The sequence below is a fragment of the Bufo bufo genome, chromosome 1, assembly GCF_905171765.1.
Source record: "Bufo bufo chromosome 1, aBufBuf1.1, whole genome shotgun sequence".
Taxonomy (NCBI): domain Eukaryota; kingdom Metazoa; phylum Chordata; class Amphibia; order Anura; family Bufonidae; genus Bufo; species Bufo bufo.
In genome coordinates this window covers 355,679,079-355,751,167 of record NC_053389.1, presented here as the reverse complement: position 1 = coordinate 355,751,167, position 72,089 = coordinate 355,679,079, and positions in this window count along the sequence as shown.

Genomic DNA, 72,089 nt, shown 5'->3' with positions numbered 1-72,089 from the left:
AGCAAGCAGAGTTTGTATAATACAGAAACTGACTGTAACTGCTATTTGGATTAAATATAGCGTCACACACGGCCTAGATATCAGTGCTGATTTGCTTCTCACTGGTCACAGCAAGCAGAGTTTGTATAATACAGAAACTGACTGTAACTGCAATTTGGATTAAATATAGACGTCACACACGGCTTAGATATCAGTGCTGATTTGCTTCTCACTGGTCACAGCAAGCAGAGTTTGTATAATACAGAAACTGACTATAACTGCTATTTGGATTAAATCTAGGCGTCACACGCGGCCTAGATATCAGTGCTGATTTGCTTCTCACTGGTCACAGCAAGCAGAGTTTGTATAATACAGAAACTGACTGTAACTGCAATTTGGATTAAATATAGGCGTCACACACGGCCTAGATATCAGTGCTGATTTGCTTCTCACTGGTCACAGCAAGCAGAGTTTGTATAATACAGAAACTGACTGTAACTACAATTTAGATTAAATATAGGCGTCACACACGGCCTAGATATCAGTGCTGATTTGCTTCTCACTGGTCACAGCAAGCAGAGTTTGTATAATACAGGAACTGACTGTAACGGAAATTTGGATTAAATATAGCGTCACACACGGCCTAGATATCAGTGCTGATTTGCTTCTCACTGGTCACAGCAAGCAGTGTTTGTAGAATACAGAAACTGACTGTAACTGCAATTTGGATTAAATATAGCGTCACACACGGCCTAGATATCAGTGCTGATTTGCTTCTCACTGGTCACAGCAAGCAGAGTTTGTATAATACAGGAACTGACTGTAACGGAAATTTGGATTAAATATAGCGTCACACACGGCCTAGATATCAGTGCTGATTTGCTTCTCACTGGTCACAGCAAGCAGTGTTTGTAGAATACAGAAACTGACTGTAACTGCAATTTGGATTAAATATAGGCCTCACACACGGCCTAGATATCAGTGCTGATTTGCTTCTCACTGGTCACAGCAAGCAGTGTTTGTAGAATACAGAAACTGACTGTAACTGCAATTTGGATTAAATATAGGCCTCACACACTGTCTAGAAATAAGTGTAAAAAATATAACAAAGGGCAAACTTTCTTAACCTGGGGTGGGGCATCAAACCTAGTGTGTAATGGGAAACCGGAAGAACAAAGGCTCTTTACAAAGACTGATTAACATGTTTGTACAGTGGTTTCCTTGGAGAATGTGGGGATGGGTGCGCTCATTGTACAGAACCTGGGTTAATCGAAATTCGAGCCAGAGACTGCTGGTGTGAAGAGAGCAGTCCTCAGTCTAAGGCCTATTGCACACGACCGTATGGCTTTTTCAGTGTTTTGCGATCCGTTTTTCACAGATCCGTTGTTCCGTTTTTTGTTTCCGTTGTGTTTCCGTTTCTGTTCCGTTTTTCCGTTCCGTTTTTCCGTATGGCATATACAGTATACAGTAATTACATAGATAAAATTGGGCTGGGCATAACATTTTCAATAGATGGTTCAGCAAAAAACGGAACGGAAACGGAAGACATACGGATGCATTTCCGTATGTGTTCCGTTTTTTTGCGGACCCATTGACTTGAATGGAGCCACGGACTGTGATTTGCGGGCAATAATAGGACATGTTCTATGTTAAAACGGAACGGAAAAACGGAAATACGGAAACGGAATGCATACGGAGTACATTCCGTTTTTTTTTGCGGACCCATTGAAATGAATGGTTCCGTATACGGACCGTATACGGAACGCAAAAAACGGCCAGTAAACGGGAAAAAAAAACGTCTGTGTGCAATAGGCCTAAGGCTGGGTTCACACGAGCGTGTCCGGATTAGTTCCGGATGCGTCCCGGTGTATTGCGGCAAACCCGCGCGAGTAGGAACGCAATTGCAGTCAGTTTTGACTACGATTGCATTCCGATGTTCAGTTTTTATCGGGCGGGTGCAATGTGTTTTGCACGCGCGTGATAAAAAACCGACTGTGGTACCCAGACCCGAACTTCTTCACAGAAGTTCAGGTTTGGGTTAGGTGTTCTGTAGATTGTATAATTTTCCCTTATAACATGGTTATAAGGGAAAATAATAGCTGAATACAGAATACATAGTAAGTGATCAATTGAGGGTTAAAAAAATAAATAAAAATTAACTCACCTTCTCCTCTTGTTCGCGTAGTTGCCGGTCTCTTCTTTACTTCTTTAATGATGAGCTGTGGGCTAAAGGACCTTTGGTGACGTCAGATCACATGCTCCAATCACATGGTCCATCACCGTGGTGATGGACCATGTGATTGGAGCATGTGATCTGACGTCACCACAGGTCCTAGCCGGTAGTTCATCATTAAAGAAGTAAAGAAGAGACCGGCAACTACGCGAACAAGAGGAGAAGGTGAGTTAATTTTTTTATTTTTTTTAACCCCTCCAGCGCTATTTTACTATGCATTCTGTATTCACAATGCTATTATTTTCCCTTATAACCATGTTATAAGGGAAAATAATACAGTGAATAGACTGTCACCTAGCAACCATGCGTGAAAATCGCACCGCATCCGCACTTGCTTGCGGATGCTTGCGATTTTCACGCAACCCCATTCACTTCTATGGGGCCTGCGTTGAGTGAAAAATGCAGAATATAGAGCATGCTGCGATTTTCACGCAACGCACAAGTGATGCGTGAAAATCACCGCTCATCTGAACAGCCCCATAGAAATTAATGGGTCGGGATTCAGTGCGGGTGCAATACGTTCACCTACCGCATTGCACCCGCGCGGAAATCTCGCCCGTGTGAACGCAGCCTAATAGGAAGTAACCGTGCGCATGTTGTATACCGCTCCGGGACATATGGCATACTCATAGACCCTATGTCTCGGAGGGCATACTATTGTGTGCAAGGGGCCTTAGGCTACATGCACACGACCGTTGTATGTTTTGCATGGCGCGTTAATGGTGTATCTGAAAAACACGTAAGGCTTCTCTGTGCGTTATGCAATTAGCGTAACTGCCCAGACAGCCATTTCAATAACTGCATATTCTTGTCTGCAAAACGGACAACAATAGGACTGGTAATATTTTTTTCTATTTTTGGCATCAGTGGTATTTTGCCAAAAATAAATTGACCCGTGTTACCGGCTTTAGAGCAAAATGTTACTTATACATTTGTCTGGATATGGTTATCAGGGTAATATTTAATAAACACTAAAAATAAACGGCAACATGTTGCAGTACTTGCCGTTTATTTACATCTCTGCTTGCTGTCAGTGAATTGGACACACTGCTTGTTCACAACCCACTAAAACTGGTGCAGGGCTCGTTGCAGTGGGTAAGAGCTCTCTTGTAATGAGGTTGATTTCAGTCTTGGGCTGTAAAGTAGATTGTGCTCATTCACTGACAGCAAGCATCTTTCTTTTCCCTATAAAAACATATGCAGGGTGGTTGAAGGGGGCAATAATTGACAGTACAGTAGCTGACAACTGACTTGTGGAACCAATGAAAATTTGCATTCTCCTTAGATTCGAAGATGACTCATACATGCAAAGTTACATCAGTACAATTGGTGTGGATTTTACAATCAGGACTTTATAATTATAGTTAAAAAAAAAAAAATTATATATATTTTAATTGGTTAAATACATTTTAGACTCCTCTGTGTCAACCTAAAATGTCTCTCTCTCTCTCTCTCTATAGCAGTAGACAGAATAGACTGTAGACTGACGGGACAGAATTCAAAGACTATAGCATTGAATTTAGATTAACCCAGGTTCTGTACAATGAGCGCACCCATCCCCCACATTCTCCATTCATTGTTCTCCAAGGAAACCACTGTACAAACAAAGGGCATACTGCATATACAGTAGATGTACTTTCTTTTGCTAGGGTTGGGCAGTGAGCCTCTTGCCTTTTAAAAACAACTATTGGTACAGTACATGTAAAGATAAATCACCAAATTACACAGATTTTAATTCAAATCAATCATAAATTATATTTTATTGATAATACACATAATAATATTATTATTATTTTTTTTAGATCGCCGGACCTAAACCCTATAGAATTAGTCTGGGCACTAATGAAAAAATTTATCAGAAAGGTGGAAAACCTAGCCATTAAAACACATATATATTATAGAGGCCAGACCGAATGTTAATCAGTCTTTGTAAAGAGCCTTTGTTCTTCCGGTTTCCCATTACACACTAGGTTTGATGCCCCAACCCAGGTTAAGAACGTTTGCCCTTTGTTATATTTTTTACACTTATTTCTAGGCCGTGTGTGACGCCTATATTTAATCCAAATTGCAGTTATAGTCAGTTTCTGTATTATACAAACTCTGCTTGCTGTGACCAGTGAGAAGCAAATCAGCACTGATATCTAGGCCGTGTGTGACGCTATATTTAATCCAAATAGCAGTTACAGTCAGTTTCTATATTATACAAACTCTGCTTGCTGTGACCAGTGAGAAGCAAATCAGCACTGATATCTAGGCCGTGTGTGACGCTATATTTAATCCAAATTGCAGTTACACAGTCAGTTTCTGTATTATACAAACTCTGCTTGCTGTGACCAGTGAGAAGCAAATCAGCACTGATATCTAGGCCGTGTGTGACGCCTATATTTAATCCAAATAGCAGTTACACAGTCAGTTTCTGTATTATACAAACTCTGCTTGCTGTGACCAGTGAGAAGCAAATCAGCACTGATATCTAGGCCGTGTGTGACGCCTATATTTAATCCAAATTGCAGTTACAGTCAGTTTCTGTATTATACAAACTCTGCTTGCTGTGACCAGTGAGAAGCAAATCAGCACTGATATCTAGGCAGTGTGTGACGCCTATATTTAATCCAAATTGCAGTTACAGTCAGTTTCTGTATTATACAAACTCTGCTTGCTGTGACCAGTGAGAAGCAAATCAGCACTGATATCTAGGCCGTGTGTGACGCCTATATTTAATCCAAATAGCAGTTACAGTCAGTTTCTGTATTATACAAACTCTGCTTGCTGTGACCAGTCAGAAGCAAATCAGCACTGATATCTAGGCCGTGTGTGACGCCTATATTTAATCCAAATTGCAGTTACAGTCAGTTTCTGTATTCTACAAACTCTGCTTGCTGTGACCAGTGAGAAGCAAATTTGTGCTGTGAGGGACTGAATCCGATTCCATCCTGGCTTGCAGATGGCCGGCAGTTAATGGACACTCAAAAGAAGGAGAGTAGCTGTTATACCCTGACTGAATCCAGCTCTATTGAAAGAGAGGCTGTCCCAGGGAGCCCGCCCCGGTACACGGCTTACAGTATTCTACAAACTCTGCTTGCTGTGACCAGTGAGAAGCAAATCAGCACTGATATCTAGGCCGTGTGTGACGCCTATATTTAATCCAAATTGCCGTTACAGTCAGTTTCTGTATTATACAAACTCTGCTTGCTGTGACCAGTGAGAAGCAAATCAGCACTGATATCTAGGCCGTGTGTGACGCCTATATTTAATCCAAATTGCAGTTACAGTCAGTTTCTGTATTCTACAAACTCTGCTTGCTGTGACCAGTGAGAAGCAAATCAGCACTGATATCTAGGCCGTGTGTTACGCCTATATTTAATCCAAATAGCAGTTACAGTCAGTTTCTGTATTATACAAACTCTGCTTGCTGTGACCAGTGAGAAGCAAATCAGCACTGATATCTAGGCCGTGTGTGACGCCTATATTTAATCCAAATAGCAGTTAGTCAGTTTCTGTATTCCATAGACTTCAATAGGCAGGCGAATTTTAGAACCCACAGGGACTCTTTCTGGCCACAATAGTGATGGGAAAGTTATTTCAAGGGGACTAACACCTGGACTGTGGCATGCCGGAGGGGGATCCATGGCAAAACTGCCATGGAAAATTACGTAGTTGATGCGGAATGTGGTAAGTTAAATTCGCAATGCGATTAATATAACCTGTATTAATCGCATTGCGATTACAATTTAGATCCAGTGGCGTTGCGAGGGGGGTGAGGTGGGTGCGGGCCACACCGGGTGACACCAGTCTGATGGGGTGTCACCCGCGGCCCGCCGGCGCAGGAGTTCTCACTCACGAGTTCAACTTCTAAACTTCGCAAGCAAGCAAGCACATTGCGCCGTCACGTGGTAAAGGGGGACGGGGGTGTGACTCACTGCAGCCTGGTGAGTTGTGGGGCGCCGCGGCAGCTGCCCTGCAGGAGTCTCTGGTGCCGGGAGGAGGAGGTAGGTAGAGCGGCTCTGACTTTATAGACCAAATTATTTTAATAATACCCCAATAGTAATAAGTTAATATGTAAAATGTAGAGCAGATAACCAGTGGCACTACACCAAACCTAAAATTGTCAGGATGCGACTGCCGAGGAGTGGTAATAAGTTAATAACCTAACCCCATTCATAAATTACTGTGGATTATTATAGAGACGGCCCCAGGCCAGGAGACATAAGGGGTTGGGTTGAACTGTGGGCTGGGGCCACCCGGACACATTTATTAATCTTTGCTCAGGGGGGCCCTCATAAATATAGACCCACATGGTGTGGACTGGTCATTTTTACTAAGGAATATAGTTTAAACGTTTATGTGCAAAAGAGAAAATAAGAAGTCAGCTCCAATCAGATATCTGCACATAGACCAAGACTCTGGATCTATGCAGATATCTGATGGGAGCTGACTTAGTGACTTCTTTTTTTCTCTCTTTATTATGGCTTAGGGGTGACACCATTTTCTACCGCACCGGGTGACACCAGCCATAGCAACGCCAACCATTAGGAACCCAGCTAAGTTGAATTCGCAATGCGATTAATATAACCTGTATTAATCGCATTGCGATTACAACTTAGATCTGAGTTCCTAATGGTTGTATTGCTAGAATTGACGAATATAACTAATAAAGCACTATATTCTCAATCTTCGTTATATTCTAGCAATACAACCATTAGGAACCCAGCTCTAAGTTGAATTCTCAATGCGATAAATATAACCTGTATTAATCGCGATTACAACTTAGTCAAATTTGTGACACTGCAGCTTCAGAATGAATCTAAGATGGATGCTGTCCAGTAGGTGGGAGGGTCTGGGAGGGAGGGTATGATGCTGATTGGCTGGAATGTGTCTGCTGACTGTGAGGTACAGGGTCAAAGTTTACACAATGATGACGAATAGGGGGCGGACCGAACATCGCATATGTTCACCCGCTGCAGCGAACGAGAACAAGCGATGTTCGCCGGGAACTATTCGCCGGCGAATAGTTCGGGACATCTCTACTTATTAATTGCAATGAGAAATATCCCTTTAGTGGTGCAAGCCATGATTCCACACAACTACTGTATCAATCGTTACCGAGCGTTTCTAGCCATAATCCATTCCTAGCTGTATCAGCCATGACGCTCTCCACCCTCACAGCTGCAACCCTTCTCCCCAGCAGTGCCATTTGTGGCAGCCATGGTGCACATATTCCTGCAGTACCCCCATGGTGTCCTATCCGCGATCAACACAACACTGATTGTCAAACTACACCAGGTACAGATCCTTGAAGTATTTAGAAAATACCATTTAAGCTACTCATGTAATTAAACCAATTTTTTTTACCCATGTACTTTCCCACTCCTATATCAAATTGTTACAAATGTTATTAAAAGCTTTAGAAATGACAGATAATATATTCTAGTTTAATGTATATATACAACATATATTATGTTTAGCTTTTTTTAAAGAAAAAATATTCCTATGAACTCATTTGCCTTAAAGCAGCCCTGCAGTATTGTTGACTTAAAATAATGAGCTGTAAGTGATCTGTAATGATAGAATAAAGGATAATTATAAACGCAGCGTGAGACTTGAAATAACTATGTGACACCATTTTCAGCTGATTAACCTCATATTCAGCTTAATTTATTTTTATCTACTTTTGTGATTGTGTCCTAATCCTCATATTATGAAGCTTTTAATTTACATTGTAGTGAACAGATCAGTTATCTTACAGGTAGGTAGCGCGGCATGTTACAGTGATTTAGACTAAAGAAATATTTCAATGTTGTTTTGTTCACATTATGTTCAGTGAATATTTTGTTTGATATGTATAAAAACATAAAAATATATTGTAGAGGTATGAAATTGTAATGCCTACACAGTTACATATGTCTACTATTGCTGTGCTATTCGGTACCTTTTAGAAAATGTATCTAGACTTAAACTAGGTATACATATGCTAAAAAGAACAACTGTGCAACCTCTTTCTGAAACCTCCAGCAATCAGTTGTAATTGCCGTAGAAGTGATGGGCCAGAGCACATTTCTGGCAACTGCTGGTAAAAAATGTCAATTTTTTTTTTTTTAACAAGCTTTTTTTTTTTCTGGTGTCGTGGGCTTTATATTTCACAATAATATTTAATGCAAAAAACAACACACATAAAATACATTTTCAACAAACAGTTTCTGAAACCGATGTCAAAGTGTTTTAAAATTGCTAATTTTCATACCAGAAGTCCTGAAAGATGGATAATAGCTGCTTTCAAGTAATTTACAGTGTTTCTATCTTAGAAACATATCTTTTTATTAATTTCTGCTTCCATGTGACTACCTTAGTTCTGCTCCTCATTTTTCCAGCTGATAGGTGGGCTCTGGACAGAATCAGTCTCCCTGCCCTCTGGAAGCTGACTATACAGTCCCTTCTTACTCTCCCTGCAGGAGGAGTCTTCTCAACTATATTGCCATTAGTGTTGAGCGAGCACCAAAATGCTCGTGTTCTCGAGTAGAACACTTTGCGATGCTTGTGTGTTCTACCGAGCACTAGAGATGTCGCGAACATAAAATTTTCGCAAATTTTCCGCAAATGTTCGCGAATGGGCGAACCGCCATAGACTTCAATAGGCAGGCGAATTTTAAAACCTACAGGGACTCTTTCTGGCCACAATGGTGATGGAAAAGTTGTTTCAAGGGGACTATCACCTGGACTGTGGTATGCCGGAGGGGGATCCATGGCAAAACTCCCATGGAAAATTACGTAGTTGACGCAGAGTCGGGTTTTAATCCATAAAGGGCATAAATCACCTAACATTCCTAAATTGTTTGGAATAACGTGCTTTAAAACATCAGGTATGATGTTGTATCGATCAGGTAGTGTAAGGGTTACGCCCGCTTCACAGTGACAGACCAAACTCCCCGTTTAATGCACCGCAAACAGTCCATTTGCACAACCGCAAACTCCCCATTTGCACAAGGTTGGATACCAAGCTAGCCATGTCCCGTTCCTTGTCCTCACTGATGTCATTGAAGGTCTCTTCCACCACCCAGCCTAGTACAACACCAAGGGTCCCCGAAAGGTGACAACAAGCCCCCTGGGACGCCTGCTGTGGTTGGTCTTCCGCCTCCTCAAAGCCACCTTCCTCCTCTGACTCCTCTTCTTCAGACTCCTCTCTCTGCGTTGCCGCAGGTCCAGCAATCGACGACGACAAGGCTGCTTCTGGTGGTGATGGTGATCTTCCTCTTCATGCTCATCTACGGACTGATCCAGCACTCTTCGCAGGGCACGCTCCAGAAAAAACGCATATGGGATGAGGTCGATGATGTTGCCTTGGGTTTGACTGACCAGGTTTGTCACCTCCGCAAAAGGACGCATGAGCCTACAGCCATTGTGCATGAGCGTTCAGTAACGCGGCCAAAAAATACCCAGCTCTGCAGAGGCTGTCCTCTTTTTAAATTAAAAAAATCTGTTCTTACCAGTTTAATCTCTGTTTTGTCCCCTATCAGGGGCCGGTGTGGTGTATGGAATAGATTTTAGGAACCGGGAGATGGAAAAAGATGCTTGGTCGGTCCTCTTACTTCCAATTTGGGGCACTGCGCGTGCGCCGTGCAATGTACTGTGCTACCCGATATGAGTGGTATGTTAAGTAGTACTATTCCTATCAGTTTAATCCCTGTTACGTCCCCTATCAGGGGACGTGTATGGAAAAGATTTTAGGAACCGGGAGATGGAAAAAGATGCTTGGTTGGTCCTCTTACCTCCAATTTGGGGCACAGAGCGTGCGCCGTGCAATGTACTGTGCCACCCGATATGAGTGGTATGTTAAGTAGTACTATTCCTAACAGTTTAATCCCTGTTACGTCCCCTATCAGGGGACGTGTATCGAATAGAGTTTAGACAACCGCAAAGAGTTGTCAATAGTTGACACACTCATGACATAAATTTTATTCCTCTATGTGTCAATCTTGGTGTAGTGATGACTGTGCTCGTGCGCACGTTTGGGAGATTGCAGGCGATGGCGGTTTTTCAAAGCCTATGGTCATGCTGAGGTAGTTTAGTGACAGTTAAGTGACCCAGAAAACAATGATTCTGCAGTGTGGGCTAATTGTTGGCCTAGTAGGCTTTAATGATCACCTTAGATGATCACAAAGAAAATTAATGTTTTTTCTATGCAAAATTATCCAGCCGATCGCTTTTGGTCTGTTCACAATGAAGCAATGACCTTATCATCTGGGGTGTGCCAACATTGCCATTGCCAACACACTCATAGAGGTGATCGCTTCATTGTGATATGCAAGCCCCTTCACCACAACAATGTAACGATCACGAAGGGGAATTGACACATGTATGTGCCTTTTTATTTTGTTTTGTTTTTGCAGCCACAGTGCAGCACCAGAGGCCAGAAAAATTAGGCATGTACACATGCCTGAAAAATTTGGTATTGTTGCAACCGCTGATGTAGCAGCAGCCGGACAAATTGATGTTTTCCAGGCAGAAAGTGCCCTAAAACATTGCGGCTTGAACCCTAGTTGGTGGCGGAAAAGTCACGCAAGTCATCCGGCAAGCAGAGATTAAATACAGCAGCGTGTGGACCATTTTTAGGCCAAGGCATCTCATCAGGCCTTTTTTAGTCAAATGCATCCCCCACTGTCAGTCCCTTTGAGATCCATGCCTCATTCATCTTAATAAAGGTGAGGTAATCTAGACTTTTTTGACCTAGGCGACTTCTCTTCTCAGTGACAATACCTCCTGCTGCGCTGAAGGTCCTTTCTGACAGGATACTTGAAGCGGGGCAGGCCAGAAGTTCTATCGCAAATTGGGATAGCTCAGGCCACAGGTCAAGCCTGCAGACCCAGTAGTCAAGGGGTTCATCGCTCCTCAGAGTGTCGATGTCTGCAGTTAAGGCGAGGTAGTCTGCTACCTGTCGGTCGAGTCGTTCTCTGAGGGTGGACCCCGAAGGGCTGTGGCGATGCGTAGGACTTAAAAAGCTCTGCATGTCCTCCATGAACAACACGTCTGTAAAGCATCCTGTCCTTGCCGGCATGGTTGTGGTAGGAGGAGGATTACTTTCACCTCTTCCCCTGTTAGATTCCCGTTGTGCTGTGACATCACTCTTTTACGCTGTGTAAAGCACACTTTTTAACTTGTTTTGGAACTGCTGCATCCTTTCCAGGTTCCGGTAATTCGGTAGCATTTCAGCCACTTTCTGCTTATACCGGGGGTCTAGTAGCGTGGCCACCCAGTACAGGTCGTTCTCCTTCAGACTTTTTATACGAGGTTCCTTTAACAGGCATGACAGCATGAAAGACCCCATTTGCACAAGGTTGGATGCCGAGCTACTCATGTCCCGTTCCTCGTCCTCACTGATCTCATTGAAGGTCTGTTCTTCCCCCCAGCCACGTACAACACCACGGGTACCAGATAGGTGACAACGAGCACCCGGGGATGCCTGTTGTGGTTGGTCTTCCTCCTCCTCAAAGCCACATTCCTCCTCTGACTCCTCTTCCTCAGACTCCTCTTCCAGCGTTGCCGCAGGTCTGGCAAGCGATGCTGATAAGGCTGTTTCTGGTGGTGATGGTGACCACAACTCTTCCTCTTCACGCTCATCTACGGCCTGGTCCAGCACGCTTCGCAGGGCACGCTCCAGGAAGAAAACAAATGGGATGATGTCGCTGATGGTGCCTTCGGTGCGACTGACTAGGTTTGTCACCTCCTCAAAAGGACACATGAGCCTACAGGCATTGTGCATGATCTTCCAGTAACGTGGCAAAAAAATACCCAGCTCTGCAGAGACTGTCCTAGCACCCCGGTCATACAAATACTCGTTGACGGCTTTTTCTTGCTGGAGCAGGCGGTCAAACATTAGGAGTGTTGAATTCCAACATTTCGGGCTGTCGCAAATCAAGCGCCTCACTGGCATGTTGTTTCGCCGCTGAATATCGGAAAAGTGCGCCATGGCCGTGTAGGAACGCCTGAAATGGCCACACACCTTCCTGGCCTGCTTGAGGACGTCCTGTAAGCCTGGGTACTTATGCACAAAGCGTTGTACGATGAAATTCAACACATGTGCCATGCACGGCACATGTGTCAACTTGCACAAATTCAATGCCGCCAACAAATTGCTTCCGTTGTCACACACCACTTTGCCGATCTCCAGTTGGTGCGGAGTCAGCCACTGATCCACCTGTGCGTTCAGGGCGGACAGGAGTGCTGGTCCGGTGTGACTCTCTGCTTTCAGGCAAGTCAACCCCAAGACGGCGTGACACTGCCGTATCCGGGATGTGGAATAGCCCCTGGGGAACTGGGGGAGGTGCAGTTGATGTGGAGCAAGACGCAGCAGCAGAAGAGGACTCAGCCGAGGAGGTTAGCGAAGAGGATGGAGTAGGAGGAGTAGAGGAGTTGGCAGCAGGCCTGCCTGCAAGTCGTGGCGGTGTCACCAACTCCTCTGCAGAGCCACGCATTCCATGCTTGGCAGCCGTCAGCAGGTTTACCCAATGCGCAGTGTACGTGATATACCTGCCCTGACCGTGCTGTGCAGACCAGGTATCAGTGGTCAGATGGACCCTTGCCCCAACACTGCGTGCCAGACATGCCATGACTTCCTTTTCCACAATAGAGTACAGGTTGGGGATTGCCTTTTGTGAAAAAAATATTCGGCCGGGTACCTTCCACTGCGGTGTCCCAAAAGCTACAAATTTTTTTAAGGCCTCAGACTCCACCAGCTTGTATGGTAAAAGCTGGCGGGCTAAGAGTTCCGACAAGCCAGCTGTCAGACGCTGGGCAAGGGGGTAACTCTGTGACATTGGCTTCTTACGCTCAAACATTTCCTTGACAGACACCTGACTGTGGGCAGATGAGCAGGAACTGCTGAAGGTGAGAGGCGGAATGGCGGATGGTTGAGAGGGGGCAAGGAGGACAGCAGTGGTTGACATGGCTGAAGATGCTGGACCAAGGGGGAGGATGGTGGCTTTGAGTTTGTGTGCTGCTTGTACTACTCATGTGTTGATCCCATAGCCGTTTGTGATGTGAGATCATGTGCCTTCGCAAAGCAGCTGTACCTAGGTGGGTGATGGACTTCCCACGACTCAGTTTCTTTTGGCACAGGTTGCAAATGGCATCGCTGTTATCAGAGGCAGACACACCAAAAAAATGCCACACTGCTGAGCTCTGCAATGACGGCATTCTGGTGGTGGCAACAGCATGCGTTGATTGGCTGACCCCGGGTGCCGATACATGCTGTCTGACTGTGCCACTAGCTCCTTGCGACGACCTCCCCCTGCTTCCAACTCGTCTCCTCCTCCTCTCTGTCTCTCCATCTGAACTTTCCCCCTGTTCTTCTTCTCTTCGAGCGGGCACCCACGTGACATCCACGGACATATCGTCATCATCAACCGCTTCACTTGTATCTGACAACACAGCAAAGGAAGCAGCAGCGGGTACAACATCATCATCATCACACCGTACGTCCATGTGTGTAATGCTGCCTGACTGAGACATATCCCTGTTATCTACATCCTCTGGCAATAATGGTTGCGCATCACTCATTTCTTCCAACTGATGAGTAAATAACTCCTCTTACAGATCAAGTGAAGCAGCTGTGGTGCTAGTGTTGGTGGTGGCAGAAGGCAGGCGAGTGGTAACTTGAGAGGTGCCCAAAGCTGAGCTGGAGGAGGATGGTGCGTCAAAGTTCCGAGCGGAAGCTGTAGAAGATTGGGTGTCCTGTGTTAGCCAGTCAACTATGTCCTCAGAACTTTTCGAGTTCAGGGTACGTGGCCTCTGAACACTGGGCATTATTCTAGGGCACCACGACCACGATGACCCCTGCGGGGTGGCCTGCCTCTGCCTGTCATTCTTTTTTTCGATTAGTGGTACTATGCGTGCAAGCTACTGTGACACCAGATATGAGTGGTGGGCACTGGCAGTAGTGGGCACAGTACACGCTGTGGGCCTGAAACACACGCTTGCAGGCAACTGCAATTATATTACAGTGAAAAAATTGTTTTACTGTTTTAAATGCAAGCTACTGTGACACCAGATATGAGTGTCCTTACAGCAGATCAGATGAGTCTTTGAGGACTGGAGTGGACACAGAACACTGGCCTAGCTAACGATTTCCCTATTAAATCAGCAGAAGCAGCACTGTCCCTGCTCTCACTAACACTGCAGCTTCCGAATGAATCTAAGATGGATGCTGTCCTTGCTTTCTGATAGGATGTGGGAGGTTCTGGGAGGGAGGGTATGCTGCTGATTGACTGGAATGTGTCTGCTGACTGTGAGGTACAGGGTCAAAGTTTGCTCAATGATGACTTATAGGGGGCGGACCGAACATTGCATATGTTCACCCGCCGCGGCGATGTTCACCGGCGAATAGTTCGGGACATCTCTACCGAGCACCCGAGCACAATGGAAGTCAATGGGAGAACCCCAGGCACCTCCTGCTCTGAAGAGAGGAGGGTTTCGGGACTCTAGTTTGGCTTAGGAGTCCCTGCTCTGACTCCATATATAGATATATCTGTATATAGAGTCAGTGCTTGGAGACACCCCAGTGTATTTAAATCTAATTCCTGAAAAATTTCTGCCAGGATTCAAACCACCAAGCTTGTACATTAGAGGCAAGGATGTTAACCACTACACTATACAGCTATATGTTAACCTGCACAGAAATATAAAATAAGTCTTTTGCTGAATAGGAATACTCACTAAATCAGAAACTACTATGAGTTTTTTCTGACACAGTTTAGCATTCAGCTTTATAGCTGAGTGGATAAGGTCCTTGCCTCTAATGTACAAGGGGTTGTGAGTTCAAATCCCAGCAGAAATTATTCAGAAATAGATGCTAAATTACATTTAAATACACTGACTTGAGCATCGAGCTAGAGCACGTGTTGTGTTCGGCCTAGCATGCTCGCTCAAGACTAATTGCAAAGTTACTGCGTATGCTTTGCTCCATCCCTGACATGCAGAGAGTTAGGGTATATGTGAAATATGCTCCATTTAAGAACTGTATTTCCTGGCTGAGCACTTACAAAGTGCTGTCAGCAAAATTGAGAATAGCCACAGACTGAAATTCATAGCATTATAAATCATTATAATGCTGTGAGTTCATTTCACAGAAGCAGTGTTTAGGCCAAGAAACATAGCTCTCACATGGTGTGTCCCCTGGACTGAATTTGCTCAGGTGAAACTGGCCTTAGACAATGGCCGCTTTCACACAAGTGAGTTGTACACTCCGGACTCAGAGCATGAGTATAAGGGCTCATGCACACGACCATTGTGTATAACAGTCCGTTTTTTACGGATCCGTGGTTCAGTTTCCGCAAATCCATTGTGTTTCCATATATACTCTGTTTCCGTTCCGTTTTTGCAGAAATCCATCTCTGTGTTGTTTCAGTATGTGATCCGTTTTTTGCTGATGATAAACGGAAACTGAAACAGGAAAAAAATCTAAACTTTTGACTCTTCCCCCTTTTACACACCCCCTATTTAAGATGGTCATGTGATGGTGCGGACTCCATTTTCTACAGCTTTTTGCAGCATTGAGAGCTTTGTTAGAAGTTGGTGTCTTGTTGGCATTGGTTTCTGATTTTGGCTATCTGTTGTACACTGCTCAAAAAAATAAAGGGAACACAAAAATAACACATCCTAGATCTGAGTTAATTAAATATTCTTCTGAAATACTTTGTTCTTTACATAGTTGAATGTGCTGACAACAAAATCACACAAAAAAATAAATGGAAATCAAATTTTTCAACCCATGGAGGTCTGGATTTGGAGTCACACTCAAATTTAAAGTGGAAAAACACACTATAGGCTGATCCAACTTTGATGTAATGTCCTTAAAACAAGTCAAAATGAGGCTCAGTAGTGTGTGTGGCCTCCACGTGCCTGTATGACCTCCCTACAACGCCTGTGCATGCTCATGATGAGGTGGCGGACGGTCTCCTGAGGGATCTCCTCCCAGACCTGGACTAAAGCATCTGCCAACTCCTGGACAGTCTGTGGTGCAACGTGACGTTGGTGGATAGAGCGAGACATGATGTCCCAGATGTGCTCAATTGGATTCAGGTCTGGGGAACGGGCGGGCCAGTCCATAGCATCAATGCCTTCATCTTGCAGGAACTGCTGACACACTCCAGCCACATGAGGTCTAGCATTGTCTTGTATTAGGAGGAACCCAGGGCCAACTGCACCAGCATAAGGTCTCACAAGGGGTCTGAGGATCTCATCTCGGTACCTAATGGCAGTCAGGCTACCTCTGGCGAGCACATGGAGGGCTGTGCGGCCCTTCAAAGAAATGCCACCCCACACCATTACTGACCCAATGCCAAACCGGTCATGCTGGAGGATGTTGCAGGCAGCAGAACGTTCTCCACGGCGTCTCCAGACTCTGTCACGTCTGTCACATGTGCTCAGTGTGAACCTGCTTTCATCTGTGAAGAGCACAGGGCGCCAGTGGCGAATTTGCCAATCTTGGTGTTCTCTGGCAAATGCCAAACGTCCTGCACGGTGTTCGGCTGTAATCTCAACCCCCACCTGTGGACGTCGGGCCCTCATATCACCCTCATGGAGTCTGTTTCTGACCGTTTGAGCAGACACATGCACATTTGTGGCCTGCTGAAGGTCATTTTGCAGGGCTCTGGCAGTGCTCCTCCTGTTCCTCCTTGCACAAAGGCGGAGGTAGCGGTCCTGCTGCTGGGTTGTTGCCCTCCTACAGCATCCTCCACGTCTCCTGATGTACTGGCCTGTCTCCTGGTAGCGCCTCCATGTTCTGGACACTACGCTGACAGACACAGCAAACCTTCTTGCCACAGCTCGCATTGATGTGCCATCCTGGATAAGCTGCACTACCTGAGCCACTTGTGTGGGTTGTAGACTCCGTCTCATGCTACCACTAGAGTGAAAGCACCGCCAGCATTCAAAAGTGACCAAAACATCAGCCAGGAAGCATAGGAACTGAGAAGTGGTCTGTGGTCACCACCTGCAGAACCACTCCTTTATTGGGGGTGTCTTGCTAATTGCCTATAATTTCCACCTGTTGTCTATCCCATTTGCATAACAGCATGTGAAATTGATTGTCACTCAGTGTTGCTTCCTACTGTAAGTGGACAGTTTGATTTCACAGAAGTGTGATTGACTTGGAGTTACATTGTGTTGTTTAAGTGTTCCCTTTATTTTTTTGAGCAGTGTATTATGACTGACTTTGAGGAAGACCTACTTCTGCGCTGGCTGGTTTCTCGGCACGATGAACGGCAGCCTACTATGCTGAACAACGAACCGATGAGCATTGGGTTCACCCCATTGTCTTTCAGAGGCGCAGGAAGGGCCACTTTCACACGCTGTATATGGATTTGCGACAGCATCCTGAGAAATTTCTTGGGATCTGTAGTATGTCTGTGAGCAGCTTTGACATGTTGTTAGCGTCTCTGCGCCCTGGCCTCACATACCAGGACACAACCATGAGGCGCTGCATTTCTCCTGAGGAACGGCTCATCGTGACGTTGAGGTATGTCTATTTATTACAATGGTTATTTAAATAATCTGTTAATATTAATCTTGATATTAAGTGTGTTAGACTCACTTTGTTATGCGTAAATACAGTCAGGTCCATAATTATTGGGACATTGACACAATTGTAACATTTTTGGCTCTATACACCACCACAATGGATTTGAAATGAAACGAACAAGATGTGCTTTAACTGCAGACTGTCAGCTTCAATTTGAGGGCATTTACATACAAATCAGATGAACGGTGTAGGAATTACAACAGTTTGCATATGTGCCTCCCACTTGTTAAGGAACCAAAAGTAATGGGACAGAATAATAATCATAAATCAAACTTTCACTTTTTAATACTTGGTTGCAAATCCTTTGCAGTCAATTACATCCTGAAGTCTGGAATGCATAGACATCACCAGACGCTGGATTTTATCCCTGGTGATGCTCTGCCAGGCCTCTACTATAACTGTCTTCAGTTCCTGCTTGTTCTTGGGGCATTTTCCCTTCAGTTTTGTCTTCAGCAAGTGAAAAATTGGATCAAGGTCAGGTAATTGACTTGGCCATTGCATAACATTCCACTTCTTTCCCTTAAAAAACTCTTTGGTTGCTTTTGCAGTATGATTTGTGTCATTGTCCATCTGCACTGTGAAGCACCGTCCAATGAGTTCTGAAGCATTTGGGTGAATATGAGCACTCTGATGAAGTCTTCTCATGATTGTTGACTTTGACACACATACACCTACCTCCTGAAGAGTGTTCTTGATCTGGCCAACTGTTGTGAAGGGTGTTTTCTTCACCAGGGAAAGAATTCTTCGTCATCCACCACAGTTGTTTTCCGTGGTCTTCCGGGTCTTCTGGTGTTGCTGAGCTCACCGTGCGTTCCTTCTTTTTAAGAATGTTCCAAACTGTTGTTTTGGCCACGCCTAATGTTTTTGCTATCTCTCTGATGGGTTTGTTTAGTTTTTTCAGCCTAATGATGGCTTGCTTCACTGATAGTGACAGCTCTTTGGATCTCATCTTGAGAGTTGACAGCAACAGATGCCAAATGCAAATAGCACACTTGAAATGAACTCTGGACCTTTTATCTGCTCATTGTAATTGGGATAATGAGGGAATAACACACACACACACCTGGCCATGGAACAGCTGAGAAACCAATTGTCCCATTACTTTTGGTTCCTTAACAAGTGGGAGGCACATATGAAAACTGTTGTAATTCCTACACCGTTCACCTGATTTGGATGTAAATACCCTCAAATTAAAGCTGACGTTCTGCAGTTAAAGCACATCTTGTTTGTTTCATTTCAAATCCATTGTGGTAGTGTATAGAGCCAAAAAATTTTGAATTGTGTCGATGTCCCAATATTTATGGACCTGACTGTATCTGGGGTCTTTAATTGAACTGTAGTAACTGCCTTAGTTGCCCGTAGTAACATGAATATCAAACTTTTCAGGTTGGACAGCTCCTTTAGAAAAACAAATATCTAATGCAGGCTCTCCAGCAGTGTCAAATCCACAACTCCCAGTATGCCCAATCTGCCTATAGTTATCAGCCTACAGCATGGTATGATGCGATTTGTATTTTTACAACAGCAGGAGAACCGCAGTTTGCCCATCCCTGGTGTAATGTATGTATTTGATATGGGCAACTAAGCATGTTAGACTTTACAACACTATGATTAGTGCCCCCAGTAGTGACTGTGTTATTAATTCTACTTTTTTTTGTGTGTCTTCCTTCAGGTTTCTGGCAACTGGGAATTCATTTGCTAGTCTGCATTTTGAGTTCCTGCTGGGAGTGTCAACTATTTCTGGGATTGTTCGTCAAACATGTGAAGTGATTTGGCTGCGATTTCGGGACACAGCGATACCAGAGCTCAAAGCTGACGATTGGATCAGAATTGCTGAGGGCTTTCATCTTGATGCGCAGTTTCCAAACTGCATTGGGGCATTGGATGGCAAACACATTCGTGTTAAGAAGCCGCCTCACTCAGGGTCTCGGTACTACAATTATAAGCAATACTTTTCCATTGTGCTGTCAGCTTTAGCTGACAGTACATATAAGTTTATAATTGTGGATATCGGGGCCTATGGGAGCACTGCAGATGCACGCATTTTCAGTTCTTCAAGATTGAGTAAGCGACTTTATGCCAGCCAACTTGCCCTCCCAGAGCCCAGATTGCTGCCAGGTTCTGTGGGTCCCCCGGCTCCATTTGTAATTGTGGCTGATGAAGGGTTTGCTTTGGCCCCACATGTCATGCGACCCTTCCCCAGACGCAATCTGGATGACAGGCGACGCATATTTAACTATCGGCTGACTAGAGCCCGTCCGGTATGTAGAGTGTGCGTTTGGAATACTCACCAACAAGTGGAGAGTATTCCTGTCATCCTTACAGATGTCACCGGACAATGCCACCCTTGTTATTAAAGCTTGTGTGATCCTGCATAACTTCGTCAGGATTCATGATGATCTCTTAGATGCTGGTTTAGTGGAGTCTGGTATCTCTTCTTCTTCATCTGGAGGATTGGACCAGACTCGTCATGGACGGCCTGGATCTGCTGAACTTGCATTTCGAGACCTCTATGCTGATTACTTTATCAGCCCTGAGGGATCATTACCGTGGCAGATGTACATAGTTCTTGGCAGACATTGATGTCATCTGGACTCTGGCCATTGTAGTATTTTGTTATTTTACATTCAGTGTTTTTTTATTTTATTATAGTAGATAGTGTAGGGACTCGCAAGACAAAGAGGACCCTTGACGTGGGCTTGCGGGCTGGGGTGTATTGTAGTCAAAACTGTTAAGACCAAAAGTTCAAAATATTTTATGGACAATGACCATGATTGTGTTTAACATCAAAAGTGTCTAATGTTTTGCCTACATAAACCTTCTAATACCTCATTATACCTAATACATTACAGAATTATTTGTAATCCAGAACAACATGTTTATATGAGTATGAATGCTAACTATTTCCATTATCTATACTTCTCTTTTCGTAGGTTTGCATTGATGACACTTTACAATGGTTTTCAATTGTCCAGGTTGGGATTATCACACCTTGAAGAAGATGTCACCTATCTATATATGTTTGATGATTGTTTTCGCTATACATACTATACTTGTTTAAAATCATATGGTTTGTAAATAAATATAACTATGTGTTTGCATTGTCACTTGTGACCCTTGGTGTTTGAAATAAATTATTTTCTAAATTAGATTATTATTTTTTTTATAAAGAGATTCACTCAAAATTCGATTGACAACAATTTTTATATGTAAATCATAAAAAAAATAAAGGCTTCACATTCTGCCTTAACTTAAATGTACAAAATAAAAGAACACATCACAATTCAAAAAGATCTCTGGTGAAAGGGCCACAAACTTTGCCTGGATTAACACCCACATCACCCGGTGGATTGTACTGTTGTTGGGTAGAGCTTGGTGTCGGGTACTGCGGGCGCCAAGAAGTTTGGGGGTCTCTTCAGCCCCAACCGGGACACAGCATGCCACAAATGCACATCCGCCCTACCAGTCATCCTATGATGACTGGTAGGGCGGATGTGCATTTGTGGCATGCTGTGTCCCGGTTGGGGCTGAAGAGACCGGGCATACACTCGCTCCTTCATGGCATTAATAAAGGGAAGTAGCTCCAGTGTGTCAGGTTTTGAGTCCATGATAGCGGCCACCGATGTCATCATAACCATATACGTTGTGTTTTTTTCTTGGGGCCAGCCTTGGATCAGGGGAGCTAGGCCACCAAGCATCCTCTCTTCTTTACCTTCTTTCCTTCTCTTACTCAAATAATTGAGCACCTGCCCATCAACCACTGCTCGACTATCAAATTGAGAAGAAGGATTTGCCCTAGCCCCCCTTCTCCGCTGACGTGGCCTGGCCTGGGCTTCTGGACTGGAAGCGGTGACTCCTCTAGCTTCCACACCAGAGGCTTCTCCCTGGTTTTGGTAAGGGGGCAGCTCCTGTGTGTTGACATCCTCCTCACCGGTCACAGGATGTGGGGAATGTGTCCCAGTAGCAGCTTGTTCCTCCTCTTGTGAGCTGCTGGAATGTTGCCCTTCATCTTCAAGGTTGTCCACGGTGCTGAAATTGGAAATGAATGAGGACTAGCACCGTTTTATATCTTCATACATAAAATTAAACATATATTACTACTTTGTAGCAAACAAAGGTAGCATATACTTATGGCCTTAATTCCAAAACGGGACGCAGAAATTGTAGCTGGCGGGTATACATATATATTTTTTTTTTTCTTAAACCTCCATCACCGCTATGACCCTTGGGTTGCATTAATTTGCGTCGAAATTGGTCATGACAAGGCAGTGCTGGGAGGTCAGGCCGGGAGCAGCTCTGCAGACTCGCAGCATGACCAACGCTTGTCTGCAAGAGCCCTTTTAGCTACACTACGATTATTATAACTTGAATTAATCGAATTGCGATTTCAACGTAATTCTCAAATCCGACAGTACATTCTAGTATGGAGACGTTCCCATGGTGATGGGGACGCTCCATGAGCACGGAAGTCGTCAGAAGCGGCAACGGGCACTGACTGGAGCAGCCAGGAAGCCAGGAATCCTAAGGACAGGTAAGAACTACTTTTGGGAAGTGGGAAAGAAAAAAATATAACAATAAAAAATAAAAATAAAAATATTCGAAATATCGAATTTATAGCACTATATTCGAAATATATAGACTTTCGAATATTCGCGCTCAACACTACTTACACTTTACGGCGCCATAGTCCGTCACAAAGGTCAGTGACATTATAGTTTTTGTCTCTGGTCCCCTTTTTACAAAGTCCAGAATTTCAGGCAGGACCCGAGACACTTGCTGGCGGGAGTCTAGAATGACCACCAGCGGGATTCCCCTGATCACTAACTCGCAGGATTTCTCCCACGGGCTATACCATTTTGCAGCCATTTCCACTGATCAGTCTCTCGTACTGGGCTCCTGGCTCTTTAAGATCCACACAGCAATTTCCTTTGCAACCCAGCAAACAAACAAAAAATGTCCAGAACAGCAAAGACGCTGCCCTTTGCTGCAATGTTGTGGCTCCTAGCAACCACTTTGCCTCTTTGAGCACGGACATTGCCCGCATCCTCCACCAATTGTGGGGGGTTTGCTTTTTTTCAGGGGGTTGCAAACACATGCTTCTTCACGGACACCAGAATTTAGGGGCAAAACTGTGCTTTATTGTGGCAAAAGCACAAACATAAATAGTACAAAATAAAAGCCTGCCCGTCTGGGCACTAACTAAAACATAAGACGTGTTTCTCTGACTCACCTACAGTATACATCACAGTTCACACACTGTTTCAGGTGCGGCTTTCTCAGCCCAATAGTCCACCAATCCCCAGGCTGTAGCACAGTCAGAATATCTCCCAGCCTCGTGGTCTCTCATCCTTGCTCAGCTGAGACCACACTCACAGAGCCTCACCAGGCTTCTGTTTGCACACTCCCCCCTTATTGATACCCTGGGAGGTGCTTTATGCCCGCCTGAGTATCTCCAACTGGTCTCACCTGTGGTGGAATAGGGGTGTGGGCCGCACTATCCTCCCCTTCCATGCCTCTAACCTGTGTGAAATCTGTCACTGTCTCACACAGGGTTTTTGTATAGGTTGTTGTTGAATTAGAGCAGGCTATGTAATATTGTTTTTTGAGGTGTATTTGTTTTTTTCTTATTTTGATATTTTACTAGAGTGAAGAGCTGCTTTAGATCCAAAAAGGAACTGAGTGTATATGTTATAATTTGTGAAAATGAGTGCAAATATAAATAAATAAATAAAAAACATGTGAGCACATCCTTAGAACTGTTCACCATTTGTACATCACAAGTTGCAAGGGACTGTATAGAGGAGGCTCAGGAGCCTACTTAATACACGGCTGGTGTAGGTTGTAATAAACAAAAAAGGAACTGAGAGTGTGCATGTTATAATTTGTGCAAATTAGTGCAAAAATAAATAAATGTGACAGCATGTGAGCACATCCTTAGAACTGTTCACCATTTGTAAATCACAGGTTGCAAGGAACTGTATGGAAGAGGCTCAGGAGCCTGATTGATACACAGCTGGTATAGGTGTGACATACAAAAAGTTGGAGAAAACCAAGAATAAACTTCAGCAAGAATTGGATGATCTGATGGTGGACCTGGACCACCAGAAGCAAATTATGTCTAACTTAGAGAAGAAACAGAAGAAGTTTGACCGGCTCCTGGCTGAAGAGAAATACATCTCTGCTTGATATGATGAAAAACGTGACCGAGCGGAGACTGATGCTTGGGAGAAAGAGACCAAGACCCTCTCCTTGGCTAGAGCCCTTGAAGAAGCACTTGAGGAGCAGGCTGAATTTGAGAGGCTGAACAAGCAACTCAGAGCAGAGATAGAGAATCTCGAGAGCTCAAAGGATGACGTCGGGAAGAATGTCTATGAGTTGGAGAAGTCTAAGTTAGAGCCTATTAAGAATGGGTCTGGAGATGGTGGCACTGCGGTGCTCGCTGAGCCAGAGAAGATGGAAGATGCTTCTGCTGAACCAGTTGATGGGGCTCATGTGGATGCCAAAGACCACAGACCCATGGTAGAGTGTAGCCCAGGCCTGGAAGACGTTCCCTCTGCATACAAGGCCTTCCAAATAGCCAGCAGCCTGCTGGGTAAGAAGTACAAGGAGGTGAACGAACCGTTTTTGGATCTTGGCTATTACGATAGGCTGGCTCTCCTGACTCCTCCCCAAAAGGAGAACAGTGTCCTGGGTGAGCCTCTGCAGAAAATGCCAAAAGACGAGGAGTCTGCTGAGGACCCCGGTGCTTCAGTGTCCCACTCAAGTGACCGTGGGCCCCGCAAACGTATCTTAATTATGTATTAATGTCATGTGATATGCCTGTATTTTGTATTTTATCTTCTGTCATATTCTCCATGTCACAATGTGATTTTATATGCAAATGTCCTTTACACAGGCCTAGTCAGGGTGCACTACACTTGTTTCCCCACAAGATGAAGCAGTGTCAGTGTGTATAAATAGCTTAGCTCAGACCTAAGTTAGGCTAGTTTCACACTTGCGACAGGACGGATCCGACATGCTGTTCACCATGTCGGATCCGTCCTGCGGCTATTTCGCCGTGCCCCCGGGCCGCCTCTCCGTCTACATTGACTATAATGGGGACGGGGGCGGAGTAACTTACTGACATTACTGACATGCAGTAATTTTAGTCCGGCGGCCTTTCGCCGTGCTGCGCCGGAGCTGCGCCCCCGTCCTAATTATAGTCAATGGGGATGGAGCGGCGGCCCGGGGGCACGGCGAAATAGCCGCAGGACGGATCCAACATGGTGAACAGCATGTCGGATCCGTCCTGCCGCAAGTGTGAAAGTACCCTTAGGCAGTTAAGTTAAGTTGTTGGCTGGTTGAGGTCAATCCAAACCAGTGCAGATGAGCTCAGGTCAATCCAAGTGAGAATTTAGTTCAATGCAGTTCTCTCAAGAGCCTATAAGAAAGCAACAGCCATGTAGCTGAATATCTGGAGGGAGGTATATTCCTAGCCTCTCTACTCTGTCCCTGTCAGCTCTCTAGCCCAGGGTTAAGGCCTGCAAGTATTCTACCTAGAGGTGAGCAATCCACTCCTATAGATCCCTCTTCCAGGGTGACCAATGTCTAAACTGTATGCAGCCGAGTATTTAAGGAATTATCACGTTTATGCAAGACAAAGGATTAGCAAGATAGTCATTACCTGAGGACTTATTAGGCACCTTTATAATAGGTGTAGGAGGTAGCTTGAAGCATCTACATCTTCAGTTCAAATCCTGAGGACAGTCAGGCCAACTGTCAGAACAACATTGGAATAGAAGTGTCACGGATGTTGTAGGGGAGAACACCAAAGGACAACAAGAAGGAAGGGAAAAGACACTAGGCCTCACCGCAAGGAGAGGAAAAGGGTCACCCCCTATAAAACCCTGCTCCTGGCCCTAACTCCTATCCGTATGGGCACCTCTCGATGGTATAGATGCCCATACACAGGAACCTAGAAAACCCTGGTGGCCCTCAGTTGCCCTAATAGTAATGACCGGGCAGAGACAACCCGCTCCTTCCCTGGTGAAGGAACCAGCGTCTCGCTGAGGCCTAGTAAACAACAAGGGTGGGGGGGAATACAAAACACAACAAGCGGAACACTTAACTTCTGAGGCTGATGGATGATGGACGAACAGGACTTAACCATGAACCACACTCCAGCTCTTCCAAAAAAAACAAATGAAGCTATCCAGAGCAAGGAGTGATGGGTAAAGTCAGACTAAATAGGGGGAGGTGAAGGTCACATGATCCACACATGAACAGGGGGTGTGGACATACCAGCAACACACAGACAAAGTGAAACCAAAAGAGGCTGTCAGATAACTTGTTTGTCATGAGGAAGGACCAAGAGGTCTGAAACACGTCGATTTATGTACACTTGTATACGGATTTTATCACGCTGGAATAAAGTTACAATACTTCACCTGAAGTGAGCCGGATTTTTTCTTCACTGTTTTCTCAGATAACTAATGTGCAGATATTCTTTCAGACCTTCTCAAACCTGTCACCGGGGTGACAAGAAGTTTCAGGATTCAGAAAAGCACCTTTAATCAAGGATTAGGATCAGGCCGGAGTTGTGACCAGTGTAAGACTTTCATTATTACAAGCCTAGTCTGAGCAGTAGCTTTCTTATGTATTACAAGAGCCTGTACTTCATTGAGGATTTGCATTTCCCTTTCCCCATATGTATGGGAGATTGTGCTTAATGCCGGATTGTATCAAGAGACTGTTTAATGCCATTGGATGTATTGTTATTGGAGTCGACTTCAGTAAAGTGCCATTTTGAGTTTCATCCTGCTTGCCTTAAACTCAGTTCCTCTATTAACACTATAGTAAATGGTTGTACCTCCATACAAAAGGTACTGGCGTCACGACTACAAGGGACCTTCAATCCAAATTTAGTGTTTAATCACACCGGAAAATACTGCAACGTTTCGACACACAGGTCTTTCTCAAGCTACATGTGGTTTACAAGTGAACTTCATACATATATTGGTTGAGGGGTTGTACCACAGAAAGTTCAAACCCTCCCCCTGTATAATCATCCAATCGTGTTCTAAAGTGACATCATTCAATAATATATCGGCATATCAATTTTAGCTGTGTACAGGGTGGGCCATTTATATGGATACACATTAATAAAATGGGAATGGTTGGTGATATTAACTTCCTGTTTGTGGCACATTAGTTTAGTATATGTGAGGGGGGAAACTTTTCAAGATGGGTGGTGACCATGGCGGCCATTTTGAAGTCGGCCATTTTGAATCTAACTTTTGTTTTTTCAATAGGAAGAGGGTCATATGACACATCAAACTTATTGGGAATTTCACAAGAAAAACAACGGTGTGCTTGGTTTTAACGTAACTTTATTCTTTCATGAGCTATTTACAAGTTTCTGACCACTTATAAAATGTGTTCAATGTGCTGCCCATTGTGTTGGATTGTCAATGCAACCCTCTTCTCCCACTCTTCACACACTGATAGCAACACCGCAGGAGAAATGCTAGCACAGGCTTCCAGTATCCGTAGTTTCAGGTTCTGCACATCTCGTATCTTCACAGCATAGACAATTGCCTTCAGATGACCCCAAAGATAAAAGTCTAAGGGGGTCAGATCGGGAGACCTTGTGGGAAATTCAACTGGCCCACGACGACCAATCCACTTTCCAGGAAACTGTTAATCTAGGAATGCTCGGACCTGACACCCATAATGTGGTGGTGCACCATCTTGCTGGAAAAACTCAGGGAACGTGCCAGCTTCAGTGCATAAAGAGGGAAACACATCATCATGTAGCAATTTCGCATATCCAGTGGCCTTGAGGTTTCCATTGATGAAGAATGGCCCCACTATCTTTGTACCCCATATACCACACCATACCATCAATTTTTTTGTTCCAACAGTCTTGGAGGGATCTATCCAATGTGGGTTAGTGTCAGACCAATAGCGGTGGTTTTGTTTGTTAACTTCACCATTCACATAAAAGTTTGCCTCATCACTAAACAAAATCTTCTGCGTAAACTGAGGGTCCTGTTCCAATTTTTGTTTTGCCCATTCTGCAAATTCAGTGCGCCGATCTGGGTCATCCTCGTTAAGATGCTGCAGTTTGCTAACTGTAGCATGGGAGATGGGTGGTCTCGTAGGGTGTCTTGCATTGAAATCTGCTGCAATGACCCGGTTACTGCGTTTACCAGACATCAACACAATTTCTATCGGCTCCTCACGTGTTAACCTCAGCGACATGTCAATGGCTGTAGACAAAGAGAAACTTGTAAATAACTCATGAAAGAATAAAGTTACGTTAAAACCAAGCACACCATTGTTTTTCGTGTGAAATTCCCAATAAGTTTGATGTGTCACATGACCCTCTTCCTATTGAAAAAACAAAAGTTGGATTCAAAATGGCCGACTTCAAAATGGCCGTAATGGTCACCACTAGGGATGAGCGAACCCGAACTGTATAGTTCGGGTTCATACCGAATTTGACCGGAACCCGAACATTTTCATAAAAGTCCGGGTTCGAGTTCGGTGTTCGGCGCTTTCTTGGCGCTTTTTGAAAGGCTGCAAAGCAGCCAATCAACAAGCATCATACTACTTGCCCCAAGAGGCCATCACAGCCATGCCTACTATTGGCATGGCTGTGATTGGCCAGTGCAGCATGTGACCCAGCCTCTATATAAGCTTGGGTCACGTAGCGCTGCACGTCACTCTGCTGATACAAGTGTAGCGAGAGGTTGCAGCTGCGACGTTAGGGCGAGATTAGGCAGTGATTAACTCCTCCAAAAGACTTCATTCAGTGATCGATCTACAGCTGTGGATCATTGAACTGCTGCTATTAAATTGCTCAGTGTTTTTAGGCTGCCCAGAGCGTTTTTCAGTCACTTTTTTCTGGGGTGACCGGCGGCCATTTTGTGGCTTGTGGTGCTCCAGCACAAGCTGCCACCAAGTCCATTTAACCATCAATAGTGTGGTTATTTTTTGCTATATCCTACATCAGGGTCAAGCTTTCATCAAGTGCATTTAACCATCAATAGTGTGGTTATTTTTTGGCCATATACTACATCATGGGCAAGCTGAGCCTGTCACCCAAGTGCATTTAACCATCAATAGTGTGGTTATTTTTTGCTATATCCTACATCAGGGTCAAGCTTTCATCAAGTGCATTTAACCATCAATAGTGTGGTTATTTTTTGGCCATATACTACATCAGGGGCAAGTTGAGCCTGTCACGAAGTGCATTTAACCATCAATAGTGTGGTTATTTTTTGGCCATATACTACATCAGGGGCAAGTTGAGCCTGTCACCCAGCGCCTAAAAAATAGGCCTCACATTTATATTCATCCAAATCTGTCATTACTGCTTTAGCTGGTCAAGTTATTTAGTGTCCGTCAAAGCACAGTTTTTGTTTTGGGTTGAAATACAATTCCCAATTTTGCAATTCTCAAAATTAGTGGTTTCTGCTGTATCAGGCCTACTTTAAATCTATCCCTAAAAGGGTATATTAGATTGAAGGTGCTGATAGGGTAATTCTCAAGAACTTCACACACACGCTACAGTGCAGATCCAAGTCTAATTCTGTGATTAAACGTATACCTGTCACCCAGCGCCTAAAAAATAGGCCTCACATTTATATTCATCCAAATCTGTCCTTACTGTTTTAGCTGGTCAAGTTATTTAGTGTCCGTCAAAGCACAGTTTTTGTTCTGGGTTGAAATACAATTCCCAATTTTGCAATTCTCAAAATTAGTGGTTTCTGCTGTATCAGGCCTACTTTAAATCTATCCCTAAAAGGGTATATTAGATTGAAGGTGCTGATAGGGTAATTCTCAAGAACTTCACACACACGCTACAGGGCAGATCCAAGTCTAATTCTGTGATTAAACGTATACCTGTCACCCAGCGCCTAAAAAATAGGCCTCACATTTATATTCATCCAAATCTGTAATTACTGTTTTAGCTGGTCAAGTTATTTAGTGTCCGTCAAAGCACAGTTTTTGTTCTGGGTTGAAATACAATTCCCAATTTTGCAATTCTCAAAATTAGTGGTTTCTGCTGTATCAGGACTACTTTAAATCTATCCCTAAAAGGGTATATTAGATTCAAGGTGCTGATAGGGTAATTCTCAAGAACTTCACACACACGCTACAGTGCAAATCCAAGTCTAATTCTGTGATTAAACGTATACCTGTCACCCAGCACCTAAAAAATAGGCCTCACATTTATATTCAGCTAAATCTGTCATTACTGTTTTAGCTGGTCAAGTTATTTAGTGTCCGTCAAAGCACAGTTTTTGTTCTGGGTTGAAATACAATTCCCAATTTTGTAATTCTCAAAATTAGTGGTTTCTGCTGTATCAGGCCTACTTTAAATCTATCCCTAAAAGGGTATATTAGATACAAGGTGCTGATAGGGTAATTCTCAAGAACTTCACACACATGCTACAGTGCAGATCCAAGTCTAATTCTGTGATTAAACGTATACCTGTCACCTAGCGCCTAAAAAATAGGCCTCACATTTATATTCAGCTAAATCTGTCATTACTGTTTTAGCTGGTCAAGTTATTTAGTGTCCGTCAAAGCACAGTTTTTGTTCTGGGTTGAAATACAATTCCCAATTTTGCAATTCTCAAAATTAGTGGTTTCTGCTGTATCAGGCCTACTTTAAATCTATCCCTAAAAGGGTAGATTAGATTCAAGGTGCTGATAGGGTAATTCTCAAGAACTTCACACACACGCTACAGGGCAGATCCAAGTCTAATTTTGTGATTAAACGTATACCTGTCACCCAGCGCCTAAAAAATAGGCCTCACATTTATATTCATCCAAATCTGTCATTACTGTTTTAGCTGGTCAAGTTATTTAGTGTCCGTCAAAGCACAGTTTTTGTTCTGGGTTGAAATACAATTCCCAATTTTGCAATTCTCAAAATTAGTGGTTTCTGCTGTATCAGGCCTACTTTAAATCTATCCCTAAAAGGGTATATTAGATTGAAGGTGCTGATAGGGTAATTCTCAAGAACTTCACACACACGCTACAGTGCAGATCCAAGTCTAATTCTGTGATTAAACGTATACCTGTCACCCAGCGCCTAAAAAATAGGCCTCACATTTATATTCAGCTAAATCTGTCATTACTGTTTCGGCTGGTTAAGTTATTTAGTGTCCGTCAAAGCACAGTTTTTGTTCTGGGTTGAAATACAATTCCCAATTTTGCAATTCTCAAAATTAGTGGTTTCTGCTGTATCAGGCCTACTTTAAATCTATCCCTAAAAGGGTATATTAGATTCAAGGTGCTGATAGAGTAATTCTCAAGAACTTCACACACACGCTACAGTGCAGATCCAAGTCTAATTCTGTCCGTAAATGTATACCTGTCACCCAGCGCCTTAATAATAGTTCTCAAATTTATATTCAGCTAAATCTGTCATTACTGGTGTGCCTGTATTAGTGTAATATGGTACCTAAATAGATAGCCAGATAGTGTTAGGTGTCTGTAAAAAAAGGCCTGAATTTTAATTCAATACATTGGCCCGAATAATATTTTTCTTATTGTGGTGAAAGGTAACAATGAGGAAAACATTTAGTAAGGGACGCGGACATGGTCGTGGTGGTGTTAGTGGATCCTCTGGTGCTGGGAGAGGACGTTCTGCCACAGCCATACGTCCTAGTGTACCAACTACCTCAGGTCCCAGTAGCCGCCAGAATTTACAGCCATATTTGGTGGGGCCCAATGCCGTTCTAAGGATGGTAAGGCCTGAGCAGGTACAGGCATTAGTCAATTGGGTGGCCGACAGTGCATCCAGCACGTTCACATTATCTTCCACCCAGTCTTCTGCAGAAAGCGCACAGATGGCGCATGAAAACCAAGCCCATCAGTCTGTCACATCACCCCCATGCATATCAGGGAAACTGTCTGAGCCTCAAGTTATGCAGCAGTCTCTTATGCTGTTTGAAGACTGCTGCAAGGGTTTCCCAAGGGCATCCACCTAGCCCTTCCCCAGGGGTGGAAGAGATAGAATGCACTAACGCACAACCACTTATGTTTCCTGATGATGAGGACATGGGAATACCACCTCAGCACGTCTCTGATGATGACGAAACACAGGTGCCAACTGCTGCGTCTTTCTGCAGTGTGCAGACTGAACAGGAGGTCAGGGATCAAGACTGGGTGGAAGACGATTCAGGGGACGATGAGGTCCTAGACCCCACATGGAATGAAGGTCGTGCCACTGACTTTCACAGTTCGGAGGAAGAGGCAGTGGTGAGACCGAGCCAACAGCGTAGCAAAAGACAAAGAGGGAGCAGTGGGCAAAAGCAGAACACCCGCCGCCAAGAGACTCCGCCTGCTACTGACCGCCGCCATCTGGGACCGAGCACCCCAACGGCAGCTTCAAGGAGTTCCCTGGCATGGCACTTCTTCAAACAATGTGCTGACGACAAGACCCGAGTGGTTTGCACACTGTGCCATCAGAGCCTGAAGCGAGGCATTAACGTTCTGAACCTTAGCACAACCTGCATGACCAGGCACCTGCATGCAAAGCATGAACTGCAGTGGAGTAAACACCTTAAAAACAAGGAAGTCACTCAGGCTCCCCCTGCTACCTTTTCTGCTGCTGCCGCCTCGGCCTCTTCTGCTGCTGCCGCCGCCTCGGCCTCTTCCTCCGCCTCTGGAGGAACGTTGGCACCTGCCGCTCAGCAAACATGGGATGTACCACCAACACCACCACCTGCGTCACCAAGCATCTCAACCATGTCAAACGGCAGCGTTCAGCTCTCCATCTCACAAACATTTGAGAGAAAGCGTAAATTCCCACCTAGCCACCCTCGATCCCTGGCCCTGAATGCCAGCATTTATAAACTACTGGCCTATAAAATGCTGTCATTTAGGCTGGTGGACAAAGACAGCTTCAAACAGCTCATGTCGCTTGCTGTCCCACAGTATGTTGTTCCCAGCCGGCACTACTTCTCCAAGAGAGCCGTGCCTTCCCTGCACAACCAAGTATCCGATAAAATCAAGTGTGCACTGCGCAACGCCATCTGTGGCAAGGTCCACCTAACCAGAGATACGTGGACCAGTAAGCACGGCCAGGGACGCTATATCTCCCTAACTGCACACTGGGTAAATGTAGTGGCGGCTGGGCCCCAGGCGGAGAGCTGTTTGGCGCTCGTCCTTCCGCCGCCAAGGATCGCAGGGCAACATTCTTTGCCTCCTGTCTCCTCCTCCTCCTACTCAGCTTCCTCCTCCTTTTCTTCCACCTGCTCATCCAGTCAGCCACACACCTTTACCACCAACTTCAGCACAGCCCGGGGTAAACGTCAGCAGGCCGTTCTAAAACTCATATGTTTGGGGGACAGGCCCCACACCGCACAGGAGTTGTGGCGGGGTATAGAACAACAGACCGACGAGTGGTTGCTGCTGGTAAGCCTCAAGCCCGGCCTGGTGGTGTGCGATAATGCGCGAAATCTTGTTGCACCTCTGGGACTAGCCGGTTTGACGCACATCCCTTGCCTGGCGCATGTGCTGAATTTGGTGGTGCAGAAGTTCATTCGCAACTACCCCGACATGTCAGAGCTGCTGCATAAAGTGCGGGCTGTCTGTTCGCGCTTCCGGCGTTCACATCCTGCCTCTGTTCGCCTGTCTGCGCTACAGCGTAACTTCAGCCTTCCCACTCACCGCCTCATATGCGACGTGCCCACCAGGTGGAACTCCACCTTGCACATGCTGGACAGACTGTGCGAGCAGCAGCAGGCCATAGTGGAGTTTCAGCTGCAGCACGCACGGGTCAGTCGCACTGTGGAACAGCACCACTTCACCACCAATGACTGGGCCTCCATGCGAGACCTGTGTGCCCTGTTGCGCTGTTTTGAGTACTCCACCAACATGGCCAGTGGCGATGACGCCGTTATCAGCGTTACAATACCACTTCTATGTCTCCTTGAGAAAACACTTAGGGCGATGATGGAAGAGGAGGTGGCCCAGGAGGAGGAGGAGGAAGAGGGGTCATTTTTAGCACTTTCAGGCCAGTCTCTTCGAAGTGACTCAGAGGGAGGTTTTTTGCAACAGCAGAGGCCAGGTTCAAATGTGGCCAGACAGGGCCCACTACTGGAGGATGAGGAGGACGAGGATGAGGAGGAGGTGGAGGAGGATGAGGATGAAGCATGTTCAATCCTATTTTTATTTTCATTTTACCATTATATTGCGGGGCAACACAAAGTTGAATGAACCTCTCCTCTGTTTGAGTGCCGGGGCCTAAAAATATCTGACAGTGGCCTGTTCCAGTGGTGGGTGACATGAAGCCTGATTCTCTGCTATGACATGAAGACTGATTCTCTGCTGACATGAAGCCTGAATCTCTGTTATGGGACCTCTCTCCTCTGCCTGGGTGCCTGGGCCTAAATATGTGACAATGGACTGTTCCAGTGGTGGGTGACGTGAAGCCTGATTCTCTGCTATGACATGAAGACTGATTCTCTGCTGACATGAAGCCTGAATCTCTGGTATGGGACCTCTCTCCTCTGTCTGGGTCCCGGGGCCTAAAAATATCTGACAGTGGCCTGTTCCAGTGGTGGGTGACATGAAGCCTGATTCTCTGCTATGACATGAAGACTGATTCTCTGCTGACATGAAACCTGAATCTCTGTTATGGGACCTCTCTCCTCTGTCTGGGTGCCGGGGCCTAAAAATATCTGACAGTGGCCTGTTCCAGTGGTGGGTAACATGAAGCCTGATTCTCTGCTATGACATGAAGACTGATTCTCTGCTGACATGAAGCCTGAATCTCTGGTATAGGACCTCTCTCCTCTGTCTGGGTGCCGGGGCCTAAAAATATCTGACAGTGGCCTGTTCCAGTGGTGGGTGACATGAAGCCTGATTCTCTGCTATGACATGAAGACTGATTCTCTGCTGACATGAAGCCTGAATCTCTGTTATGGGACCTCTCTCCTCTGTCTGGGTGCCGGGGCCTAAAAATATCTGACAGTGGCCTGTTCCAGTGGTGGGTGACATGAAGACTGATTCTCTGCTATGGCGTGAAGACTGATTTTCTGTTGATATGAGGCCTGAATCTCTGTTATGGGACCTCTCTCCTCTGCCTGGGTGCCTGGGCCTAAATATGTGACAATGGACTGTTCCAGTGGTGGGTGACGTGAAGCCTGATTCTCTGCTATGACATGAAGACTGATTCTCTGCTGACATGAAGCCTGAATCTCTGGTATGGGACCTCTCTCCTCTGTCTGGGTGCTGGGGCCTAAAAATATCTGACAGTGGCCTGTTCCAGTGGTGGGTGACATGAAGCCTGATTCTCTGCTATGACATGAAGACTGATTCTCTGCTGACATGAAGCCTGAATCTCTGTTATGGGACCTCTCTCCTCTGTCTGGGTGCCGGGGCCTAGAAATATCTGAAAGTGGCCTGTTCCAGTGGTGGGTGACATGAAGCCTGATTCTCTGCTATGACATGAAGACTGATTCTCTGCTGATATGAAGCCTGAATCTCTGTTATGGGACCTCTCTCCTCTGCCTGGGTGCCGGGGCCTAAATATGGGACAATGGACTGTTCCAGTGGTGGGTGACGTGAAGCCTGATTCTCTGCTATGACATGAACACTGATTCTCTGCTGACATGAAGCCTGAATCTCTGTTATGGGACCTCTCTCCTCTGTCTGGGTGCCGGGGCCTAAAAATATCTGACAGTGGCCTGTTCCAGTGGTGGGTGACATGAAGACTGATTCTCTGCTATGGCGTGAAAACTGATTTTCTGTTGATATAATGCCTGAATCTCTGTTATGGGACCTCTCTCCTCTGCCTGGGTGCCTGGGCCTAAATATGTGACAATGGACTGTTCCAGTGGTGGGTGACGTGAAGCCTGATTCTCTGCTATGACATGAAGACTGATTCTCTGCTGACATGAAGCTTGAAACTCTGGTATGGGACCTCTCTCCTCTGTCTGGGTGCCGGGGCCTAAAAATATCTGACAGTGGCCTGTTCCAGTGGTGGGTGACATGAAGCCTGATTCTCTGCTATGACATGAAGACTGATTCTCTGCTGACATGAAACCTGAATCTCTGTTATGGGACCTCTCTCCTCTGCCTGGGTGCCTGGGCCTAAATATGTGACAATGGACTGTTCCAGTGGTGGGTGACGTGAAGCCTGATTCTCTGCTATGACATGAAGACTGATTCTCTGCTGACATGAAGCCTGAATCTCTGTTATGGGACCTCTCTCCTCTGCCTGGGTGCCTGGGCCTAAATATGTGACAATGGACTGTTCCAGTGGTGGGTGACGTGAACCCTGATTCTCTGCTATGACATGAAGACTGATTCTCTGCTGACATGAAGCCTGAATCTCTGGTATGGGACCTCTCTCCTCTGTCTGGGTGCCGGGGCCTAAAAATATCTGACAGTGGCCTGTTCCAGTGGTGGGTGACATGAAGCCTGATTCTCTGCTATGACATGAAGACTGATTTTCTGCTGACATGAAACCTGAATCTCTGTTATGGGACCTCTCTCCTCTGTCTGGGTGCCGGGGCCTAAAAATATCTGACAGTGGCCTGTTCCAGTGGTGGGTGACATGAAGCCTGATTCTCTGCTATGACATGAAGACTGATTCTCTGCTGACATGAAGCCTGAATCTCTGGTATGGGACCTCTCTCCTCTGTCTGGGTGCCGGGGCCTAAAAATATCTGACAGTGGCCTGTTCCAGTGGTGGGTGACATGAAGCCTGATTCTCTGCTATGACATGAAGACTGATTCTCTGCTGACATGAAACCTGAATCTCTGTTATGGGACCTCTCTCCTCTGTCTGGGTGCCGGGGCCTAAAAATATCTGACAGTGGCCTGTTCCAGTGGTGGGTAACATGAAGCCTGATTCTCTGCTATGACATGAAGACTGATTCTCTGCTGACATGAAGCCTGAATCTCTGGTATAGGACCTCTCTCCTCTGTCTGGGTGCCGGGGCCTAAAAATATCTGACAGTGGCCTGTTCCAGTGGTGGGTGACATGAAGCCTGATTCTCTGCTATGACATGAAGACTGATTCTCTGCTGACATGAAGCCTGAATCTCTGTTATGGGACCTCTCTCCTCTGTCTGGGTGCCGGGGCCTAAAAATATCTGACAGTGGCCTGTTCCAGTGGTGGGTGACATGAAGACTGATTCTCTGCTATGGCGTGAAGACTGATTTTCTGTTGATATGAGGCCTGAATCTCTGTTATGGGACCTCTCTCCTCTGCCTGGGTGCCTGGGCCTAAATATGTGACAATGGACTGTTCCAGTGGTGGGTGACGTGAAGCCTGATTCTCTGCTATGACATGAAGACTGATTCTCTGCTGACATGAAGCCTGAATCTCTGGTATGGGACCTCTCTCCTCTGTCTGGGTGCTGGGGCCTAAAAATATCTGACAGTGGCCTGTTCCAGTGGTGGGTGACATGAAGCCTGATTCTCTGCTATGACATGAAGACTGATTCTCTGCTGACATGAAGCCTGAATCTCTGTTATGGGACCTCTCTCCTCTGTCTGGGTGCCGGGGCCTAGAAATATCTGAAAGTGGCCTGTTCCAGTGGTGGGTGACATGAAGCCTGATTCTCTGCTATGACATGAAGACTGATTCTCTGCTGATATGAAGCCTGAATCTCTGTTATGGGACCTCTCTCCTCTGCCTGGGTGCCGGGGCCTAAATATGGGACAATGGACTGTTCCAGTGGTGGGTGACGTGAAGCCTGATTCTCTGCTATGACATGAACACTGATTCTCTGCTGACATGAAGCCTGAATCTCTGTTATGGGACCTCTCTCCTCTGTCTGGGTGCCGGGGCCTAAAAATATCTGACAGTGGCCTGTTCCAGTGGTGGGTGACATGAAGACTGATTCTCTGCTATGGCGTGAAAACTGATTTTCTGTTGATATAATGCCTGAATCTCTGTTATGGGACCTCTCTCCTCTGCCTGGGTGCCTGGGCCTAAATATGTGACAATGGACTGTTCCAGTGGTGGGTGACGTGAAGCCTGATTCTCTGCTATGACATGAAGACTGATTCTCTGCTGACATGAAGCTTGAAACTCTGGTATGGGACCTCTCTCCTCTGTCTGGGTGCCGGGGCCTAAAAATATCTGACAGTGGCCTGTTCCAGTGGTGGGTGACATGAAGCCTGATTCTCTGCTATGACATGAAGACTGATTCTCTGCTGACATGAAACCTGAATCTCTGTTATGGGACCTCTCTCCTCTGCCTGGGTGCCTGGGCCTAAATATGTGACAATGGACTGTTCCAGTGGTGGGTGACGTGAAGCCTGATTCTCTGCTATGACATGAAGACTGATTCTCTGCTGACATGAAGCCTGAATCTCTGTTATGGGACCTCTCTCCTCTGCCTGGGTGCCTGGGCCTAAATATGTGACAATGGACTGTTCCAGTGGTGGGTGACGTGAACCCTGATTCTCTGCTATGACATGAAGACTGATTCTCTGCTGACATGAAGCCTGAATCTCTGGTATGGGACCTCTCTCCTCTGTCTGGGTGCCGGGGCCTAAAAATATCTGACAGTGGCCTGTTCCAGTGGTGGGTGACATGAAGCCTGATTCTCTGCTATGACATGAAGACTGATTTTCTGCTGACATGAAACCTGAATCTCTGTTATGGGACCTCTCTCCTCTGTCTGGGTGCCGGGGCCTAAAAATATCTGACAGTGGCCTGTTCCAGTGGTGGGTGACATGAAGCCTGATTCTCTGCTATGACATGAAGACTGATTCTCTGCTGACATGAAGCCTGAATCTCTGGTATGGGACCTCTCTCCTCTGTCTGGGTGCCGGGGCCTAAAAATATCTGACAGTGGCCTGTTCCAGTGGTGGGTGACATGAAGCCTGATTCTCTGCTATGACATGAAGACTGATTCTCTGCTGACATGAAGCCTGAATCTCTGTTATGGTACCTCTCTCCTCTGTCTGGGTGCCGGGGCCTAAAAATATCTGACAGTGGCCTGTTCCAGTGGTGGGTGACATGAAGACTGATTCTCTGCTATGGCGTGAAGACTGATTTTCTGTTGATATGAGGCCTGAATCTCTGTTATGGGACCTCTCTCTTCTGCCTGGGTGCCTGGGCCTAAATATGTGACAATGGACTGTTCCCGTGGTGGGTGACGTGAAGCCTGATTCTCTGCTATGACATGAAGACTGATTCTCTGCTGACATGAAGCCTGAATCTCTGGTATGGGACCTCTCTCCTCTGTCTGGGTGCTGGGGCCTAAAAATATCTGACAGTGGCCTGTTCCAGTGGTGGGTGACATGAAGCCTGATTCTCTGCTATGACATGAAGACTGATTCTCTGCTGACATGAAACCTGAATCTCTGTTATGGGACCTCTCTCCTCTGCCTGGGTGCCTGGGCCTAAATATGTGACAATGGACTGTTCCAGTGGTGGGTGACGTGAAGCCTGATTCTCTGCTATGACATGAAGACTGATTCTCTGCTGACATGAAGCCTGAATCTCTGTTATGGGACCTCTCTCCTCTGTCTGGGTGCCAAGGCCTAAAAATATCTGACAGTGGCCTGTTCCAGTGGTGGGTGACATGAAGCCTGATTCTCTGCTATGACATGAAGACTGATTCTCTGCTGATATGAAGCCTAAATCTCTGTCATGGGACCTCTCTCCTCTGTCTGGGTGCCGGGGCCTAAAAATATCTGACAGTGGCCTGTTCCAGTGGTGGGTGACATGAAGCCTGATTCTCTGCTATGACATGAAGACTGACTCTCTGCTGACATGAAGCCTGAATCTCTGTTATGGGACCTCTCTCCTCTGTCTGGGTGCCGGGGCCTAAAAATATCTGACAGTAACCTGTTCCAGTGGTGGGTGACATGAAGCCTGATTCTCTGCTATGACATGAAGACTGATTCTCTGCTGACATGAAGCCTGAATCTCTGTTATGGGACCTCTCTCCTCTGTCTGGGTGCCGGGGCCTAGAAATATCTGAAAGTGGCCTGTTCCAGTGGTGGGTGACATGAAGCCTGATTCTCTGCTATGACATGAAGACTGATTCTCTGCTGATATGAAGCCTGAATCTCTGTTATGGGACCTCTCTCCTCTGCCTGGGTGCCGGGGCCTAAATATGGGACAATGGACTGTTCCAGTGGTGGGTGACGTGAAGCCTGATTCTCTGCTATGACATGAAGACTGATTCTCTGCTGACATGAAGCCTGAATCTCTGTTATGGGACCTCTCTCCTCTGTCTGGGTGCCGGGGCCTAAAAATATCTGACAGTGGCCTGTTCCAGTGGTGGGTGACATGAAGACTGATTCTCTGCTATGGCGTGAAGACTGATTTTCTGTTGATATAATGCCTGAATCTCTGTTATGGGACCTCTCTCCTCTGCCTGGGTGCCTGGGCCTAAATATGTGACAATGGACTGTTCCAGTGGTGGGTGACGTGAAGCCTGATTCTCTGCTATGACATGAAGACTGATTCTCTGCTGACATGAAGCTTGAATCTCTGGTATGGGACCTCTCTCCTCTGTCTGGGTGCCGGGGCCTAAAAATATCTGACAGTGGCCTGTTCCAGTGGTGGGTGACATGAAGCCTGATTCTCTGCTATGACATGAAGACTGATTCTCTGCTGACATGAAACCTGAATCTCTGTTATGGGACCTCTCTCCTCTGCCTGGGTGCCTGGGCCTAAATATGTGACAATGGACTGTTCCAGTGGTGGGTGACGTGAAGCCTGATTCTCTGCTATGACATGAAGACTGATTCTCTGCTGACATGAAGCCTGAATCTCTGGTATGGGACCTCTCTCCTCTGTCTGGGTGCCGGGGCCTAAAAATATCTGACAGTGGCCTGTTCCAGTGGTGGGTGACATGAAGCCTGATTCTCTGCTATGACATGAAGACTGATTCTCTGCTGACATGAAACCTGAATCTCTGTTATGGGACCTCTCTCCTCTGCCTGGGTGCCTGGGCCTAAATATGTGACAATGGACTGTTCCAGTGGTGGGTGACGTGAAGCCTGATTCTCTGCTATGACATGAAGACTGATTCTCTGCTGACATGAATCCTGAATCTCTGTTATGGGACCTCTCTCCTCTGTCTGGGTGCCGGGGCCTAAAAATATCTGACAGTGGCCTGTTCCAGTGGTGGGTGACATGAAGCCTGATTCTCTGCTATGACATGAAGACTGATTCTCTGCTGACATGAAGCCTGAATCTCTGTTATGGGACCTCTCTCCTCTGTCTGGGTGCTGGGGCCTAAAAATATCTGACAGTGGCCTGTTCCAGTGGTGGGTGACATGAAGCCTGATTCTCTGCTATGACATGAAGACTGATTCTCTGCTGACATGAAGCCTGAATCTCTGTTATGGGACCTCTCTCCTCTGTCTGGGTGCCGGGGCCTAAAAATATCTGAAAGTGGCCTGTTCCAGTGGTGGGTGACATGAAGCCTGATTTTCTGCTATGACATGAAGACTGATTCTCTGCTGATATGAAGCCTGAATCTCTGTTATGGGACCTCTCTCCTCTGCCTGGGTGCCTGGGCCTAAATATGTGACAATGGACTGTTCCAGTGGTGGGTGACGTGAAGCCTGATTCTCTGCTATGACATGAAGACTGATTCTCTGCTGACATGAAGCCTGAATCTCTGGTATGGGACCTCTCTCCTCTGTCTGGGTGCCAGGGCCTAAAAATATCTGACAGTGGCCTGTTCCAGTGGTGGGTGACATGAAGCCTGATTCTCTGCTATGACATGAAGCCTGATTCTCTGCTGACATGAAGCCTGAATCTCTCTTATGGGACCTCTCTCCTCTGTCTGGGTGCCGGGGCCTAAATATATGACAATGGACTGTTCCAGTTTTGGGTGACGTGAAGCCTGATTCTCTGCTATGACATGAAGACGGATTCTCTGCTGACATGAAGCCTGATTCTCTGCTATGGAACCTCTCTCCAATTGATATTGGTTAATTTTTATTTATTTTATTTTTATTTTAATTCATTTCCCTATCCACATTTGTTTGCAGGGGATTTAACTACATTTTGCTGCCTTTTACAGCCTTTTTAGTGCCCAAAAGTTCGGGTCCCCATTGACTTCAAAGGGGGTTCGGGTGCGCGACGAAGTTCCGGTCGGGTTCGGATCCCGAACCCGAACATTTCCGGGAAGTTCAGCCGAACTTCTCGAACTCGAACATCCAGGTGTTCGCTCAACTCTAGTCACCACCCATCTTGAAAAGTTTCCCCCCTCACATGTACTAATGTTCCACAAACAGGAAGTTAATATCACCAACCATTCCCATTTTATTAAGGTGTATCCATATAAATGGCCCACCCTGTACTTCAATTAAAATAGAACCTACCATGTGTCAGTTTACTTGGCACAGTGCACATACCCTCTGGAATTTGTGGGCAAGACCAAAAGGGAGTTTAGACGCCGTATGAGGGATCATTATAATGACATTGCCAAAGAAAAAGATACGTCGGTGGCGAGGCACATAAATCAAGTACACAGAGGGGATGCATCATGCCTGAAATTTGTGGACATCCAACATATCCCCCAACCTAGAAGAGGGGGGTTTGGGATAATAAAATCTTGAAGGCAGAATCCAAATAGATTTTCAAGCTAAAACTGGTCACGCCGAGTGGCTTGAATAAATATCTCTCCTTCAAGTAATTCCTTCAATGATGACCTTGTAGCCTGACCACTATGTATGGGAGGGACTCAGTCCTGTCTGGAGTGTCATCTATAGACAAATCCCCACAAACTGGTTCATGGGCTATATTATCCCAGAATATATCAATTCCTGCCTCCACTGTGTAAGGATAATGTCAGCCACATAATAATACCCTTCATAGGCTGGCACATACACATATGTGACATCAACAGCATCAATAAGCTGTCATTATATATGTTGGTAATTATCGGATCCCTCAGACTGGATCCCTCATACTGATTTTTAGAATTATATATGTTGGTAATTATTGGATCCCTCAAACTGGATCCCTCATACTGATTTGTAGAATTGCTATACAAAAGGGTACATTTGATTAGACTAAGCCAGAAATAACCTTTCAGTACGACCAGATCCCTCAGACTGGATCCTTCATACTGATTTGCAGAATTGTTATACAAAAGGGTACATCTGACTAGACTAAGCCAGCAATAACCTTTCAATATGATCGCATAGATGGATAATATTTGTGGGGCGTTTGCATATACTAATCCCACTTAAACATGGATTGTGAGACTAAAACATATAGGTTGACTACCTAGAATCGCTAGATGAGCTTGATTATGATCAGCGCTGACAGTCCTCTGACAGCGCTGATGTAAATAGGAAGTGGGCGGTAAGGAGAATGATCAGTTGACCTACAGTCAGGTCCATAAATATTGGAACATCGACACAATTCTCACATTTTTGGTTCTATAAACCACCACAATGAATATGAAATGAAACAAACAAGATGTGCTTTAACTGCAGACTGTCAGTTTTAATTTAAGGGTATTTACATCCAAATCAGGTGAACGGTGTAGTAATTACAACAGTTTACATTTGTGCCTCCTACTTGTTAAGGGACCAAAAGTAATGGGACAATTGGCTTCTCAGCTGTTCCATGGCCAGGTGTGTGTTATTCCCTCATTATCCCAATTACAATGAGCAGATATAAGGTCCAAAGTTCATTTTAAGTGTGCTATTTGCATTTGGAATCTGTTGCTGTCAACTCTCAAGATGAGATCCAAAGAGCTGTCACTATCAGTGAAGCAAGCTTTCATTAGGCTGAAAAACCAAAACTAACCCATGAGAGAGATAGCAAAAACATTAGGCGTGGCCAAAACAACTGTTTGGAACATCCTTAAAAAGAATGAACGCACCGGTGAGCTCAGCAACAACCGTGGTGGATGACCGAAGAATTTTTTCCCTGGTGAAGAAAACACCCTTCACAACAGTTGGCCAGATCAAGAACACTCTCCAGGAGGTAGGTGTATGTGTGTCAAAGTCAACAATCAAGAGAAGACTTCACCAGAGTGAATACAGAGGGTTCACCACAAGATGTAAACCATTGGTGAGCCTCAAAATCAGGAAGGCCAGATTAGAGTTTGCCAAACAACATCTAAAAAAGCCTTCACAGTTCTGGAACAACATCCTATGAACAGATGAGAACAAGATCAACTTGTACCAGAGTGATGGGAAGAGAAGAATATGGAGAAGAAAAGGAACTGCTCATGATCCTAAGCATACCACCTCATCAGTGAAGCATGGTGGTGGTAGTGTCATGGCGTGGGCATGTATGGTTGCCAATGGAACTGGTTCTCTTGTATTTATTGATGATGTGACTGCTGACAAAAGCAGCAGGATAAATTCTGAAGTGTTTCGGGCAATATTATCTGCTCATATTCAGCCAAATGCTTCATAACTCATTGGACGGCGCTTCACAGTGCAGATGGACAATGACCCAAAGTATACTGCAAAAGCAACCAAAGAGTTTTTTATTGGAAAGAAGTGGAATGTTATGCAATGGCCAAGTCAATCACCTGACCTGAATCCGATTGAGCATGCTTTTTACTTGCTGAAGACAAAACTGAAGGGAAAATGCCCCAAGAACAAGCAGGATCTGAAGACAGTTGCAGAAGAGGCCTGGCAGAGCATCACAAGGGATGAAATCCAGCGTCTGGTGATGTCTATGCATTCCAGACTTCAGGATGTAATTGACTGCAAAGGATTTGCAACCAAGTATTAAAAAGTGAAAGTTTGATTTATGATTATTATTCTGTCCCATTACTTTTGGTCCCTCAAAGGGAACCTGTCATGTGGATATTTGATTATAATCTAACTAATTATATACAATCATTAACTACTAAAAAGTACCATAGATGTATTCACTTACTGGTGTGACAGATGGTTTCCTCATAATATACACACAAAGATGCCACATGCTAATGAGCTGATTTGAGTCCAGCGTGATGTCATTGAGTCCAGCGTTTTTTTAATTCAGAGCTATAGCCACTCCCCTGCCCACCTGCTGCTGATTCATATGGAAAATAACTGTCAATCAGCAGCAGGTAGGCAGGAAGAGTCAGGAGCTCATGAATATTCAGGACTCATCATTATGAGCTGGAGTTTTTCAATACAAGGTGTTGGCAGATTGACTGGGTCAATTAAAGAAAGTGACCCAGCATTTTTCTAATAGAATCAGTCACTTATTTATGTTGCCATTAGTTAGGACACCATAAAACTGGTGACAGGTTCCCTTTAACAAGTGGGAGGCACATATGCAAACTGTTGTAATTCCTACACCGTTCACCTGATTTGGATGTAAATACCCTCAAATTAAAGCTGACAGTCTGCAGTTAAAGCACATCTTGCTCGTTTCATTTCAAATCCATTGTGGTGGTGTATAGAGCCAAAAATGTTAGAATTGCGTTGATGTCTCAATATTTATGGACCTGACTGTATATACACAGGATAATCACACTAAAACACAGCTCGTTAAGTATACTAAGATCAACTATTTAGAGCCACTGGATGAGTCCGATCGTCACCAGCGCTGTCACTGCTTTGACAGCGCTGATAAAAACAGGAAGTGAGCTGCAAGTGATTCTGCCGGGGATGCGTAGTAAGATCCCCATGGAAACAAGTCTGCCCCTGGTTAAGCATCACTCCCAGTAGGCGAAGCGGAGTGGATCAGGACGGTTTAGAACTGCCCATTGGCCCTCCTCTGCCTCGCAGGGATTGGCTGAGTGCTGCCTGAGGGGCGGGGCTAGAACTACAAAAAGAGACAGAATCCTTTAGCAAGCTACCATTGGAATTTTATATGAAGGAGCTCTGCCACTACACTGATCGCTCCCTGATGAACCATTGTATTATGGGGAAAAGTGTCGGATAGAACTTGCAGTCAGCTATTAGAGGAAGGGATATACAGATCAGGCCCAAGGTTCCAGCGGCTGGGGGTCGATCTTTTCAGGGCGAGTGCTCCGACTACAGCCAGTTAGCCAATCTCCCACTCAAAACTAAAGTTAGGGTCAGAGACAATTAGGCTAAGCTGTACAGGAGTAATATCTGTTGATCTCGCCAAGAAGCTACTCCCATCATAAAACCACCTAGCCCCCACTAGGGCAATAGACCTGACACACCTTCTTTCAGCAAAGAGCCATACGCACATAAGTGTGTGTGCAAGAATTTTAGTAACACTGTCTCACTCATTTTAAAAGAGATTAATAAAAGCTGCGTATTATTTTATCTCACATGGTACACTCAGTTCACGATATAATGTTTATTTGAGACTACTGAGCTAACAGATAGTCTGTCAAGAAAAGACAGTCTATCCTAAATCCGATATTAACACACACACTCTTAACTCAAATGTATTAACTCATCGCGTTATCTTGAAACAAAAGCCATTGAAAAGCAATTGCTTAACGCATTTAGTTGCATTTAGTTTAGATAACATGACTCATAAAGCATGAGTGTTAACCCTGCTACATCCATATGTTAGAAAGTATATTATAAGTATATTACACCCCTCAGTAAAGGTACTTTCACATTTGCGGCAGAAGAATCCGACAAGCAGTTCCATCACCGGAACTGCCTGCCGGATCCGTCAAAACGTATGCCAGCTGATGGCATTTGTAAGACTGATCAGGATCCTGATCGATCTTACAAATGCATTGAAATGCCGGATCCGTCTTTCCGGTGTCATCCGGAAAAACGGATCCGGCATTTATTTTTCCCACACTTTTTTCGGTCTGCGCATGCGCAGACCAGAAGAACAAATCCGGCATTGCGGTATTTTGAATCCCGGATCCAGCACTAATACATTCTTATGGAAAAAAAAACCCGCCGGATCCAGCATTCAGGCAAGTGTTCAGTTTTTTTGGCCGGAGATAAAACAGCAGCATGCGGTGTTATCTCCGTCCTGAACAGTCAAAAAGACTAAACTGAAGACATCCTGATGCATCCTGATCGGACTGCTCTCCATTCAGAATGCATGGGGATCAGTTCTTTTCCGGTATAGAGCCCCTAGGACGGAACTCTATGCCGGAAAAGAAAAACGCTAGTGTGAAAGTACCCTAAGTCACACCTATCAATAGCACACCTCTCTGCTATGACATGAAGACTGATTCTCTGCTGACATGAAGCCTGAATCTCTGTTATGGGACCTCTCTCCTCTGTCTGGGTGCCGGGGCCTAAAAATATCTGACATTGGCCTGTTCCAGTGGTGGGTGACATGAAGCCTGATTCTCTGCTATGACATGAAGACTGACTTAAAAGGACTTTTGTGGCCCTATTAGCTAGCGTTTGGTGTCCCTAACAGTCTGTCCCTGCTCCACACAGCAACCTCTCCCTACACTGGCAAAAGACTAAATGTAAAATGGCGGCCAGATCGGGTTTATTTATATGGTAGGGGGTATGTCCATGTGCTGAAACGTCTCAATTGGCTCTCCTGTACCACCTGATGGATGTGTCATGGGTCAAAGCTCTTCACAATGTAAAAGAATATGGCGCCAGCAGACATTCCCATTGTAACGGATCTCCTGGCACCCTGACCGGGTACCTCCGTTGATGGATGCTCCTAGTGCTTCCTGAGGGCTCCAAGCACTCAACTTGACACCATAACCGCCACATACCCCACGAACCGCCGCAGCTTGGTTGGGGTCTCACCGTCCTCCACCCATGCTGGACCCAAGACCGGGCTTCAGCTTCCAGTGGGTGAACCTCTCCTAAATCCAGAGAGCAGGAACCATGAACAAGCTCTTACAAGAGCTTATACTCAGGGGAGTATTGTGATATAGCAATCCCCAAGAGTGTAGTTATCCCATCCCCCAAACATGAGCCAAAACTTCATGAAGGGGTAAAGCAGGTGACTTTATTGAACACTCAAGCATTGACTTATATACACATTTTCCAACAAGGGTACCACCCCCGTGGACCTGGTTGGGAACTGAGGACATAACATAGCAGCCAATCCTTTACAGTTTTACAGTTTAAACACAAAAACTATACATTCAACAAACACAATGCCATTGCCTGTGACGCAATCAATAACAGAATAGGCATTGTCTGTGACGCAATCAACAAAATACAATTACCAAAACACAATGGGCTCTGCCTGTGATACAATTACCAAACATAATTGGCTAACTTAATCACTCACAGGCAGAAAACACAAATTTTTCCCCAAAACACAGAAAACACCTCAAAACCTCACATATCCTCATACATCCATGGATAGCTCTGATCTGGGTGAATAACATATCCAAAAATCACCCAGATCCGAGCGGGGGTTCCCGAATTCCATGGAAGTCACATTTGGCCAAACGCAAGCATGGCTTTCCTGCCCAAAACAGTTCCACAGATTTAGGCTGTGCAGCCGGTCTACCTTCTCCTTCAAAGTTAGCAAAAGGGCCATAATCCTGAGGCAAGAGACTGGCAAACAGGCCCCTCCAAAACCCAGTGGCGAGGTTATTTTTGCCACAGCCATATGTTCGCCCTTTCGGCGAATTGCGAACAAGCAAATGACCGCCGGGCGAACCACAAGGCCATCTCTAATAAGGAACAAGCAGCTTAAGGCAACTACATAAGAAAATCAATCTAGTTACATGAACGAAAGATATTTACACATCTCTATCAGTCCCCCCATGAATCTCATTATTTCCCTAAACCTAAACATCTGTCCCAATGCTCTGACTCCTCTTCACCAGCTTCCATGACAACTTATTCTTAATGAATAGACTCCCATGACACTGGATTTGAGCACGGGGAAGTCATATGATCTTTCCCTAATTTGCGCTGAAGTCATATGGGGGGAGACTGGAGGTCATCAGTGCTTCTGATTTTTCTGGATCAAAGTCTTCATACAATTCCCCCATCATCATCTCTGGTATGGCCTCATCAACTGCCTTGCTGAGTCAGGATCAGAAGTCACACAAGGGGAAACAAGAAACATCATCCTTTCAAGCCTCCAGACTCAACACTTTCTTGAAATGACTCCAACTAGGCTTTCCTTTGAGCTTGACTGATGTGCTCATGGTCAATCAACACTCGGAATGGACCATCAAACCAGGGTTTAAGGACTTTCCTAACATGTCTTTTTACTAACTCCCCCCCCCCCAATCTCCATACACAAGTGGATGGGTTTCTGGTACTTTATCAAGATCTAAAAGTGAAGCAAGAACTTGAGAATATATTTTAATCAAATTATTGTGCAAACTGATCACATAATCTGTCAGACAACCATGTTGCATATGGAGCTGCTGTGGGAAATACAATCCTGTTCTACGGTCTGACCCAGAAAGGACCTTATAGGGACTAAGGCTTGTCTTACGGTTAGGGGTATGTCTTACTAAAAGAGGGCTACCAGTAGGCACTCTGTTCATGACTTTTTGAATCTTTAACTTTAGTGTGCCCTTTTTTCCTTACCCTACCGCTGCTTTGTGGATGGTACGAAACATATAAGGCCTGTTCTACACCCAAAATCTTCATTATCTCCTGCATCACTTCACCTGTGTTGTCGCAATTCATGCGCTTTTCCTTCTTCTTTGTGTGGTGCCAAATCAATTAGAAGAATAAGTATGTGTACACCATACTGCTTTATAATGAGACCAGACACGCTAGGTGGTTTCATGAAAGCATCTTCTCATCTTCCCTGAGCCATGGTAGAAGAGCCCCTTTATTCACAGTACATTCACTTAAATAGCAGACATGACATCGCAAAAGGGGTGTTCCTTAAGAAGAGACTATTGGCTCCTTAACCTGATAGGAGTGGTTTCAGTAATCCCCTCTTCCCCCTCCCTTATTGACCTTCTCATACATATGGTTTGCGGCCATCTAGTGGACAAAAATGTGTACTACAGAATGTTCTAATTATATATGTATAAAATAATAAATCCTTCTCTCACAAATCCCTCCTTTTGCGGGCAATAGACCAGAGGTGAACAGGCAAAGTGAGGTACTCTCCCAACGCCCTAAACAGCGAAGAGCTGGACTTTCCTTATTGCTTCACCAGGTCCCCTCAATTCCCTTTCGGGTTTGCCTTCACCTTGTCCTATTTACCCCGCAACCACCAACAAGGTTTTATTTACTTAAGGATGGAATAATCTTTGTCTTTGACAGGGACACAGCACATATACATAGTGTGGGCATGGATGTATTATACATTTTCAAAAACAATTTTCCTAAAATGTAGAACTATATGACAGCCTGTTAAAACCAAATTCTAATAACATTGTAGTCGCTAAACCAGTTCCCAAAACATTATTCTGGCCATGATATTAATTTCAGAATTTTTCCCATCAGTTCATTTGATAAAGTCCAATAGTTTCTTCAGATCCTTGGTGATCCTTCCATCAGGGGCCGTGTTGTCCGGAATGTAGATGCAGCAGGAACTGTAGACCCCTCCTTTTTCTGCTGTCAAGGACCAGTCGGTTCTGTAGAGTCATCACTGGAAAAGAGCTCAGTTGTTCCACCATTCCCTTAACAGCATCACAGATATAATTCACAAATCTCTGTTGATGACAATAGATATGTTAATCCAATCAAAAAAATATATTTTTATTTTTTATTTTTACTAATCATGGGAGTTAATGACTCAAATCCTGCAACTATCTGACTTTTTGCTTTAAATTAATCAGAAACTCTTCTACAGACTCCTATGGCATCCATGTATACCTGTGAGTCAAAGGATGTAGGCAGTGACCTCCTTAGTCGTGACCGGACAATGTTTTCTGATTTGATCCCACTCAGGAGGTGAGAATAGAACAAATGGCATCAGTACCCGATCAGGACTTGATCAGGGTACATTGACCACTTCATTCCACCTGCATCCTGGGTCGGAGTTTCAAATCTCCACACAATCACCAGATATCTGCGTTTTGATCATTTTGGTTGATAAACCAACTGTCAGAGTAAACGTTAGAGTCACTACTTGTCTTCTTCAGCTGAATTATGTAAGAACAATATCCTGGAGGGAAAACACCAAAGGGCTTTCCTGTATAAATCCTGTCTCTAAGGTCAGTTTGTCATTATATTTTAAATTTGGTCAAATATTTAATGCCAACTATAGGTAAGGATGTAGGAGCCACAGATGCTACTGAACTTTGAGGTTTCTCTCTCTTACCAACATTCTAAATTTTCCTAGGGGATCTTGGTAACTTACACATCTTGCATGATGTATGCAGTCCTGGAACAGCCGTTCGAGGGTGTATATCTTTGTTCTAGATGTGAGCAAATTACCCGTTTGGAATCGCAGATCGAGTCTCTAAATGGGCAAGTTGCAACACTGAGAGGCATTGATAATTTGCAAAAGAGTTTGCTTCTCACCGAGCAAGCACTCTTTGGGGTAGATGAGGGGGAGGGTGACAGAGAGGAGGCTGAGGAAAGTGAGGTAGCTAGCTGGGTAAAAGTTAGAAAGCGGGGTAGAGGGAAGAGTGCCAGGGAGGCTAGCCCTGATCTGACACACCCCAACAAGTTTGCACGTTTGGCAGATGAGGGGGATGTCAGTCCGGGGACGGCACTGCTGCAGCCAGACACTTCCTCTGCCAGTCAGGGGAATGTCAGCTCCAGTAAGCAGGGAACCAGGAGAGCAGGGCAGGCCAGACAGGTGCTGGTAGTGGGAGACTCCATTATTAGGGGAACAGATAGGGAAATCTGTCACAAAGACCGTGATCGCCGAACAGTGTGCTGTCTTCCTGGCGCTAGAGTTCGACACATCGCGGATCGGGTTGACAGATTACTGGGAGGGGCTGGAGACGATCCAGCGGTCATGGTCCATATCGGAACAAATGACAAAGTTAGAGGTAGGTGGAGAGTCCTTAAAAATGATTTCAGGGATTTAGGTCAAAAGCTGAGGGCAAGGACCTCTAAGGTAGTATTTTCCGAAATACTGCCTGTACCACGAGCCACACAAGAAAGGCAATGGGAGATTAGGGAGATTAACAGATGGCTCAAGAACTGGTGTAGGATGGAGGGGTTTGGGTTCCTGGAGAACTGGGCCGATTTTTCTATCGGCAACAGGCTCTATCGTAGGGACGGGCTGCACCTCAATGGGGAAGGGGCAGCTGTGCTGGGGAGAAAGATGGCTAGAAGGTTGGAGGAGTGTTTAAACTAGGGACTGGGGGGGAGGGTAATTACGTTATAGGAGGGGAAGATAGTGCAGATAGAGACCGGGGGCAAGGTAATAAGAATGGGGGAGGAATGGAAGGAGGGACTAGAACAATTAAGAAGGAAAGGTGTAGGGTAAAAAATATACATAAACCTCTCAAATGTATGTATACTAATGCCAGAGGCCTGACTAATAAAACTGGTGAACTGGAATTAGTGATGTGTGAGGAGGACTATGACATAGTGGGAATAACTGAGACATGGCTGGATGATAGCTATGACTGGGCAGTTAATGTACAAGGTTACAGTCTGTTTAGAAAGGATCGTCAAAACCGGAGAGGGGGAGGGGTCTGCCTTTATATAAAGTCCTGTCTAAAGCCCACAGTCCGAGAAGATATAAGTGAGGGACATGAACATGTGGAGTCACTATGGGTAGAGATACATGGAGCTAAAAACAACAATAAATTACTAATAGGAGTTTACTATAAACCACCTAATATACCAGAGTCCACAGAAAATCTACTACTAAACGAGATAGACGAGGCGGCAAATCATAATGAGGTGGTTATTATGGGGGACTTCAACTACCCAGATATAGACTGGGAAACTGAAACTTGTATATCTCATAAGGGAAAAAGGTTCGTGGCTATAACCAAAGACAATTACCTCTCCCAACTGGTTCAGGACCCGACTAGAGGGACGGCCATACTGGACTTAGTATTAACCAATAGACCTGACAGAACAACAGACGTGCAGGTCGGGGGACACCTGGGAAATAGTGACCATAAAGTAATAACCTTCCAATTATCATTCAAAAGAGCGTTTCTACAGGGAGGAACAAAAATACCAAACTTCAAAAAAGCTAAATTTAGCAAACTAAGAGAGGCCATAGGCCAAACTAACTGGGACAAAGTCCTCACAAATACAGACACAAAATGGGATATCTTTAAAAACATCCTAAAAACTCATTGTCAGAGGTACATACCGTATGGTAATAAAAGGTTAAGGAACAAAAAGAAACCAATGTGGATAAATAGAACTGTAAAGAAAGCAATAAATGACAAAAAGAAAGCATATAAAACACTAAAACAGGAGGGTTGCACGGAAGCACTGAAAAACTATAAGGAAAAAAATAGAACATGTAAAAAACAAATAAAAGCGGCCAAACTAGAGACCGAGAGATTAATTGCCAAAGAGAGTAAAACCAACCCTAAAATGTTCTTCAATTATATAAATGTTAAAAAGTGTAAAGCTGAAGGTGTTGGCCCTTTAAAGAGTAATGAGGGGGGAGTCGCAGATAGCGACGAGGAGAAAGCAAAGCTGTTAAATATTTTTTTCTCCAATGTATTCACTGAGGAAAATAAATTGTCAGATGACATGCAGAATGCAAAAATAAATTCCCCATTAAAAGTGTCCTGTCTGACCCAGGAAGAAGTACATCAGCGGCTTAAAAAGATTAAAATAGACAAATCGCCAGGACCGGATGGCATACACCCCCGTATCCTAAAGGAATTAAGTAATGTCATAGCCAGACCCTTATTTCTGATATTTGCAGACTCTATACTGACAGGGAATGTCCCACAGGATTGGCGCGTGGCATATGTGGTGCCAATATTCAAAAAGGGGCCAAAAACAGAGCCTGGAAACTATAGGCCGGTAAGTTTAACATCTGTTGTGGGTAAACTGTTTGAAGGTTTTCTGAGAGATGCTATATTAGAGCATCTCAACGGAAATAAGCAAATAACGCCATATCAACATGGCTTCGTGAGGGATCGGTCATGTCAAACTAATTTAATCAGTTTCTATGAGGAGGTAAGTTCTAGACTTGACAGCGGCGAATCAATGGATGTCGTATATCTGGACTTCTCCAAAGCATTTGACACTTTACCGCATAAAAGGTTAGTATATAAAATGAGAATGCTCGGACTGGGAGAAAACGTCTGTATGTGGGTAAGTAACTGGCTGAGTGAGAGAAAACAGAGGGTGGTTATTAACGGTACACATTCAGATTGGGTCACTGTCACTAGTGGGGTACCTCAGGGGTCAGTATTGGGCCCTATTCTCTTCAATATATTTATTAATGATCTTGTAGAAGGCCTGCATAGTAAAGTATCAATTTTCGCAGATGACACTAAACTGTGTAAAGTAATTTACACTGAAGAGGACAGTATACTACTACAGAGGGATCTGGATAGATTGGAGGCTTGGGCAGATAAGTGGCAGATGAGGTTTAACACTGATAAATGTAAGGTTATGCACATGGGAAGGAAAAATGCAAGTCACCCGTACATACTAAATGGTAAAACACTCGGTAACACTGACATGGAAAAGGATCTAGGAATTTTAATAAACAGCAAACTAAACAGCAAAAACCAGTGTCAGGCCGCTGCTGCCAAGGCCAACAAGATAATGGGTTGCATCAAAAGGGGCATAGATTCCCGTGATATGAACATAGTCCTACCACTTTACAAATCGCTAGTCAGACCACACATGGAGTACTGTGTACAGTTCTGGGCTCCTGTAAACAAGGCAGACATAGCAGAGCTAGAGAGGGTTCAGAGGAGGGCAACTAAAGTAATAACTGGAATGGGGCAACTACAGTACCCTGAAAGATTATCAAAATTAGGGTTATTCACTTTAGAAAAAAGACGACTGAGGGGAGATCTAATTAATATGTATAAATATATCAGGGGTCAGTACAGAGATCTATCCCATCAGCTATTTATCCCCAGGACTGTGACTGTGACGAGGGGACATCCTCTGCGTCTGGAGGAAAGAAGGTTTGTACACAAACATAGAAGAGGATTCTTTACGGTAAGAGCAGTGAGACTATGGAACTCTCTGCCTGAGGAGGTGGTGATGGTGAGTACAATAAAGGAATTCAAGAGGGGCCTGGATGTGTTTCTAGAGCGTAATAATATTACAGGCTATAGCTACTAGAGAGGGGTCGTTGATCCAGGGAGTTATTCTGATTGGAGTCGGGAAGAAATTTTTTATTCCCCTAAAGTGGAGAAAATTGGCTTCTACCTCACAGGGTTTTTTGCCTTCCTCTGGATCAACTTGCAGGATAACAGGCCGAACTGGATGGACAAATGTCTTTTTTCGGCCTTATGTACTATGTTACTATGTTACTATGTTACACATGCTCCTAACACATATATCCCCAAATCCTGTTGGATAGGATTTCTAATGGACAGGAACAGAGGATTACACTCATCATGTTTACAACTGTTTGGTGGGGTTCCCTTCAGGATAGTCATTCTTTGCGACAAACCTTCACCTTTACTGACTCTAGAGGTAGTTTCCACTAGTTTGTATTCACAACACTTCAGATTAGTACTCCATTCTGTTAATTTCCAATATCCACAGTTGGTATGGTCATATTTAAATACAATTACCATAGACTGGGTCAGTCCCCGTCACACAGATGTACTTATCAGACCAAAACCAAGTGTCCTACCTGTCACTATACTGCAAAAGTCAACTTAGTTGTTCCTGACTCATCTTGATAATATAACACCGTTGGAATTTGATTTGACTGTGATTTCCCCTTTGTACAATATGGAACAAACAATAAGGCATGAAACAACATTATGGCTCTTATAGTCCTGGCACTTGATTGCAATACGATCAGTTTCTCCTTGCAATTCGACAGCAGTGGCGGCGGTTATCAGGACTTGATGTAGGTCTTCAAACCGTAGCTCTAGGACTTTCCGCCCGTCTCTCGTTTCACCACTATTTAATCTCCTGATTGTGAAGAATGAATCGCTTCTATATAGTCTGGATTCTAGGAAACAACTAAAATTTGGAAATACACATTAGACAATAACTTGTGCAACAGACAACATCATTTGGAAAACTACTATGCTGCATCTGGAACTATTGGGGAAATAGACACCTAATCCAGGAGCATTCCCAAAGAGTACTTCATAAGGACTTAGGCCTGTCTTCCTGTTAGATGTATGTCGGAGGGAGAAAAACCCCAGGGGTAGGTACTCTCACCTCAGTCAGTATCTTTTAGCTGTAGCCTTCGCTACAGGCCAAATCTCCGAATATCCTGGAAAGAGATCAATATAGACACAGACATATTCACACTGTTCCACCTTTGTTCTGAATGTAGTCAATCCGCAGTCTCTGAAATGGGTAAAATGACCTTGGCATATGCCTTCCTGGAACTCCCATAGTTCTCCCATCATTATTACAGCAACTAATCTAGCGGCAGCATTGTTGAACCCAGGAGCCGTCCACCACAGAACCCAATCACACCTTCTCTCTCTCGATTTGCCCATGTTCTAAATCCATCCTCTTTAGGTAGAGTGCCCTCTGAAGGAAGAGTTTATTACCAACTCTCCAGAGTCCTATTATCACTTCTACCTTTATCCTTTGATGTTTCCCTTCAGCCTCTGTAACCTGTATCTGAAAAAGACAAACTTTTTGGAAGTCCACTGGCCCTAAGCCATCCTGTATCACACAGATTTCCACTTAGCGTAGACTTCAGGTAATAATGTAGCCTCTACCTTCTGAGGCAGTATCAGGGCATCAAACATCTTTCATACACTTAGCATTCATTATTGATGGGCTTACCCATGGATCCAACAAAATCTCTGCTTCACTAGATTAGACCATAATAATGAGTGATACCGAAGGCATACCTGGATGTTAGTAGTCTTACCCTCAGCCATCTTACCAACCTCAGCGAGTGTCTTCAGCTCTGTCTCCTGCACTACCATTGCTGGACGGAGTGGTTCTTTCTTGACAACATCAGATTAAGTAGGAACAGCATATCCTGTCCGAGGTGATCCATCTTCCAGGAACCTGAAATGATCTACCAGAAACTCAAAAATGTGGTTATTAATTGGATGGAGACATTAAATTTGAATTTGAATTTTTATATTTTTATTTACAGAGGTGGGAAAAAGTATTTGTATTTACTACTCCCAGCCTCCCCCCTTCCAGATGCAGCAGAGTGATCGGATCTAATTTTGCACACCCTTAAGACGGTGATTAATTGGTGAGAGGAGTAGGAATTGCATTACTAGATGCTCCTACACATGTGATACTACCCTCAGTCATGAGAGATCATGGAACATGTTTGCTATGAGGCAATGTAATTAGATCCCAAGGATTATATAAATAATAGGGATCCAGTATTTGATTCTGGGTTGTTAAATTCCCTATGGATGTTTCATTTGAAGGGGCTGAACATTTGTAGCTCCTCCCACAGGCGAAGAAGTGAGCAAGTACATACAAAGTCTTCCTCCCCCCCTTGTGGGGAGGACTGATAGGCAGCCACGCCCGCCTTAGGCCTTTGTTTGATTTAACTTTAACAATATGACAAAATAGGGACAAAATGAACTTCTCGCAAGCCTAGCCAACACTAGACCTTTCTAGATGATTCTCAAGATCATACACAAAGGCAGCACTTAGGATTTTCTTATGCATAGCTAAGGTAATCTCAAAAATCCAAATCCACCCAACTTTCCTGGAGTCTAGTGAAAACTTTCTCCACACACTCTGTCCTGATGACAATCTGACTGACTGATGATCTAAACACTTCCTCCCAGACTCACTGATCTTCACTATGCATTAAATCCCCAGCTCTACATTGGACTCAATTTTCCAAATCTCATAAATAATATGAGAAAACTCTCCATATTTTAACTAATTTTCTATAAAGCAGCATAAGTAAGTCCTCTGAATTGGGAATTCTATTCATCATGGCAAACTTGATGTTACTACTGGGTGTGATATAATGATGCAGATATCCCTACACTATCACTCATACCTGAATAAGGACTTAGAATGGGTGCAATCTAGATTGAGTAGACTGGTCTGGAATATTTCTAGTAGGCATCATAGGGGCAATTACTGCAGGTACATTTTTAACTGATGGGACATACAATTGGGAAGGGTTATTTTCAGACATCACTGGATATAATCCAGTGTTGGAAACTATGATAGAAATTGTGTCCTGTCTCTAAGATCCACAAACAAACAACATGTTACTTGCACACACACTCCCATCCCCCATAAGGAGGGGGGTTGATGTTGAAAGAGTTTTGGATTGTGGGGAAAGGCTAGAGGGAGCAGAAGGCACAGTGGGTGGTGCTGATTAGCACATTCCAGTACATGGTGTAGAGGAGGGGCTGACAGAAAAAGCAATAGGTAGTCTTTGATGGACCACAAGACCCAGGATTACTTACAACAGAGGTGGGGGTGGAAGGGATGCCGCATGGCCAACTTTCTTTGTTCTCTACCACACCCAAATCCTCCATTTTACTATAGCAATATTGTCCATTCTTCTCAATTTCTTTCAACTTTCCATATACACTTTTCCACAAACTTTAATTTAATCTATCTCCTACTGCATTTGCAACATCTAGGGGGAACTTTTACACAAAACTGCATATTTCCGGATAATACCGGAAATCGCTGCTACTTAGTATGACAGAATGCTTTCAACTTTTATTCCTAACTGAAACTTTTCCTTTCTTTTTCTCGCATCAACTGAGCCGCTGTTAAAATCTTTTCACTCTGTCCTGCAACATTCGAATTTCCCATTATTGTAGTCACACGAAGCTCAAACAATTGCTACTTATCAAACCCGCAAACTTAAGCGTAGTTGCACAAAGCTCAAACGGAATCCGATTACTATAAGTAATCGCCACCGAACCCACAAACTTAAGCGCAGTTGCACAAAGCTCAAATGATATAATAGTATTGAACCCACAATCTCTCAAAGTGAAGACCCCTAGTCAATTCACCGGGATACAAAATCTTAATAACTTCCAATTGCCTATGACAATTGGTGTTAACCCTTTTCTCCATATTCTCGTCAGAATCTTGGCCTGGGATCCAATTCTACGTCACAGGATATCCGACTCAGCCGTCTAACAACTTCCGTTTAGTTCCAGCATGTTCTACCACACAAAGAAGGAATATTTCAACAGGTTCTTTCTAACGGACAGATCAGCTATAACTTGAACCCTTTTATCGCGATAACACCAATTCAACTCTTGAGAACCCACAAAAGCGGAAGTTACAGAGGAGATTTGTAAGAAATAAAGCTTTCTTACCTTGCCGGCATGTGATCTTGTCTGATGGTTCCGTTTAAGTTGCTCTCGTGGCGTTTGAATCGGAAGTTACGCAAGCTGTCTGCCCCACGCTCGGCGCCATTTTGTTGTCGCAATTCATGCGCTTCTCCTTCTTCTTTGTGTGGTGCCAAATCAATTAGAAGAATAAGTATGTGTACACCATACTGCTTTATAATGAGACCAGACACGCTAGGTGGTTTCATGAAAGCATCTTCTCATCTTCCCTGAGCCATTGTAGAAGAGCCCCTTTATTCACAGTACATTCACTTAAATAGCAGACATGACATCACAAAAGGGGTGTTCCTTAAGAAGAGACTATTGGCTCCTTAACCTGATAGGAGTGGTTTCAGTAATCCCCTCTTCCCCCTCCCTTATTGACCTTCTCATACATATGGTTTGCGGCCATCTAGTGGACAAAAATGTGTACTACAGAATGTTCTAATTATATATGTATAAAATAATAAATCCTTCTCTCACACCTGTGAAGTGAACACTAGGGATGAGCGAACCAGAACTGTATAGTTCGGGTTCGTACCGAATTTTGGGGTGTCCGTGACACAAACCCGAACCCGAACATTTTCGTAAAAGTCCAGGTTCGGGTTCGGTGTTCGGCGCTTTCTTGGCGCTTTTTGAAAGGCTGCAAAGCAGCCAATCAACAAGCGTCATACTACTTGCCCCAAGAGGCCATCACAGCCTTGCCTACTATTGGCATGGCTGTGATTGGCCAGTGCAGCATGTGACCCAGCCTCTATATAAGCTTGGGTCACGTTGCGCTGCACGTCACTCTGCTGATTCAAGCATAGGGAGAGGTTGCAGCTGCGACGTTAGGGTGAGATTAGGCAGATTAACTCCTCCAAAAGACTTCATTCTGTGATCGATCTGCAGCTGTGGATCATTGAAGTGCTAATATTGACTTGCTCACTTTTTTGAGGCTGCCCAGAGCGTTTTTAGATCACTTTTTTTCTGGGGTGATCGGCGGCCATTTTGTGACTTGTGGTGCGCCAGCACAAGCTATCACCAAGTGTATTTAACCATCAATAGTGTGGTTATTTTGTGCTATATCCTACATCAGCTGCAGGCTGAGCCTGAGTCACCGAAGTGCATTTAACCATCAACAGTCTGGTTATTTTTTGGCCATATACTACATCAGCTGCAGGCGGAGCCTGTGTCACCGAAGTGCATTTAACCATCAACAGTCTGGTTATTTTTTGGCCATATACTACATCTGGTGCAGGCTGAGCCTGTGTCACCCAAGTGCATTTAACCATCAACAGTGTGGTTATTTTTTGGCCATATACTACATCAGGGGCAAGTTAAGCCTGTCACCCAGCGCCTAAAAAATAGACCTGACATTTCTATTCAACCAAATCTGTACTGTTTTAGCTGGTCAAGTTATTTGTAGTGACTGTAAAAGCAGACTTTTTGTTCTGGGTTGAAAAACTATTCCAAAATTGGCCATTCTCAAAATAACTAGTTTCTGGTATATGAGGCCTACTTGAAATCTATCCCAAAAAGGATATCTTACATTGAAGGTGCTGATAGTGTCATTCAGAAAAACCTAAGACACACGCTACCGTGCAGATAGAAGTCTGATTCTGTGATTAAACCTATACCTGTCACATAGCGCAAAAAAAAAAAACAGGCCTGACATTTCTATTCAACCAAATCTGTACTGTTTTAGCTGGTCAAGTTATTTGCAGTGACCGTAAAAGCAGACTTTTTGTTCTGGGTTGAAAAACTATTCCCAAATTTGCCATTCTCAAAATAACTAGTTTCTGGTATATGAGGCCTACTTGAAATCTATTTCAAAAAAGATATCTTACATTGAAGGTGCTGATAGTGTCATTCAGAAAAACCTAAGACACACGCTACCGTGCAGATAGAAGTCTGATTCTGTGATTAAACCTATACCTGTCACATAGCGCAAAAAAAAAAACAGGCCTGACATTTCTATTCAACCAAATCTGTACTGTTTTAGCTGGTCAAGTTATTTGTAGTGACCGTAAAAGCAGACTTTATGTTCTGGGTTGAAAAACTATTCCCAAATTTGCCATTCTCAAAATAACTAGTTTCTGGTATATGAGGCCTACTTGAAATCTATCCCAAAAAAGATATCTTACATTGAAGGTGCTGATAGTGTCATTCAGAAAAACCTAAGACACACGCTACCGTGCAGATAGAAGTCTGATTCTGTGATTAAACCTATACCTGTCACACAGCGCAAAAAAAAACAGGCCTGACATTTCTATTCAACCAAATCTGTAGTGTTTTAGCTGGTCAAGTTATTTGTAGTGACCGTAAAAGCAGACTTTTTGTTCTGGGTTGAAAAACTATTCCCAAATTTGCCATTCTCAAAATAACTAGTTTCTGGTATATGAGGCCTACTTGAAATCTATCCCAAAAAGGATATCTTACAATGAAGGTGCTGATAGTGTCATTCAGAAAAACCTAAGACACACGCTACCGTGCAGATAGAAGTCTGATTCTGTGATTAAACCTATACCTGTCACATAGCGCAAAAAAAAAACAGGCCTGACATTTCTATTCAACCAAATCTGTAGTGTTTTAGCTGGTCAAGTTATTTGTAGTGACCGTAAAAGCAGACTTTTTGTTCTGGGTTGAAAAACTATTCCCAAATTTGCCATTCTCAAAATAACTAGTTTCTGGTATATGAGGCCTACTTGAAATCTATTCCAAAAAGGATATCTTACATTGAAGGTGCTGATAGTGTCATTCAGAAAAACCTAAGACACACGCTACCGTGCAGATAGAAGTCTAATTCTGTGATTAAACCTATACCTGTCACATAGCGCAAAAAAAAAAAACAGGCCTGACATTTCTATTCAACCAAATCTGTAGTGTTTTAGCTGGTCAAGTTATTTGTAGTGACCGTAAAAGCAGACTTTTTGTTCTGGGTTGAAAAACTATTCCCAAATTTGCCATTCTCAAAATAACTAGTTTCTGGTATATGAGGCCTACTTGAAATCTATTTCAAAAAAGATATCTTACATTGAAGGTGCTGATAGTGTCATTCAGAAAAACCTAAGACACACGCTACCGTGCAGATAGAAGTCTGATTCTGTGATTAAACCTATACCTGTCACATAGCGCAAAAAAAAAAACAGGCCTGACATTTCTATTCAACCAAATCTGTACTGTTTTAGCTGGTCAAGTTATTTGTAGTGACCGTAAAAGCAGACTTTATGTTCTGGGTTGAAAAACTATTCCCAAATTTGCCATTCTCAAAATAACTAGTTTCTGGTATATGAGGCCTACTTGAAATCTATCCCAAAAAAGATATCTTACATTGAAGGTGCTGATAGTGTCATTCAGAAAAACCTAAGACACACGCTACCGTGCAGATAGAAGTCTGATTCTGTGATTAAACCTATACCTGTCACACAGCGCAAAAAAAAACAGGCCTGACATTTCTATTTAACCAAATCTGTAGTGTTTTAGCTGGTCAAGTTATTTGTAGTGACCGTAAAAGCAGACTTTTTGTTCTGGGTTGAAAAACTATTCCCAAATTTGCCATTCTCAAAATAACTAGTTTCTGGTATATGAGGCCTACTTGAAATCTATCCCAAAAAGGATATCTTACATTGAAGGTGCTGATAGTGTCATTCAGAAAAACCTAAGACACACGCTACCGTGCAGATAGAAGTCTGATTCTGTGATTAAACCTATACCTGTCACATAGCGCAAAAAAAAAACAGGCCTGACATTTCTATTCAACCAAATCTGTAGTGTTTTAGCTGGTCAAGTTATTTGTAGTGACCGTAAAAGCAGACTTTTTGTTCTGGGTTGAAAAACTATTCCCAAATTTGCCATTCTCAAAATAACTAGTTTCTGGTATATGAGGCCTACTTGAAATCTATTCCAAAAAGGATATCTTACATTGAAGGTGCTGATAGTGTCATTCAGAAAAACCTAAGACACACGCTACCGTGCAGATAGAAGTCTAATTCTGTGATTAAACCTATACCTGTCACATAGCGCAAAAAAAAAAAACAGGCCTGACATTTCTATTCAACCAAATCTGTAGTGTTTTAGCTGGTCAAGTTATTTGTAGTGACCGTAAAAGCAGACTTTTTGTTCTGGGTTGAAAAACTATTCCCAAATTTGCCATTCTCAAAATAACTAGTTTCTGGTATATGAGGCCTACTTGAAATCTATTCCAAAAATGATATCTTACATTGAAGGTGCTGATAGTGTCATTCAGAAAAACCTAAGACACACGCTACCGTGCAGATAGAAGTCTGATTCTGTGATTAAACCTATACCTGTCACATAGCGCAAAAAAAAAAAACAGGCCTGACATTTCTATTCAACCAAATCTGTACTGTTTTAGCTGGTCAAGTTATTTGCAGTGACCGTAAAAGCAGACTTTTTGTTCTGGGTTGAAAAACTATTCCCAAATTTGCCATTCTCAAAATAACTAGTTTCTGGTATATGAGGCCTACTTGAAATCTATTTCAAAAAAGATATCTTACATTGAAGGTGCTGATAGTGTCATTCAGAAAAACCTAAGACACACGCTAGCGTGCAGATAGAAGTCTGATTCTGTGATTAAACCTATACCTGTCACATAGCGCAAAAAAAAAAACAGGCCTGACATTTCTATTCAACCAAATCTGTACTGTTTTAGCTGGTCAAGTTATTTGTAGTGACCGTAAAAGCAGACTTTATGTTCTGGGTTGAAAAACTATTCCCAAATTTGCCATTCTCAAAATAACTAGTTTCTGGTATATGAGGCCTACTTGAAATCTATGCCAAAAAGGATATCTTACATTGAAGGTGCTGATAGTGTCATTCAGAAAAACCTAAGACACACGCTACCGTGCAGATAGAAGTCTGATTCTGTGATTAAACCTATACCTGTCACATAGCGCAAAAAAAAAAAAACAGGCCTGACATTTCTATTCAACCAAATCTGTACTGTTTTAGCTGGTCAAGTTATTTGCAGTGACCGTAAAAGCAGACTTTTTGTTCTGGGTTGAAAAACTATTCCCAAATTTGCCATTCTCAAAATAACTAGTTTCTGGTATATGAGGCCTACTTGAAATCTATTTCAAAAAAGATATCTTACATTGAAGGTGCTGATAGTGTCATTCAGAAAAACCTAAGACACACGCTACCGTGCAGATAGAAGTCTGATTCTGTGATTAAACCTATACCTGTCACATAGCGCAAAAAAAAAAACAGGCCTGACATTTCTATTCAACCAAATCTGTACTGTTTTAGCTGGTCAAGTTATTTGTAGTGACCGTAAAAGCAGACTTTATGTTCTGGGTTGAAAAACTATTCCCAAATTTGCCATTCTCAAAATAACTAGTTTCTGGTATATGAGGCCTACTTGAAATCTATTTCAAAAAAGATATCTTACATTGAAGGTGCTGATAGTGTCATTCAGAAAAACCTAAGACACACGCTACCGTGCAGATAGAAGTCTGATTCTGTGATTAAACCTATACCTGTCACATAGCGCAAAAAAAAAAAACAGGCCTGACATTTCTATTCAACCAAATCTGTAGTGTTTTAGCTGGTCAAGTTATTTGTAGTGACCGTAAAAGCAGACTTTTTGTTCTGGGTTGAAAAACTATTCCCAAATTTGCCATTCTCAAAATAACTAGTTTCTGGTATATGAGGCCTACTTGAAATCTATCCCAAAAAGGATATCTTACATTGAAGGTGCTGATAGTGTCATTCAGAAAAACCTAAGACACACGCTACCGTGCAGATAGAAGTCTAATTCTGTGATTAAACCTATACCTGTCACATAGCGCAAAAAAAAAACCAGGCCTGACATTTCTATTCAACCAAATCTGTAGTGTTTTAGCTGGTCAAGTTATTTGTAGTGACCGTAAAAGCAGACTTTTTGTTCTGGGTTGAAAAAATATTCCCAAATTTGCCATTCTCAAAATAACTAGTTTCTGCTATATGAGGCCTACTTGAAATCTATCCCAAAAGGGCTATCTTACATTGAAGGTGCTGATAGTGTCATTCAGAAAAACCTAAGACACACGCTACCGTGCAGATAGAAGTCTAATTCTGTGATTAAACCTATACCTGTCACACAGCGCAAAAAAAAAACAGGCCTCACATTTCTATTCAACCAAATCTGTACTGTTTTAGCTGGTCAAGTTATTTGTAGTGACTGTAAAAGCACATTTTTTGTTCTGGGTTGAAAAACTATTCCCAAATTTGCCATTCTCAAAATTGTGGTGAACGGGAACAATGATGAAAACATCTAATAAGAGACGCGGACGCGGACGTGGACATGGTCGTGGTGGTGTTAGTGGACCCTTTGGTGCTGGGAGAGGACGTGGCCGTTCTGCCACAGCCACACGTCCTAGTGTACCAACTACCTCAGGTCCCAGTAGCCGCCAGAATTTACAGCCATATTTGGTGGGGCCCAATGCCGTTCTAAGGATGGTAAGGCCTGAGCAGGTACAGGCATTAGTCAATTGGGTGGCCGACAGTGCATCCAGCACGTTCACATTATCTCCCACCCAGTCTTCTGCAGAAAGCGCACAGATGGCGCATGAAAACCAAGCCCATCAGTCTGTCACATCACCCCCATGCATATCAGGGAAACTGTCTGAGCCTCAAGTTATGCAGCAGTCTCTTATGCTGTTTGAAGACTCTGCTGCCAGGGTTTCCCAAGGGCATCCACCTAGCTCTTCCCCAGGGGTGGAAGAGATAGAATGCACTAACGCACAACCACTTATGTTTCCTGATGATGAGGACATGGGAATACCACCTCAGCACGTCTTTGATGATGACGAAACACAGGGGCCAACTGCTGCGTCTTTCTGCAGTGTGCAGACTGAACAGGGGGTCAGGGATCAAGACTGGGTGGAAGACGATGCAGGGGACGATGAGGTCCTAGACCCCACATGGAATGAAGGTCGTGCCACTGACTTTCAGAGTTCGGAGGAAGAGGCAGTGGTGAGACCGAGCCAACAGCGTAGCAAAAGAGGGAGCAGTGGGCAAAATCAGAACACCCGCCGCCAAGAGACTCCACCTGCTACTGACCGCCGCCATCTGGGACCGAGCACCCTAAAGGCAGCTTCAAGGAGTTCCCTGGCATGGCACTTCTTCAAACAATGTGCTGACGACAAGACCCGAGTGGTTTGCACGCTGTGCCATCAGAGCCTGAAGCGAGGCATTAACGTTCTGAACCTTAGCACAACCTGCATGACCAGGCACCTGATTGCAAAGCATGAACTGCAGTGGAGTAAACACCTTAAAAACAAGGAAGTCACTCAGGCTCCCCCTGCTGCCTCTTCTGCTGCTGCCGCCTCGGCCTCTTCTGCTGCTGCGCCGCCTCGGCCTCTTCTGCTGCTGCAGCTTGTCCTTACCTCTGGGCAGCCTGGCACACATGAGCGACTACATGCTGCAGTGCCTGCGCAACGACAGCAGAGTTGCCCACATTTTAACGTGTGCGGACTACTGGGTTGCCACCCTGCTGGATCCCCGGTACAAAGACAATTTGCCCACCTTACTTCCTACACTGGAGCGTGATAGGAAGATGCGCGAGTACAAGTGCACGTTGGTAGACGCGCTACTGAGAGCATTCCCAAATGTCACAGGGGAACCAGTGGAAGCCCAAGGCGAATGCAGAGGAGGAGCAAGAGGTCGCCAACGCAGCTGTGTCACGCCCAGCTCCTCTGAGGGCAGGGTTAGCATGGCAGAGATGTGGAAAAGTTTTGTCAACACGCCACAGCTAACTGCACCACCACCTGATACGGAACGTGTTAGCAGGAGGCAACATTTCACTAACATGGTGGAACAGTACGTGTGCACACCCCTCCACGTACTGACTGATGGTTCGGCCCCATTCAACTTCTGGGTCTCCAAATTGTCCACGTGGCCAGAGCTAGCCTTTTATGCCTTGGAGGTGCTGGCCTGTCCGGCGGCCAGCGTTTTGTCTGAACGTGTATTCAGCACGGCAGGGGGCGTCATTACAGACAAACGCAGCCGCCTGTCTACAGCCAATGTGGACAAGCTGACGTTCATAAAAATGAACCAGGCATGGATCCCACAGGACCTGTCCATCCCTTGTGCAGATTAGATATTAACTACCTACCCTTAACAATATATTATTCTACTCCAGGGCACTTCCTCATTCAATACTATTTTTAATTTCATTTTACCATTATATTGCGGGGCAACCCAAAGTTGAATGAACCTCTCCTCTGTCTGGGTGCCGGGGCCTAAATGTGTGACAGTGGCCTGTTCCAGTGGTGGGTGACATGAAGCCTGATTCTCTGCTATGACATGAAGACTTATTCTGTGCTGACATGAAGCCAGATTCTCTGTTACGCGACCTCTCTCCTCTACCTGGGTGCCTGGGCCTAAATGTGCGACAGTGGCCTGTTCCAGTGGTGGGTGACGTGAAGCCTGATTCTCTGCTATGACATGAAGACAGATTCTGCGCTGACATAACGCCAGATTCTCTGTTACGGGACCTCTCTCCTCTGCCTGGGTGCCTGGGCCTAAATGTGTGACAGTGGCCTGTTCCAGTGGTGGGTGACGTGAAGCCTGATTCTCTGTTATGACATGAAGACAGATTCTGCGCTGACATAAGGCCAGATTCTCTGTTACGGGACCTCTCTCCTCTGCCTGAGTGCCTGGGCCTAAATGTGTGACAGTGGCCTGTTCCAGTGGTGGGTGACGTGAAGCCTGATTCTCTGCTATGACATGAAGACAGATTCTGCACTGACATAAGGCCAGATTCTCTGTTACAGGACCTCTCTCCTCTGCCTGGGTGCCTATGCCTAAATATGTGACAGTGGCCTGTTCCAGTGGTGGGTGACGTGAAGCCTGATTCTCTGCTATGATATGAAGACAGATTCTGCGCTGACATGAGGCCAGATTCTCTGTTACGGGACTTCTCTCCTCTGCCTGGGTGCTTGGGCCTAAATGTGTGACAGTGGCCTGTTCCAGTAGTGGGTGACGTGAAGCCTGATTCTCTGCTATGACATGAAGACAGATTCTGCTCTGACATAAGGCCAGATTCTCTGTTACGGGACCTCTCTCCTCTGCCTGGGTGCCTGGGCCTAAATGTGTGACAGTGGCCTGTTCCAGTGGTGGGTGACGTGAAGCCTGATTCTCTGCTATGACATGAAGACAGATTCTGCACTGACATAAGGCCAGATTCTCTGTTACGGGACCTCTCTCCTCTGCCTGGGTGCCTGGGCCTAAATGTGTGACAGTGGCCTGTTCCAGTGGTGGGTGACGTGAAGCCTGATTCTCTGCTATGGCATGAAGACAGATTCTGCGCTGACATAAGGCCAGATTCTCTGTTACGGGACCTCTCTCCTCTGCCTGGGTGCCTGGGCCTAAATGTGTGACAGTGGCCTGTTCCAGTGGTGGGTGACGTGAAGCCTGATTCTCTGCTATGACATGAAGACAGATTCTGCACTGACATAAGGCCAGATTCTCTGTTACGGGACCTCTCTCCTCTGCCTGGGTGCCTGGGCCTAAATGTGTGACAGTGGCCTGTTCCAGTTGTGGGTGACGTGAAGCCTGATTCTCTGCTATGACATGAAGACAGATTCTGCGCTGACATAAGGCCAGATTCTCTGTTACGGGACCTCTCTCCTCTGCCTGGGTGCCTGGGCCTAAATGTGTGACAGTGGCCTGTTCCAGTGGTGGGTGACGTGAAGCCTGATTCTCTGCTATGACATGAAGACAGATTCTGCGCTGACATAAGGCCAGATTCTCTGTTACGGGACCTCTCTCCTCTGCCTGGGTGCCTGGGCCTAAATGTGTGACAGTGGCCTGTTCCAGTGGTGGGTGACGTGAAGCCTGATTCTCTGCTATGACATGAAGATAGATTCTGCGCTGACATAAGGCCAGATTCTCTGTTACGGGACCTCTCTCCTCTGCCTGGGTGCCTGGGCCTAAATATGTGACAGTGGCCTGTTCCAGTGGTGGGTGACGTGAAGCCTGATTCTCTGCTATGACATGAAGACAGATTCTGCGCTGACATAAGGCCAGATTCTCTGTTACGGGACCTCTCTCCTCTGCCTGGGTGCCTGGGCCTAAATGTGTGACAGTGGCCTGTTCCAGTGGTGGGTGACGTGAAGCCTGATTCTCTGCTATGACATGAAGACAGATTCTGCGCTGACATAAGGCCAGATTCTCTGTTACGCGACCTCTCTCCTCTGCCTGGGTGCCTGGGCCTAAATGTGTGACAGTGGCCTGTTCCAGTGGTGGGTGACGTGAAGCCTGATTCTCTGCTATGACATGAAGACAGATTCTGCGCTGACATAAGGCCAGATTCTCTGTTAGGCGACCTCTCTCCTCTGCCTGGGTGCCTGGGCCTAAATATGTGACAGTGGCCTCTTCCAGTGGTGGGTGACATGAAGCCAGATTCTCTGCTATGGCATGAAGAGACTGATTCTCTGCTGACATGAAGCCAGATTCTTTGCTATGGCATGAAGAGACTGATTCTCTGCTGACGTGAAGCCAGATTCTCTGCTATGGGACCTCTGTCCAATTGATATTGGGTCATTTTTTTATTTTTTTTATTTTTTTAAATTCATTTCCCTATCCACATTTGTTTGCAGGGGATTTACCTACATGTTGCTGCCTTTTGCAGCCCTCTAGCTCTTTCCTGGGCTATTTTACAGCCTTTTTAGTGCCCAAAAGTTCGGGTCCCCATTGACTTCAATGGGGTTCGGGTTCGGGACGAAGTTCGGTTTGGGTTCGGATCCCGAACCCAAACATTTCCGGGAAGTTCGGCCGAACTTCTCGAACCCGAACATCCAGGTGTTCGCTCAACTCTAGTGAACACCTCTGTCACTTTCAATGGTCTCAGGTACCTCATACCTGCACACAACTTCGGCCATAATCTTCTTTGCTTCTTTGAGTATGCTCCTGGCCATCCTGAAGTCATCACACACCAATACATACTCATAAACGCCCATCTTGGGTAGTTGAAGGTATTCTGCAAACATTTAAATAAATACAAAGAGCAAGACATGTGTTTCTGGGGTACCCCTCCCACCTTGCCCACATTGATCTGGACACAAATCATACATCCTTGAGTATATCTAACTGCTACAGTGCTGAACCCTGGGGCGTACCATGCACTATGTACTAACTCACACACACCAGTTTCTGACTGGTGCATCACTCCATGGGTTGCCTGTGCCATCGTGAGATAGAGGGACCTGGGAAGGAAGAGTTTCCCTTGGAATTGTATTAGGCCTTCCTCATTCGTAGTCCCCCCTTTTTCCATCCACCAGTCCCTTTCCTCCTTCCCCACCTGGTTCTGTAAGGTCTTAAGAACTTCCGGGAGATAGGAGGAGTTATATCAGGGACCTGAACTGTGGACACTAAGGTAGAGGTCTGCCTAGGCAATTTGGCAGCCATTTTTGCTGTCTGATCTGCTGTGGCTTTTCCCTCTGTCTCCTCCAAGTCTGTTTTACAGTGACCTTTTTGTTGTGATCACCGCCAGTCAAGTTAGTGACATGAGGACTTCCATCAGAGACCTCACTGCTTCCCCATTTTCAATGGGTTTACCTAAAGTGGTCAGGAAATAGTTGGCTTTCCAAATGGGCCCATAGTCACGGGCCATTCCAAAAGGCATACCTGGAATCAGTGTAAATGTTGGCAGTTTTTTTTTTTTTCATGTTTAGTCACCACTGCCCAATCTGTGCAGTACCTGCCATCCTGGCCATACCTCGATCCATCCACAAAGAGCACATGATCTGAATTACCTAATGGCTTTTTTACCACATCCCGCTGCTCTTGTGACATCATCTGCAAACAGTCGTTAGCCTCTTCCTCTGGATCTGGAAGAAAAGGTTAAGTGCCCTAACTCTTCCCTCCCCCCTTGTTCCAGAGGCAACAGGGTGGCTATATTCATAGTATTACACTTTTTGGACAGCAACATTGTCAGGCAACAAATAGGAACACTGCATTCTCAAATAGCAGACAACAAAAATTATTTTGGGTTGTAATTTTCATGAGGATAGAAGTAATATCACTGTCACTTTATGGTTCAGGACTATCTCAGAGCTTTCATCAAGCATGGCTTGTACAACTACTACAGCTCTGATGTGGAAAGGGGCACCTCTAGCCACTGGGTCAAGTCTGGCTGAATAATATGCTACATGGCGTTGTTGCTGGCCATGCACTTGGGTGAGGACAGCTGGGGCATTTCCATTCACTTCTGTACAATACAATCTAAATGTGATAATCTGATAGGCCCAGTGCGGGGGAGCACAAAATTGCCAGGTTTGGGCATAAAAGGCATCTACCACCTCATCTATAAGGCGGAAGGGACTAAAGGATAAACAATCATAAAAAGGCTACATCAAACTTGTGTATCCAAGGTCTGCAGTAAGAAACAGGGCCCAAAAATGTCCTCAATGCATTCATGTTTCTGGGAAAAGGGATGTACACAAAAGGACAGGAGTGATATGGCTGCAGTATACATACTAGGTGAGTTCCAGGCTCCCTGCGGCAGCACCACCTAGGTAAACTTGTTTAACCTCATGTGTGAAGGTGTCACGACCATGGTCATGGTCGTGACTCCCACGCAAGCAGTTGCCTGCGGTTTGGTTTTATTGTCAACCACATGGTGAGGGCTGCTTGTGGTTGCCTCTCGTGTGGTTGCCGCTGGCAACATGACTGTATTTGGCAGTATAGCAGCCTGAGCTGTTGCTAGGTAGAGTTGTCGCGAACATAAAATTTTCCGTTGGCGAACGCGAATTTCTGCAAATGTTCGCGAACGGACGAACGGGGCGAACCGCCATAGATTTCAATAGGCAGGCGAATTTTAAAACTCACAGGGACTCTTTCTAGCCACAGTAGCGATGGAAAAGTTGTTTCAAGGGGACTAACACCTGGACTGTGGCATGCCGGAGGGGGATCCATGGCAAAACTCCCATGGAAAATTACATAGTTGACGCAGAGTTGGGTTTTAATCCATAAAGGGCATAAATCACCTAACAATCCTAATTTTTTTTGAACAACGTGGTTTAAAACATCCAGTGTGTGTATACGATGAGGTATGATCAGGTAGTGTAAGGGTTACGCCCGCTTCACAGACATTGACAGACCAAACTCCCCTTTTAATGCACCGCAAACAACCGCAAACTCCCCATTTGCACAAGGTTGGATACCAAGCTAGCGA